The sequence below is a fragment of the Cupressus sempervirens genome, chromosome 5 (assembly GCF_028749045.1).
Source record: "Cupressus sempervirens isolate cs-2001-9-10 chromosome 5, ASM2874904v1, whole genome shotgun sequence".
Taxonomy (NCBI): domain Eukaryota; kingdom Viridiplantae; phylum Streptophyta; class Pinopsida; order Cupressales; family Cupressaceae; genus Cupressus; species Cupressus sempervirens.
In genome coordinates, this window is record NC_143122.1 from 315,218,863 (window position 1) to 315,290,951 (window position 72,089).

Here is a 72,089-nt window from a genome sequence, read left to right on the forward strand (position 1 = left end):
TAGGTGGCCTTTATGATGATAATTAAACATCACTCGTGGTCATTTGAAAGAAATTTTCAAGATTAAAAATAAGAAGTCAATTAAAATTTTCAATTGAAAAACTAAAGCTTTGCATTGCAATATAATTAAACAAATTCAATATTTTGCACACATTGGTGTCCATATACCTGTTACTAAAATTTTGCACACATGTAAAATTTTAAGTATACATGCAATAAAAGTGCTTTTCATTTCATTTAAACAATAGAAATGTCTTTGTATTTATTTATTTTCAAATATACATTGATGTTTTTAAACAATGAAATGAAATGATATGTTGAACAGAAAGAAATCTCGCACAAGCCGTGAGCATAGCTCAATGCTCTAAATTTCTTTCATAAGGAAATACATAAATAGATATATATGAATGAAAGAAATAAAGAGTAGAGATAACCAGTCATTGCATGTTGCTTTGACTAGTTATGCACTCTTTCCCTGGCACAGCAAAATCCAGCTCCAAGCTCCGTGATCTCCAGCAGCTGCAAAAAACATAAAAACAACTGATGTTAGATGCCAAAGGATCTCAGCAATGACCACCTATCTCTATGACTACATACTCTATCTGTCTATACATTTCGTCATGAAAGAAAAGTAAGCAATGATATTGAAATATGGTGCTAAAGGAAATAAAATCATTTATGAGTGTCATGAGCCCATGCTCGAACCTTATGAAAGATAGTATAAATATCACATAAAAATCAAAAGCATCCTAACAGTCAGGAGAGCATCATTTCAGCACACAAAGATAGAGAGGATTCAGACGAAATGTGTAAAACAAAGATCTATCAACATCTATAACATAGAGGCAATTCAAAAGTCGGAGAGAAAGTCAAATTACAAAGAACTCATGGTGGAAACCACAGATAAATATCAGAGAAAATTTTTAGCACTCGGTCTTGGATATTCAAGATTTTTAATAGGGGGATCATATCTTTGACACTGCAGGTGTCTATGGCAGATTCACAATAAAATATTGGTTGGAAAGGCACTAAAATAGAACCCGAATTGCAAAATCTGGAGTTCATTTTGATAGGGATGTAATGCTCTAATTTAATGGAGACAACAGCTATAGATTATGACTGCATACAGTGAGTAAAATTTTCTGAATAAATAAGATAAGCACCAAAATTTCTCATAGAAACTGCTTAAAGATCAGTATGGAGATACCACAGTGCCACTATTTGCATGTAATGTTTTAAGATTTGTGCAAGAAGGAAGTTCGAAGATATTTGTCTCTAGTTGATCAAGCTTTGCTTGAAAACCGTGATAAAGCAAAAGTTGTTTAAAATTTTAAAAGAACAAATCTCATTATAGTCATGATGAACCGTCGGTTTCACTCCCAATAAGACAAAATGGATCAAAGGAATGGCAGATTGCTAGAGCTGAGTTTGGTACATGCATATATGACCATGTGGGAAGGATCAGCAAACCCTTTGGCTTAATTTTACACCAGCTTACCAGTTATGAATGAGAATGAAGGCTGCGAAAATTCTTATATCTAATTAAGGAAACACCATTCAGAATTTGTGAGAAAATGGTTGATTTAAACTCATACAATGTAGTTCATATCAATAACTACTTCAGGCACTCAGCCTTAAAAGTTGTTTAGATCAAGGTGGTAAGATATATGTCTGTTTGGCTCAAGAACCAGTGAAGATCTCCTTTACTCTACCAATGGCCTGTGAAATTTTCAAAGGAATAGTCTTGATACAGACCTCATAAAGAAACCCACAGCAAATACATTAACAACAGCAGTATAAGGGTTAGAAGGCACAACAAGGAAGAAATAGTTGTATGATGTAATTTACAGTGAAACCTTATTCGGGTTTTGAAAAATAATGGAGCACTCTTTCCAGACAACCAGTAAAATATGCAGCCATAACAACATGTATCTTGAGACACGACAAAATCACAGTGATAACAAGAAGTAACAGCAAGAGTTTTAAATTTTGCACATGGAATGGACAAATGAAATCATGAAACATTAAAACCCATATCAGCATTTCATAGCATAATAAGGCATTCTCTCATGACAAATCCTTCTTAAAATACAATGGCGACGTGTAGAAAACTCAGAAGAAGAATTTTTTGTTTTGCATTTAAGGAAAAAATTCGTGCAATTGGAAGATTTTCGCACGGAAAGAACAAATTTTTAGCAACAAAAATATTTCCAGAATGCACGAATTTGCTGGAAAATGATAATCAGTTGGAACCCATGCAAATTCCAGCAAATGGAAACGACATATCAAGTGCAAAAGTCGTCAACATTGTCAAATGAGATGTAAAAAATCAAATATATTACCTCTGGTGGCTCGAAACTGATCAAACAGCAAGAGTAGAATCGCCAATATGATCTCCAAATATGGTGGCTATACCAAAAAACGTGTTTCCAACTCATTGTAGAACAAGAAAAATGCAGAATACGTAATCCTCCACAATGGCGACTCCAAAAATGGTGGTTTCCGGCTACAACATGATAAAAGCAGCTAAAAAACATGCTTCCAACACTAAGTCATAGTTGACAACATGCATAATAATTTGATTTGAATGCTCCAACAAGCATTATCATGAAAATTTTGATAAAATCTCCTCCAGCAAACCCTAGCCGACTCCTTCTCACATTATCTCCAGCCAACGTGAAACACAAATTAGCAACTTTAGGGTTGCAAAACAATATATCAAGAGTCCCTTTCTCCATTTCATGAATTTTGGAGTCCGTGGGGATTTAAATGGGTTTATTTCCCATTTTTATTTTTTCACAAAGTTTGTATATTGACATGGGTTATAAGTGTTTTTAAACACTTACTTCTTGTTGCAAATCAATAAAAATAAATCTATATATATATAATAGTGACTTTATAAACTATTTTATATTTTTATTTAAAATTGCAAACCTTTTTAAACATGTTTCCTTTGTTTTCTATCTTTAGCATTGAGAACAGGTGGATAAGTGTGACCTGTGTTTAAAAGAGGAGAAAGAAGAGAAAGATTCACTGAAGACTTGGTACTTCAAATATTTTGAACCATAAGAAGGGATTGTAGGGATTTCATTTTGGGTCGAATTTAGACTTTGACCAAGTATTTTGGAGATCTTTATGGCCATTTAGAGCATTTTTGAGGAATTTTGACATAAGTCATGGGTCTCATTATGACTTAGTATAGTTGTTAGGAAGTGAATCATCTTCTTGGTAAGTTTTGACTCCCTTTTTGGAGGCTTGATTTCTGCTTTCGACCCAAGGGTTGAAATTGTACTTATTAGAGTTTGTGAACTCATTTTAAAAGGGTTCTGATTTTATGACAAATTTTATGAGACATCTTTTGGAGTCCTAAGCTTTGTTACAGGGTCTGTAATTCAACATTTTTGAAGAAATAATACCAATGACAGCAATGTGATTATGCATTATGGAGTAAATCGTTAAGCCTTTTTCCTTTCTACAAATTATGTGTGTGTCTTTGAATGATTTGATAAGTTAACTTGTGAATGTTTTCATTATTCCCTATCTTCTGTCTCATTCCAGCACCTTTTTGTAGAAAAGTAAGTCTACCTGCAGGTTATGATATGTGTTTATAAGTGAAATTAGTCAAAGTGAGGTAGTAATTTACCCTCCTTTTTGTAGTTTCAGTATTGAAACCTTATCCTAAATCATTTGTGCAAGCCTTTACATAAAATTGTGTTTTATGTAATTTCATAAAGTTTTTTTTAATCCTCTCGGTTACATGTGTGTTACGTCTTCATATTAAATTCTGGTGTATCACCTCCTTAGTTTAAATTTTAGGTTTTAGGTTTGTTTTCAGTCATTTCTTACCTTTTCCTGCAAGTTGTCTTTGGGTTGTAGAGATTATCACTGAAGAATCCAATAGGAGCCGGCCTAGAATCCGGAGGTTTCATTTCATTATCCGGTCTCACATAGTGAAATGACTCCCATGTTAAGTAAGGGTTACTAAACATAATCAGTTCAATAGGGTGCAAATCCTGAAACTTAACAATACCATTGAAGGCTTGAGATCTTGTGTTGTAGAAAGAAAGCCAAAAAATTTGGTGTACTTTATGAATATGAATCAATAAAGGTTAAGCATTTTATATATTTCATGGAGTGATGATGTGAGTATTATATATTTGGTCACATAGTTAAATATTCTTATTTGGAACCTTTGGCTATATCAGCATTAAAAATAACATAGGATCCTCATAGGAAGCAAATGAAAGAGAGGGATTCCTGGTGGGAAAAGGAATATTTCAACTTGCACGTGTCAAAAAAGATTCAAGGCTCCTATGAGCTTTTGGGCATAAGCTAAACACAATAGTTTAAAAGGCAATATAAACACATTGTAAGAAATTAGAAAATAGAAATGTGCAGTTTTTTTTGTGGAAATACTATTTTTTTAGGGGTAAAATGGAAGTGCTTTAGTAAGATGTAGACCTCCACTTTATGTCACTAAGTCATTCAAAAAATGCATGTGAAGGAAAGAGGGAATGTCCAAATATGATTCCTCTTTATAACCCAAATTAGATTAGCTAGGACCCAAAGGAGAAAGGGCGCCAATTCTAAATTTGAATTATAAAGGAGAGTGCAATATAAGAAAATACACTCTTTGGCTCTTGTAGGAAAAACTGTAAGTAAAATTAAAGTAATTAATTAAATAATGTAGATCTAGATGCTAAGTGTGTATAATCAACCCAATAAAGATATAAATCTAGGATAAAGATATGTAAGGAAATAAAATATGAAAGACTCACATTGAAATATCATAGTAGAAGATGTATTTTAGCTCTGAAAATCACAGATATTGACCTTTTTCTAAATATCCGACTGTAGAATTCTTGAATGAAATGATGAGAGGAACAAAACCTAGAAATTGTTCGTTCAAAAAAGCAGCAGGGTCTAGGTCAAATTGGAGGGTCAAATTCCTACGAGGTTAACATGTACAAGGGGCATTGTACCAAATTTGAACCAACTTCTCCAAGAATCTCTCAAGGAGTTATTTCAAGATCCACGTGCAAAATCCAACTATCCTATTCCTACACATAGAAAATGAAGGGTTTTTGTTGTTTGTTGGGTGAGGGCTTTCCTAGATTGGGGAATCAATCTTGGAATGAAATATAATTGATAAAGGAAATGCTTGCATGTAGTGATACTGAATAATATCAAATGAAAGATACAATTACTCTCATTGATACAATTGCACTTGATATGTGATAAAGTATGTAAGTGTAATAGCTTTGACTCAAAGAAACCATATAGAAATCAAAGAAGCCAAAACCTCATGTATGGAAATGTATGACATGTCATGATGAACAATAGATGATGCAAAACAAGGCAGGAGAGTCTCCAAAGGAGATGTCCTAGCCCCCAGCAAATAATCATACAACGAAATATATATAATAACATAGAGATTTAGATCCACAACAATGTTATTTCTCATTATAGAATCATAATATTTACATCCAACATGCCTGGTTGTAAGGCCTTCCGGGTTAGGGACAAATACTTTAACAATTACAATCACAATTATGCAAGACCTCACAAGATCCAAACTCTTAGCTAGTCCAAATCCACAATCCGGTAGAGAAATCTAAGAAGAATATAAACTTGTGCTCAAAAGCCATCAAACAACCTTCTTGTTTTCCAAGCCCACACTTAGCTACTAGCTCTGCCAGACTTCGCTCATCTTAACTGCTCTATGTTGAATTCCACCATCCAATCATATCTGAAGACAAGACAAGACCCCCTTACTTATACTAAACTAAGCCACAGGTTGGTCTAGCAAGTTACACATTAAATAAACACTCATATTAAATACACCCTCAAGCCATAAGTCAGCTTGGCAACAAACATTAAATATGTGGCATAGCTAAACACTTAGGACAAGCCCCAAGTTTACAAAGCATAACTAACTCAAATGATAACATGAAATTATGCACACATAGACATAGGTCCACATGCCATCCAACTATCCAAATCCAAGAGCACACATGCCAACTCCCTCGGATTGAAGCTCACAAATACAATCTCCAAAGTCTATGAGTAAATCAGGAACACATTACTAGTAACCACCAAAAAAGGCTCTTAACTTCAAGACGATTATTGCAATCATTATGTGCACTTAGGACAAGGTTTACCAATATGCATCAAACACACCCCCAACTACGCAAACCATAACTCCACAAATCTCAACTCGAAGCCCCTGCATATAGGATTCTGGACTACCCTAGGATGCTCATGCATCAATAGAAGAATCTTGAAATAGATTAGAATAATAGATCTTCTCCTTAGAGCCAAATTGCACTACCACCTTGAAAGAAGGAGATGCTAAGACTTGAATGCTTCAAGATGCTTGCTTGAAGAAGAACACCTTGATTACTTCTTTTCTTGTAGATGTCTTACCAAGATGAGATATGAAAATGAAGCCCCCAAGCCTCCTTTTATACTATTTTTTAGGCAGTAAAACAACTCGAGCTGATAGGGGATTAAATTAAATTAATTGATAAACTCGAGGTATTTTGGGCCCCAAACACCACAACCACTAGGGACAAGGTCAACCTGGTCAACCTAGACCCAAGGGAGGGGACAAGCAAGCCTCAAAAAGGCCTACAGGGTTGTGCAAATGAAACTAAGAGATAATAAGTTAATCAAGAGATATGGTCAAAAGGGTAGCAAAGCGACATTTAGAAGACCATGTTGAAAAGTGAGAGATGAGGAAGAAGCATGAAATGGAAGGGGAGAAGAGAGAAAGAGACTAAAACCACACTAAGGAGGACTAAAAGGTCTCAATATGAAGTGCATCCATTTTAAGACGATACATTATTTACCAAAATGTAAGAAAATAAATAACACCTTACAATTGATGGGATTTAAAACAACCACTACTTAAATTAAACCTAAAAAATAAAGGTATAGCAAAAATAAAACTAAGATAGAGAAAATAAAAAGGGAACAAAGATCGTAGATAGTTCAATGTGTGTAGTGCCTTTCGTGTTTGTAGTTTGTACCTTGTTATATTTTGATCTGAGAGATACTTGTACTCGTGTTATTTTTACATTTGAGATGACCTGATGATCATATGTTATACTTTGATTTCCAGTATCATAGATGTTAGATTACTATGTTGTTCAGTTGATCATATTTGAATGATGATGCCATTTTGAGATGACACTAGGTTTATGATGATATCTGGTTATCCAATATTAAGACATATCTCTGATTATGTTATATGTTGGATTTAATGCTATGGTGATTTACTTCATTCTTGCTTTGTTATGCTTTATGTGAACGTGAGTGATGTAAATGAATTATTTCAATATATTTGAATAAATGGTTAAATTAGGTATTTAATGCATTTATTGCTCCAGCTATGTTATTATATGCAATTGCACGTGATCATGTGTTTTAGTGTGCAGGACTTATATCCCTAGCAGTGGCACGTGGAGTTAGTGATTCAACTATTTATATGTTACCAATGTCATCCCTATATAGTCGATGTATCTTATTTAAGTGTTTTAATTAAACCTTTCGATGACTTGATAAATTTGGACTCATTTGCATTATGTGATTAGACTTGTGAACATGTCTATGCATTTAGAGGTTCACATTGTCGCAAAAGTTGTTAAGGAAATTTCTATGATTTTGGGTTTTCGAACTTTATTTTAATTGATTTTAATTTCTGGTAGCTTTTCCATAGATGAATTCTAATTACGTGGAATAGCCTATTTTCGTTTGGGTTGATACAGGGTTTAACTAAGTTACCTGGTTATTTACCCTAATAAATTATTCATTCAAAAAGTGAATAAGTATCCAAAGAGGAAATTAATTCCTCACTCCTCACTTTTGGAAATTACAAATTTGAGAGCTTTTTCCAAAATCCTCTTCTAGAGGATTGTGTTTATGTTTGTTGTTAGAGCTACGGGTGTGGGATCTTCGCGAGGTCAGTCTCATTGGATCCAGCTCAGGGAGACCTTGGTTTGCCACAACTGTCGGCAGCTTCCACGAGATATTTATTTTATCTAGTTCATTCTCATTTTAGCCTTTTTGGTTGTTAGATAGGCCTCTTCCCTTTTTGTATTTCAGCTTCGTTTCTACTTCCATTTTTGGTAGTTGTATGTTAGAAGGCTAAGAACTGTTGTTCCCCTTTGTTTATGATTCCTAGTTCTGCCCGGTTGGACAGGTATGAACATTTTCCTATTTTCGGGATGAGGGTTCGGGGTTTTGCACCGTTATGTTGGTCATTTTTGCATACGGTGTTTGAACTTGAATTTTATTAGATTTTTTTGGCTTTTGTTCCGTAAGACCAAATGGGTTTTAATTTCAAAGTTTTTGAGTTTTGAGGTTTTTACCTCAATTTCTGTGCCGCCCAAATTTTTGGGTTTTCTTGGCATGATGTTGGTCGTGGACTTGGATCATCTCAAACCATTGTTGCACTTTTACGTTGCATTGGGATGTGTGTCGCATCCATCCTCTTGAGCTTTTTTTCAGTTGAGTGTTTTTTCTTGTGTTTTGACTTTTGTGATGGTGGTGCGCCCACACACGAACATGTGCATGTGCATTTTTTGGGTGACTTGTGAGGCTTGGACTCGTGGTGGTAATTCAATTGAGTTATGTCTTTTGGAGTTGGGTTGGGAATATGCATGCCCAAGGCACTCATCATTGGATGAGTATGGGTAGGGTAGGGTAGCTTCATGGAGGGGCTTCAACCACAACCTTGGTGAGTTTTCCCAAGTTGGTGGAAAGAATGCTTAACAAGTGATAACTAAATAAATTACTGAGTAATAAAGTTAAGATAATAAAATGTGTGACCACTTGTTTAAGTTTGAGGACATAGTGCTCGAGCCTTCCATTGGGAAGTTGATTTAGCACCATGCTAGCTTGGGCTACCTGATGCCAAGCTATTTCCCCTCCAAGCGAGTCCCTACATAGTAGCCCATTGAGTGTCTAACTAGGACTTTTAGTACTTGCATAGTCTCATGATCTTAGTTTTAGTCATCTTACTGTCCAATGTGAGTGTTAGCCATGGATGTTTGTTTTTTGTGTGTTTTTGGTTGGTTCATTATCTCCATCAACATGGTTGGAGTGGACCTACGGCTTTCACGTGGTTGGGAGGCGTAGCTACCTTTACCACTACTAAGGACCGATGTACAAAGACAGTCTATTGTTCCAATGCGATCGGTGCTTGATGTTTCACTTGGTATAGTTGGGATTTTGGAGTATGCTTCTTTGTGATTTATGATTTCATTGGAATGCATGGATATCATGTTTAGATGATGTTAGTTTATTTGACGCATTCTTGTATTATGATGTTTAGCATATGATTAGATGATGTGTTTTGATTAGTTGGAATATCTATTGCTTTACTTGTTAGCATGTTAGATTACCTTGTTCTTATGATGTTATTACACTTTAGTAGTGATGCCCTCATAAGACAACTCTGACTATCTAGTTGATAGTTTGGCATGTTACGTGCGGGGGATGGCTAGGACCTTCGAGGTCTCATGATGCTATTATGGTTGTAAGGAACGACACATGAGTTTTGTTATGTTTGTTCATTGCGATGTTGCTTTCAGTATGTTCCTTTATTGCTATGTTTTAGATGGTTAGATGCAATTTCTGTCTTGCAGTTATTGTGTTCAAGTGTCTAAGCCTCGATTTTTGGATTTGGTACTCCCTGGTGTGGAGGAATTGTTTTCCTTATCTTCTCATCTTGTGTTTACCTTGCTTCTTGTTGTGAATCCTCGCGTGAGATTATACTCTCCTACGCAAGATTGTACACTCTCCTACGCGAGACTTGACGTTTCCTCACACACAAGCTTGCATTTCTTCGCATGGTATCTTGTACTTCCTCGCACGAGCCTCGACATCAGTGTGATGATTTTAACTGTTGGGCCAAGCAATTCTTTGTACGAGAGGGTAGTTCCTCAAGTGGCATGTTGTACTTCCTCATGCAAAACTGTCTGTTGGGATTCTCTCACACAGAAAATAGGGGGCGTCTCTATTGTTCTTTGAAGAACGCATTTTGGCAATTTGAGTACCCTTTTGAGCTACTTGTATTTTCATGCCTCAACAAATCAAAGATTTTATGTTATGTTGTTGTCTTTGGATTTCATTTTCTGTTTGAGCATGTCAGTTTGGTAGTGGTGTCTGGAGATTCATTGGATGTTGCAATTGTTGGTTAAGTCTTCTATTGCAATCTGTATGATCCTCGTATGTCGATTGTCGTGTGCATCCATACTTGTAATATATATATATATATATATATATATATATATATATATATATATATATATATATATATATATATATATATATATATATATATATATATATATATATATATATATATATATATATATATATAGGCTTTTATTTATCCTTGTTCCAAGAATCTCTATGTGGGGCATTACATTGTGACATTGACTTTTGACCTCTTTAATCAACCAGAATGTTGAGTGAAGATTAAGAACTTGTAGATAAACTAAAGGAATGATGAAGAGATTGTGACAAATATGTTAGGATTTTCATTATTTGGGATGAGGTAGTGCATGTGATCTCACCCTTCGATACTACAATGTAGTGGTGAAGGTAACAAGTAGAGTAAATTCAAGTGATATATTCAAGTTTGCAATCAAATAATACACCTAATGATTTAAATTGAATATTAAGACAATAAATTAAGATATCTATGTAAAATAACATAGAATTAAAAGAAAAAAATTCTAAACTATACACTTGTATCTTTTTCATTTTTTTATGGAAAGAAAATAAGATTATATAAATATCTACATCTCTAATATTACATTAAGCAAATCCTAACATGATGAGGAAGCATACATCTAAATCAAAAATTGCTACAAAAGTAAACTACCACAAACAAAGGGATTAGAGAGAGGACCTAGTAGTTGAGAACCCTAAGTACGCACTTCTCAAAATCTTTCATTAAATTTCAAATCACTCTCAATTTTTTATAGTAACCCGACTTACAACTAAGATTTCAAGTTCATATCATTAAATATGATGCCACATCGACATGCTTTTTGAAAAGTATCCAAAAAAGACCCCAAAAAGTGAGATTGATATTTGAGCACTAAGACATGCTTTATTAGTGCTATAATGTGGCACCACATGATTTGTTGTTTTTAGATCTAAGAAATAATTTCATTCATAAAGACATCTACAATAACAACTTTTAAATCACAACTATTATTGTAATATTAGGAAGGCTATTAGACATTGATTCAAAAAATGTTATCACAACTTTAGAACATGCTCAATTATTAGTCCTAGGCAAGGTGATGGCACATAATTACTTTATATTAGACCAAACTGACAGAAACTAATGTTTCAATATGCAAATCTTAAACAATTATTTTTTGTCATTAAAATTCTAATTTACTATTGGTTGGATGGATTTTCCACAAGGGTAAAAAAAAATTTAATTGTGAAAAATGGTATAAAAATTTAGAAGGCAATAAGCTTTCATTTATTTACATTTATTGTATCCACTACACTTGTCACAAGGTCGTGATGATTAATTTATTGCACTAGATTGACATTAATTTATTACACTGCAGTCCCTACAAAAGTTTATGGATTACTTACAGAGTCATATTTCTTCATTGCAAACAAATATGAAGAACTCTCCACTATTTGATTTATTTTTTATATGATAATAATCTAAACTATTATAGACTATTAGAAAAAATTACATAATTTATTAATACCCTAAAATCTAAACACTAAACTCTTAACCTTACATCTTTATAATAATTTGTAAATTCCAAAATATTGTTTTTTATATTTTTTATAATAATTAAATTAAATTTTATAACTCTTATTCAAATTTTCACTAAAGGTTATAAAAGCACAATTATTTAAATGAATTTTTTAAAAGGTCCCTTATCAAAATCTATTGCTTGGAATATATTAAATATTTTTGTTCACATTTAAATTTTGTATCATTAATTAATATATTAGAAAACTATATCCATAATTTTCAAATTAATTTTATATTTAACTATATTAAAATAAAATATTAATATAGAGAGCGTAAATACAAATTTGTTGTATTATTTTTCCATTATACATTTTTACAACCTAAAACATTGTTATGATATTACTTAATATGTCAATTTTAAAACTATAATACTAAATATTAAATAGGAATAAAAAACTATAAATAATAACTAAGTTACATAAATCTAGTAAATAATTTATAATATTTAAAAGGTGAATCTATATAAGTTAAATGTATTTTGAAATTTTTAAAAATATTTTGATGTTGATAGTAATAAATCTTGTATCATTAACCACGGCTATTACAATAAGGACATATAACAATCTTCAAAGTATTTGAATAGTTGTCGTTTAAGAAACTAATATTGAAAAAACTTACTATGTAGTTAGCTATAATCCAATTGTAACTAAACATGGCACAATTTTGCACATTTTGTTCTAGACACAAATTGATCTTCTGTTTCAAACAAAAGCCAGGGACTCTAGCTCCGAAGGAGCTCTTGTACAATCCTATTCCCTACATATCAATCCAAAACCCATTCATATCTTCCCAAAAAAACATAGTTGAAACAATAGACCTTTCAACTCTTTGATTCATAAAAGGGCAACATTCTAGAAATGGACTTGCTCTATTCAATAGAACATAAATGTGTATTCATTAAACCGAGTCAAAACACACATAAAACTAAGAAATTAGGTGGACAAATCATGCTTGGAACAAAACAATCATATAGGAGAAGAGTATCCAACAAGTTGCAATACATCCAAATCCCTTAGATTGGATATAGTATGTGACAAAACGAGAATCATCACCTAATATTTTGTCTATACATCACCCGCCCACGGTTTTTATTAAACAAACGAATTGGAGGCCACGTCATCATCACCATCACGAAGTGGATAAGGATGCCAACTTTATTCTCCTGCAACTATTCAACGCACCAGCTTCCATTTCTATGGGCAAATAATACATTTTCTAGAATCCCGGTTCGGAGCGGATGCTAAAGCTCATTCAATCTGGTTAATAAATCGAACAGTTCGGTGTTGCTATAAAAGGAGATGGAATTGGATTGAGAACAATTTCAATTCAGGGTAGGGAATTTGAATAGTTTATGAAAAATGGGAAAAGGTGGATTTGCAATACAGAAGCCGAGCCGTAGCGATGAAGTGATTGACTTGCAGCAGCAGATGAGAATCGCTGCGGAAGTTCAATCTCAGTTTGATGCAATGGCCCCCAGGCGCCATAGAAAGCCTGATCGAAGCGAGCGTTCTGATGAAGCCGACGGTTATGTCGACGATCCGTGTGACCAGGACCAGATCATCCCTGAGCTTGTCAAGTTTCAGGAGCTTAGATCTAAAGTAAGGGAAAATTCGTCTTTTATTTATGGATTTCGGTGTATTTTGTGGTTTTAGTGCCTTTTCATTTTGGTTATTTTAATGTTGTTTTTGTTTTCGAGGGTTTCCAGCCTGTGTTTATTTCGGCAAAGGGAGAGATTTTGCCAGAGGAATTTGTGGAGACGGATTATTACCAGAATTTGATTGCTGAGGGAAAGATTCATTACACGGTGAGGTTTCTTTCTTTTCTTTTAGGCCTAATGTGTTTTTGAAAGGATCGAAGGACTGTTTTAATTTATTTTGTTTGCATTTAAGCGTAGGGCATGGAAAATTGTATGGTTGAACTGCCGTAAAATAGCTGGTTGAAAGAGTCAGTTTTTATTTTAATATATTTAAAATGTGTATACTTGTGTATGACATTTCTGGATAGTGATCTGAAATGTTTAAGAGACTGGCCTGCTGAATTCAGAGATTTCATGCACTGCAAATTTATGAAAGCTCTCGTTTTTGGAAGTACTATTTGAACATATATATAAATATGTGAGTCCATCTGACATTTCTGAAAAGTAATCTGAAATGTTTAAAAGATCTGGAAAGCGATTTGAAATGTTAAAAAGATTGATCACTTGAGTCCAGAAATTTCATGCGTGCACTAAAGCTCTATAATAGCACTTGTTTCTGGAAGTGCAGAGTGAAGGATTTTTAGGCTTAATGTTTTCCGATCAGTCTCAGCTCCTTCCTCATAATAAATCTCTCTTAATTTGTTTTCAGATTGTAAAACAATTGGATCCATTAATTTGTCTTCCTCATAATAAATCTCTCTTAATTTGTTTTCAGATTGTAAAACAATTGAGGATCCATTAATTTGTTTGTGGTTTTTTGCTTATTAGACTGGAAATGGATATATAAAGCTGGATTACGATGGTGGATCATATTTCCGTCTGGGTAACCAGGACAATGGAGATATGGAAAGGATTCATGTAAGGAGCAACCCTGCTATGAACGACTGGATTCCTGCCAGTGAGGACACGGTGAGGTTCGTCATTTATTGAAAATAAATAAAAATTCGAGAAGCCCTGTTCAGAAATTAGTTTTAGTACGCTGGTTCTGTTTGTAATGTAAATAAGTTAATTGGATTGGTGTGGTGAATAATTAGGCTTGTTTTTCTGTTTATAAATGTTAATGGCCCCCTTTGTTTTGCATGAGCAGGTGATTCCTGTTTCTTCCAAGCCTGAACGCAGCGGATAGAAATATGAAAGATTTCTTTAGATCCTTAGTCACCTCGTGGCGATCTATCATCGAGCAATATATTCACAGAATTGGCAGATTTAATCAGCTCATCTAATTGGATTTTTAAAAGAAAAAGTTCAGTTTTCTGTGGCAGACAGAAATCTCTTAGAAGAATATTTCCTGTAAATAAAATTTGTGCTAGCGCCTCATATGATGTCCTGCAAATCAGATCAAGTACGATTTAAATGTAGTAAGTGGTTTAGAATTTGAACGTGAGGAATATGGTTAGCCTAATGTCTTTCATTAGACCATTATATCCGTTTACAAATATGTTTGTATCTAATAATGGTTTATTTTATGATTTATGATTATTGGTATTTTTGAAACTCTATGATCTAATTATTTTTCTCCTCCCAACAAACACCATTAAAATATATATATATATATATACAATAAAATAATAATAGGTATCATTATTGATACAAAGTATGATCCACAATATAGATATTTTAACTCCTACAATTTTAACTTTCCTCGAGTGCAGTTATTGGAAACTGTTGTCTGATTTACTAAATGCGCTTATTATTTTAGTTATTCGATTTAGGAGCACTACAGAAATATGAATCTACAGTTCTATAAGACTTTCCAGGTTAATTTTTTTAAAACCTTTCAACTTTAGACTAAGGATTCATTAAATTGAAGAAAAGTTTTAAAATAAAACATAACATAAATTAAAAATTGAAACTACAATTTTTGAATTAAGATAAACAGAACAAAAGGAAATCCTCTGTAAACCGTTTTTTATTTTTTCGTTATTCTAAGTGTATATATGGTTAGGTGGATTTTCAAATTCCAGCTTATCGGAAGCTTTTTTCATGAGGTGCAGCTTTACCTTCATCCAAAAAATATATCGACTATCTCTCACCAGATTTACCATTACATATTTGAACCAATTAATCAACCTTAAAAAAAATTGTACCAATACAAACTTTACAGAGATGCCAAATTGACTGAAATCCTGTACAGATGGTAATTAAACACCGTCATAATAATTTTTATAGCTGAAATGATGTTATATTAGATTAGGCTTGAACAGGATCTACGCATGTGTGTGTGCCAGAAAGGTCTCAGTTCTAATGTAGGGTCGTACGCCAAAATTGTTAAAAGGTCCTACAGCTTTTATGAATGAAATATAGTCGTTGAGGCTAGTATAAATTTGTACAAGAATTTTGAATTGAAAATTTTGATTGATTTTTTTTTTAGGTTGTCAATGGGTCTTTGGTCTACCAGTGAAGTTGAATGGCTCGCAAAGAGCTCACCAAAGATCAAGTGACATCATAAGGGATGAGGCTGGGATCGTGCCCTCGGCGAACAGCTTGGATGCTCCTTTCGTGTGAAAATTTACTTTTTGTGCCCAAGCTTCTAGCTGAGTTTGATCATGTAATTTTAGAAAAAAATTATAGCAGATGTCAAATGTCAAATAATAGAAAAATAATATTAATATCTATTATTTGCTATACTTAGATTGTTTCAATTGTTCAAGGGTCAACGTAATTATACTATGAGATATAGAGATAAAAATGTACAATATAAGAATATTAATGGAGATTAAAAATGTATAACACAAATTCTCTAGTTATAAATTATTAATATTAAAATTTAAATTATTAATTTGTCTTATTTTATTATCAAGTTCAATTTTCATTTATGAGATATAAAAGTTATAAATTATTTTGATTAAGTTCAGATGTTAAAAGGATTGAGACATTGTACTATGAAAGCAATAAATTTGACAATTAAACAATTATTAATCAAATATTTTTATACAACTAAGAAACTATTATTATACAATTATGAAACTAGTCCAAAGTTGAGACTATTTGAAAAACTTGTTCTAAAGACTTTTACTTTACTACAATACAAATATCCTTTGTCAAAAGGCATCTATTTTGCAACCTTGCATAAGACACAATAAGAACCTTCATTCAATCTTTTAAACATTTAAAAAAGTATCAATCATAGAACTTAAAATTGAAAATTTGCCCCTATGATAAACTTTTTGAACCTCAACATTAGTATTTGCCTTCTCAATAATTGTAGCCACTTGTATGTTTTCCTCCAAACAATTATGGTTCTTATTCCTCAAGTAAGTAGTGATGGCAAGGTCCAATATGCAAGAATGGCACACTAAGCAAAATTGCCATATTCCATATTTAAATGATAAAGATCACATGAGTATTCTATTATATTTTGCAAATACACTTAAATCAAGCAAACAACCCAAACTTCTTGAATTTGATGTTCAAATCAATAGCACAATACTACCCAAAAATATATGTTATCATCAAAAGAATCTTTCAATTGAAAATGCCTATAATAGCCTTGAGCGAATCGAAGGAGCTTGAGGATGGAATCATTCACTAAATTAAAACCCAAAAACCAATTCTTAAAATAGAAGTTATCCATCCCTAGAAACCAAGGATCTCAAGAACAACCCTTAAGCAATCTTCCAACTTGAAAAAAGAAAAAGAAAATAAATTGTTCAATGTAGTTGTTACCTCAATCACACCTCTTAGTTTCCAAATTCGAAGTACCATCTTTTGACAATAACAATATAGGGATGACTGTCACGCATTCTCTTAGCAAGCATGTTGCTAAGCCAAGTCAACAAGTCCTCTTGAGGAGACCCGATTATATCATTTTAGATATGCCTTTCTTCCATAATCTCAATGGTATTATTGTTAGCAAAACTCAACAATGCATAATTCCATTGAAACTTGAGACTCGCAGCAAGGACACCAACACACTCAATTGTCACAACCCTTATAATACATTTGCTAACTTGAATCACTACAAGCCTCCACCACATTGAGATTCACTAAAACCCTTGGACTCAAAGCAAGGTCAACAAGAGAAGATACAACACCCTCAACAAACTCTAAGGTCAATACACATGTTGATTTACTAAAAATCACCTCCACCGAAGAAGCTCGTATTGAAGGGAGGAGAAACCCTCTATGCAAACTTGAAATAAATCTCTACCAAGGGCCTCTACCTTCACTCCCCAATACACTCTTTCGCCTTAGATAAACTCCAAAAAGGATATCCTTAAAAAATTCATCCTCCCCTCCAAACACTCCATCATCAAAACTATAAGCAAGTTGAGTTGAGATGCCAATAAGGCTTAACCCACCAAGTAGTCAAGTTAATCTAAACAAATAAAGTTACCCTAATAATTAAACTTGACTATTTTAAATTCAAAGATATTTTACAAGTTTACTCACTTCAAATTTAAAAATATAACTTTATAACCATAAAAGACAATGTCAACTTAAAATATCAAGTCTATACAAAATTTCATACTATATTAAATTTACAAATTTTCATACTTACACTTATTTTTCTATACTTAAATTCTTATCATTTATCATAAATAGATAATTTACCTACTTCAATGCAACCTCATACCTAACTTTTATTTAAAGTGATGAATAATTGAGATTTATATAAAATTTAAAATCACTACAAATATTTACAACTTTATGTTTTATTTTAATTTTAGACATTTATTATTCTAATGTAATTTAGAAATGCTATTTAACATATAAACTCAACTCTAATTTATAATTTATTAAAATAAAAATAAAAAATATAGATATAGAGATTATTGATACTTTCCTTTCACCGCATTAAATCAATACAAATTATATATTAAATTATTAATAACTTTAAAAATATTTTTTTATTCATGATTTCTTTTTAAGAAGACTTCAACATATCCCTACCTACTTTCAACTTATAGCCCACGTCAATGAGACCTCGTACCTACTAAATATAAAAACATTCAACGCAATTTGTGCTATTTCTGCATCAGGATCGGCCTTCATTTCGTACAACGACAACTAGTGAGGACAAAAGACTGTATCTGCCGCGCGCTTATAGGTCATTCTTACTCTAGTCGCTATCTGTAAACTAAAAAATATTTCTTCGTTTGTCTATCATGGCCGAAGTGCCCTGATTCTATGATCAAGATATTCCGAGATAAACAAATGAATAATTTTAATGGGGAAAAAGCAATTTTTATATTTCTTTCGATTTTCTGTTATGAGTCCCAACTTAAAAAATAGCCCGTCAAGTTGATTTGATTATTATCAAAAAAAAACGATAGATGTTGTCAACCTTCAATTACAGGCATCCTCATAAGCCACAAATGAATGATGGATGTAATGGTTAACGATGTGTTATTGAGTATGCGGGACCTAGTATCCATTGGGAATAAAGTCAAAACTATTTTTTTTTCCAGATTTACAAAAATGTAATGTTTTTTTTTCCAAATTTTTTGTTGTTTTTGACAACAAATTATGCAGATCATGAAGATCAAATGTTGAAATTTTCAGAAAAATCTATGATATTTTTTATTTTTCAAAAATTATCAACTGTACAGTTTGTAGGAAGGATAGCCGCATCCATACCCATTCAGGTCCTTTGTACTCTGTAACATAGCTTCAACTACTACAATTTTCATGGCTTATTCAACGCTTGCTTGTAAGTTGAAGTCTAAAAGAAAAACATAGGAACCACTACTAAATTTACAGCATGTTGAAATCATGTTGAAATCTTTAGCAGACAGCACAAGAGTGCATCTAAATATAAAGCCTGTTGATTTGTTGGTTTGGTAACATGTGCATAATATCAATCAACCTGTTAGGCTGAGATAGTTCTTTATCATCCTTATTTGAGAAAACAAATAAATCAAATTACATTCACATCTCACTCCATAATTTTAAGACTGCTCGGCTAACATTTACGTTCTACATATGATTGGTTCTATTTACTTGTAGCGATTCATTTTAATTTGTTACAGACTCAAATCTTGATCAATCTACTTCAACTCTTACTTTCTAGCTAATTGGATGCCTTTATAGTTATAATCACTTGGCATCCATTTATGTCAGAAAAAAAATTCATTTTTCGTGGTGTTATTTTCTATTTATTTGTCTCGTTGACTGTTGTTCTTTCCAAATTGCTTTTGGTCCCTTCTTTAACTCCTGTTCCTGTTTTTAGTTGGCTGTATGTCCTATCTACTGCTTGGCGCGCTTGTAACATTTGTCCATCAAATTTTTGGCAGTTTTGACTTTGTTTGGTGTCCAAATGAGAACTCGCCTCTTTACTTGAATATCCACTTTTTATAAATTTAAATGAATCCTTACGAAAAACCGTTCTTCCATTTAATTAAATGAGCAAGATAATTTTTTGTGTTTGTTCCCTGTGTATTCTAACTTATTAAATATAAACTGCAGAGGAAGATTTGTTGCATCTCCAGTTGCATCCCTTTGCAAATATGTCAAACGTCATAAAGGACAATATCAGTTGGCTTATCCCAATCAAATGCTCATTTCTGATAGTAGGGCATATCTTTGAAAAACATAATTTTTACCAGGTGTTGAGAATTTTAACTCTGGGTGATTTATTTATTCATTTGCATACTATATGTTTCAACTAGAATATCGTTTCTCCACACTTGAGCATATACTTTAATCAATTTTATATATATATATATATATAGAGTGTAAGAACACAACATTATAGTGCATGTGGTTCGAGTGGTAAAGATGGAGCATTACAATGATAAAGAACCAGACTCAGTCTGCCTCAAAACTGTTGCACAAACTCCTATTGCATTAATGTGTCGAAAAGAAATGCAGGCTGTGTTTCATGGTTCAAGGATCTGGTAGATTTAGGGCACGAAAAGAATGAGTAACTATATTGGCCATTTGTCCAACACATTCAACTCATTGATCTGGAAAATTTTAACTAAGTGATCATAATATAGATCGTAATTAAACAGATAACACATACTGGAACATTACAGAAAAAGTGGGTCCAACCCTATTTGAGCAACCCCAAAGCTGAAGTTCTGTCCCAAGTCATAGTCATACCTGGTGACATTCAGAGAAGTAGATAAAGCAAACAAAAAAAGCCATACATCAACCTTCATAAATTAGCAACCCTCAACCTGCTTCATTTTTCCCTTAGCAGCAGATTAAATAGCTGGTTCATTTGACGTTGTGGTCTTTTTCTCCTTAACTTCAGGCTCTGCACACAATCAGACAAATAAAGAAATGACCTCATTATAAAATGAAATTTGCAACATACATAATCTTTAATTCAACCCACAAAGTAAATGAGTGAAACAACAAATCTAATGTTGTGGATCCAAATCAACATGCAAGGGTATTTGTGAACACGATAGGGTTATTTTGATGATAATTCTATCCATGTAGTATTGGTTTAAGGCAATACTTGTGATGAGTGCCTTGGGCCTTGTCTTGAAGAGAATCTTATGCTTGATGATGCCAATAACTTCATATTCTACTGTTGAGCGCTTCACTTCAGGAATGTGGGCATCCACATCTACCATATCAACTTCTTTTTGTTTTCTAAGAACCAGTAATGGTTTTTTTAAAGGAATTTTCTTTCCCTCGAGTTCATGATATCCAACAGTGAAGAAATAATTGTCCTGGAATAAAAAGGAAAAATATTGTGAAACAACTGAAGTCGTCAAAATTCTACATCCAATAGAAACAGGAAACCAAGAAACATAAAATCAGGAAAACTACCTACATATACAATTCCTCTTGATAAAAAATCTGCAAGCCTGGCAAATATTTTGTTATATAATTTATATTTATAAAATTGTTTTGGGAATATAGTTAGTAACTTGATAAATATATTGAGACTTCTGTTCCTAGCACAGTCCAGTTAATCACACATATACTCCAGCTCCATCCTGGCTAAGATTGAGCTTGTAACATTTAACGTTTAATGCATGAGATTAAAACTGATTATGATTATGACTTCTGAAATCTTCTTTTTGTTTCAAACTAACATAGGACACTGGTTTTCATCTAACAGTTATTTTAAAATAGATGAATCCCAAGAGACCAGTAACACTTCATACGAGAACTTTATCATTGTTTAATTTTTTATAAATCTGGCAGGAAGAAAACTCTTATAACAGTTAAGAATTGTAATTCAAGATTAAACAGTTTTGTTCTTAAGCAACCATTTTGCATAAGATAGCATAGACAAAAGATAAAAAGTGACATTTCGTCTCACGGTGGTACTAGGCTTGCACCACACTACAAAAGCCCACCAAAATTTAGTACAACTCTGCCTCCAGGTATCTAAATGACATGGTGACAATTTTCTTGAAAAGGGAATTTATTTCCTAAATGATAAAAATTGTGTTAAAATCATACTTACACCGCCCTGGGGGACAGGGGGAAAAAGGGGCCTCAATTTTGAAATGGCAGGGGGATGGTGGTAGAGAACCGGGGGATAGACTAATACATGTGGTACTTAAAATGCTAGTTATGAAAATATGTATGAGATAAAGATGTAAAACAGTAAAGAAGTAACCTAGAATTACTAAATACTTGAACATTGCATTGAACATTGAACAAGAAAGTGGAACATTGAACATTGAACAATAAAAGTTTAAGTACTCAAATCAGCAGAAATGGAAGTGTTCTATTATAGATAGACATCAAAAGTATGAGTATCTCATCATAAAGATGATTACATTACAAACTACAAAATCAAAATGTCAAGGCCCAAAAGGTAGTGAAGGAGGCCTCTAATCATCCCTTAAGAGGTCAGCATACTCATCGTCATCAAAACTATTAGACTCTCCAAGGTCAAGAGTTGCAAAAGGAACACCAACAAGCCCTGCATCTAAAGCATCCTCATCCTCATCAATTTGTGATGGCCCCTTTGGCTCCATATCTCGTCATGTTGTTGGACTCATAGTTTAAAATTTCGGCAAAATATCGCCAATCTCGCAATATTTCGTAGAGCACAAGCCTGGCCGAGAATATCGCACCATTAATCGGCAACGAGATATTGAATAAAATCACGGCGCCTATTTTGGAATATATCGCAGTAAAAGCAAAAAATCGTAGGCAACTATTGTTTAAAAGTCGTCAGGCGGGCCATTTTAGGTTAAAAATATTCATGACCTAGCCTCTCGACTCGCATTTGTCCGCATTCAAAACTTGCTCCCTACTAATGACAACAATGTCTGACTTCGAGTTGCCATGCGACGACATGAATAGGGTCCTTTTAGTTAGCATTCAACGATAGGAAAAGAATCACAGACGGCATTGAGTCTACTGACATTCGAGTTGGCATTTGACAATTGGAAAAGAATCACACAAGGGATCACAAAATAAATTTGTCTACATCAATTTGGATTGGGGAGTATTTGGTAGCTTGAAGGCTGGGAGGTTTTTTTCTACTTTCCAAGTTTGCTCGATAGTATTTTGGAAATAATTTTTTTAACTTCAATATATTTATTTTTAAAAACTTTAATATATTTTATTAAGAATTTTTGTTTAAAACTTAATTTATTTTGTAACAGTAAAATCAAAATATATTTTATTTTGGTAAATAATTAAAAATTAAAAATACATAGATAGTGTGTTTAAATTTTTAAATTTCCTCTAATACTATTTTATTATTTATCTATATAATTTAACAATTATTATATATTGTACTGTAATTTAAATTCACTGTATTTAAAATTTACTATAATACTAAATTACTAACAACTTTGATTAATATATGGTGGATATCTCAAATCATTATGCGTTCTACAAACATATTTTAAGAAATTATATATTTTCAAATGTTTGATAAAAGTGTTGATTTATTGCCAATTTTTTCGCCGAGTTTTTGCTGATTCTAAGTTTTTCAAAAATGTTGGGCCGGTCAAGATATTGTCAATACTGAGTTTTTAAACTGTGGTTGGACTCTCCTTGTACACACGACTTGTGATCAATGATATGCAAGACACTATGTACAGCCACTAGCTTCTCTTCTCTCTAAGAGGTAATTTTGTTCCTCTTAAGAGAGTGGATGAAGCTACAAGTTGACTAATTCCTCTTAGAAGCAAAAGAACTAAATACCTAAGGTAGCAATCAAATGACTAGTGTGAGGAAAGTTGAAAATGAAAACTCTTCAGCTCCCTGAAAGTTAAAAACTTGAAACTTAAAAAGATAAAAACATTTCTTGAATACATAATAAATAGTTTCTAAGATTGAGGAAATAGATACCTAAGACAACAAATGAATGGCTAGCATGGTAGTCATTGATTTCAATCCATGACAAGTCCACCACAAAATCAAATCCTCATGTGCCATAGTTTTTATGCATATCTTTGCCACGGCCCTATAACCCCTAAGGGTAGCAAATATGATCCACTCAGTGCAAACCTTCCCATCACTCTCAAAGTCATACATCTTATCAATGCACTTCAAGAAACCTTCCTTCACCTTAAAAAATTCAAAATTCAAAAATTAATATTATTGGCAAATAGAAGATGCTATTTATGAAAAATGTATAAGATAAAGATGATTACAATGAGTAGCATCATATGAATCACCTCATAATCCTGAATTGGTGTAACTCTACGAGACCCAAGCATGTATGACTTCAAATTTAATACATAAGCGGCCATGTGTAGGGGAGCGTTTGGGTTGTCCCATTTGCTTTTAATAATAGGATGAATGTTTTCATTGGGGAATGCTAAAGTGTGGTCCCTCTCTTGCACAACTACCCTCATCTAGACAAGCATAGAATCAATGCACTCGTACACCTCTCCAAGGATAGGTGCATTCCCGTCCCCATATATGATGACCTGGAAAACCAGACTAATGATAGAGACTATGCATTTTTGCAGCACTCCAATATACATCACTCTTCACTATCTCCTTCACCCTCCTCCCCTGCTTTGTTTTGGACCCATCCCATCAATTTTAATCATTTATCATAACCATGAGTTGCAATGGCTCATGCATCTCAAACATTCTCTCCAAAAGAATGGATTAGAATGCATATTTGATCTCAACTATTTCAAGAACTCCTTCACAAAGCTTTTGAAGAGTGCATGTGAAGCGTGGTGGTTGCAGATATACATTTGCACATCTCTAGTATTGTTGACCACTCCCTTAATCCAATCAATCTTCCCCATGTCCTTAAGTGCATTGTTCATAGCATGAATACAACATAGAGTCCATCAAATATATCTATATGCTGCCTCAACAAGCCTCCCTGCAGCTCTATACAAGGTGTAGCATTTGTCACTACTTGGACCACATCTTGTGGCCCAATCTCCTCGATAGTTGTCTACAGGATGTCAAACTAAAAATCAGCATCATTTCAATGCACCGAACAATTAATCTCTTTGAGAAAGAATGGTATGTTTGACCATATAACTTTGGTATTGACAAGTGGATAGTTCGTAATGTCCATTCACCCATCCATGATAATATTGAATCCAAACTCCTCCTAACGTACCATGGTCTCCATAGATGTACCAATCTTGGAATACTCTTTATCCAAGATTGTGGTCCTCAAATTGTGCTCACATGGTGGCACAAATGATGGTACTTCCTCCTTGCAACCATCTGCATCATCTCCTTATAATAAGGAAGGAGCTACATGAAGTAGTATGCTATTAGAAAAAAAAGAATCTACCAATAGATTGCTCTATCTCCTCTTTCAAGTGGGCATTAAACAAATCTACTATAGGGTTACTTTCAATTGTCACCTTTTTTTCCCCTTGCTTGATTGTACTTCAGCCATAGCACTATAAGTGGAAGAAGGTCCTTACGCTACCCTTGCCAATGATTTTTCTTTCTACTGCAATCTAGAAGTAGGAATACATGGTTGCCCCTGTATTTATTGCTAACTATTCAATACTTTGAATATATAGCCTACCAGTTAAGGTAGTAGGCATTTCAATTCCCAAGTCATTTGGACCACCCCAAAACTCGTTGAATGCAATCCTATAATACAGACTTTTAGTCTCCTTAGGTCCCACACCTTTGCCTGGCCAAAAGAGGAAGTGTACATTCACTTTATTGATGCTACCAAACCATTATGCACCACAAATGTTGCATTTTCACTTCCTTGTGCCACCGCCTGATTGTGTTGAGGTTGTTATCCTCATTGCAAACTGTCTAAGAGGAGATTGAGGATCATAAGCACCCCTAGCCCACTTTCTCACAAAAGTGTGGAGGGGCAATCAGTAGATGTTTGACCAAGTGGCCAGCTATCTATGGATTCAGTTTGTTCATGCCCATCTCCCTCATTGGTGTCATCATCATGCTTAGGTCTGTAATCTAATTGGCTACCAATGCCACTATGACCATGAGTATCCAATTCCTTCTCATCGTCACTTGTTTCATCCCTCTAGGAGCTCATTTTGACACTGGATTTCACCAAACGAAAAATAATCAATAAATAAATGGTTTCAGCCTATGCCCTACTTCAATTTTTTTTAATTTTAAATTAAACAACAAGAATTTAGAAAATGAAACAACAAGAATCTACTTCAATCTAAAAATGAAATAATTATAACAAAATGAAACAACAAGAAATGTAAAGCTAAAAACAATGAACATTCATTTGAAAATCAAAAGATAAAATTAAAAAATCAATTAGAAACCCTACCTTTTGCTTGAAGAATCTCTTCAATAAGGTGAAGAATATGTTAAGAAGTAGAGTCTACACACAACTGAGAGGGGGGATGAATCAGTTGTGAAGAAATATTATTAAATCAAAACTTGTAAATCTGATCTCCATCAATTAAAACAATGATGCAAAACAACAATGTAGTCAATTAAAGTAATTATTGTGTTTAGTACTTGTTAAAGCTTAGTTGGGTTGGATAGTTAGGAGTTGAGGGAATGCGTCGGTTGGTTTTCCCAACCAACCGACCCTTCTATAAGTACTTGGAATATTGTCAATGTACTCATGATGTTTTTGGTATTAATAAAGAAACCATTCCTCGCCTACTAGTATTGTGGTATTAAAGGTACACTCTATGTTTTACTTATGTGTATCTCAATTGCGTTATTCTGCATGATTGGCAAATCTTTGTGAACTTGAGTCATATTTCCACTCTACATTTTTGGTGTCATTGCCTAAGAAAGAACTTGGAAGTCGGCAAGATGGAGTAATGAAAAGGCCCTTTGTACTGCTCATCCAAGTAACAAATAGTGATGGGGAAGAGGAGGAAATAACCAGGGAAGATCAGCTGACACGTGATCTGGTGACAAAATGGGAAGTTGCAATCGATCAGTACGTACAAAGGGAAGCTCGTGAGAGAACAGTCCTTGAAGGTACGTAAGCGACAAACTTTTGGTACCACCAGCGATATACGATCTCCTAGAAGAGATTCCTAGCTTGTTAGCGTGCAATTTGTTACTAATAGAAGAGCAAAGAGCTAAGACACAAAGGGAACAGAGGAGACAACAACTACTCCAACAGTTTGCTGGAAGGAGGACCGGGGAACGCGAGGAACGTGAAAATTCAAAAAAGGGAAACAGACAATAAAATTGATTCATGCCCTTGATTCCAAACATACATCTGAGGGGGGTACAAGGAGAAGAAACTAACGAAGAATTTGCCTTGAGGACACTACGTCTCCAGCAGCAGCAGGAGAGAAATCATAACTTGAGGGGAGGTCAAGGGGATTCCACGAAATCCAAGAAAGGTTGATCGAGCATATAATCGAAGGTATAGCAAATTTGGTCATCTCGGAGACACCAGCAAGGAAGTTGGGATACAAATATCTAGAGACACCTGCACGAAGAGATCTCCAACAGGAGCAAATTCCAAAAGAAGAGGATACTTTCAATAATCAAGAATCATGTTTCTCATTGAGAGCGAACTTCCAGTCAGGAGGCAGTGTTCCATCAGGAGGAGGTGCTCCATCCGAAAGAAGTGTTCCAACAAGAGGGAAAAAGCCCCACATAATGACAATAGACAAACAAAAATTGCCAAGGTTCACAGGGGACGGCTCGGAGGACCCCGCTCGCCTCTGTAAAACATGCATAACAATATGGCAAGCGAACGGAGAAAATGACGTACCAACATGTCTAAAAGCTTTCTCGGCCACACTAAGGGGTATCGCCATTGATTGGTACACCAATTTGGAGGCAACAAAGAAAAACACATGGAATAATATCCACACAACGTTTATGGAAGAATTCAGACTCTTGAGGGATGGTGATGAAATAGTAACGGAGATTTATAACACAAGACAAGGGAAGAATGAATCTGTCAAAGCCTACAATAGAAGATTGAAAGAGTTGATAGGGAAACTAGAAAACAAGTTGACGGATGGACTAAAGAAACGATGGTTCATTGAAGGATTAACACCATCCCTTAGGAAAAATATGAAGATAGTCCCACCATCAACCTTTGGGGATACGTGTACTCGCGAAGTCGCGCCATGGACATAGAAAGCGAGAGCAAAACTTCCAAGGCAAGAAGCGAGTGAAAGTTCCAAAGAAAGCGAAGAAGAATCCAAAACCATTCAAGCCCTGAGAAAAGACCTGAGGCGATTGATGAAGGAAGTGGCAGGGAGTAAAGAAGAAAAGAAAGAAGGGAGAGAACTTTGGTGCGCTAACTATGAAAAAGAAGGCCATACAAAAGGAGCATGCCCGAAGAAAGCATTTTGTGAGATTTGTTAAGTACTAGGGCACGCAATTAAAGATTGTCCCTACAATTTAAAAACACAGAGCACTCAAGTATTCCTAACCCAAGGGGAGCAATCTACACCACCCTCCACTCCTCTAAAGGATACAAATATGGAAGTCTCACCAGGAGGATACAAAAATAACACGAGAGGAAGTAATAATAATAGCAACAACAACAACAATAACAACACACAAACTAGTATGATTCCAAGGGGAGACTGATGATCCAATGTAGGAAATGCAATGAATGGGGACATTTTGCATGAAATTGCCAAAGCAGAGGAGGACAAAATGGAGGGATGCTCTATAAATGATGTGGGCCAGGCAATCATGTGGATATTTCTACTCTACAAACAAGAAACCATATGCCATAACACAATTATTTGTTAACTAGGAAAACCCTTGATCAAAGGGAAAACCTGGTGGGAATGATACCCACAAGATAATGTACTAATATATAAGTGCCCTGTGAAAGGATGTGACCCTATTAGGAGTCAAATACAATGCATTTAGTGCAATAGTCCCTATTAAAGGATAGATCCCTGATAAGAGACTTTGAACCCTTGGTAGAAGGCTCTAACCCTATTTAAGATTGATAAGAGCAAACAGACCCATTGTCTGAATGCTCCAACAAATGTGAAACATATACTTTCAGGGTAACATATCCAATAATATGCACTAACTGATTTGCAACTTACTTGTGGAAACAATTCCTTTGAAGTTCACTTCAATCAACCAACAACATCTCTACTCTATTATAACCATCTAGCATGAAAGCTCGCATTATATGTATCAGGACATGCAGCTCTCACACACTCTGTGCTTCCAAAAACACTTACCTTTATACCCTTATAAATAATTAATTAGATTGGCCTATTAGAGCTTCTTCGTTGTACAATTAATCACATAGGACCATGATAAGGCATAAATGCCTTCAATCAGCATTATTACAATCATTAGATTAAGTCATCCACACATTACAATGAAAATATTACATTTGCCAATAATAAATCACACGCTTGCTCAAAACAGTCGGTTGTTGTTCCAAAATAATCCAAATACTTTTTACTTTTGAATATACAAGCATGAACAAGTAATCTATCACCTTCTAAGCTCGCCAGGTTTAATTCTTGTTTGTCAATAAGATATAGCCAAAATACTTGCAATTATTGCTGTCATTACTTCTTGTATGTTGGTCTGTTGCTAGTCTTCACCAAACAATCTATAACTTAACCAAGTAATCACATAAAGCATAACAAACATAGATATGATATCTACACTCATTCTACTGCACACATGTAAGCTTGCATGTGTAATTATGTCAACCACTATCCTCACTGATCTAATAAATAACATGCAATATACAAAATTTGTGTATGTCATGATCATAAGAACATAGGTTGTCATCAATACAACAACTCATCCTAGTGTCAACAAAGTCCTCAATTCCTAACAATCTCCACCTTTGGCATTGATGGCAACACATGGTAAAAAACCATTAATCCAAAAAGTAAACAACAAAATAGAATTATTTGAATATCCTCAACACATACAATCTTTACCTGTCCCTAATTATCATTAATAATTCCTTGCATGTACCTTCCATGATGAAAGGTTTTTCATTGATCTTCTCCCCTTTTGACATCAATGGCAAAGGTGCCAATTATGTCAAACATCAGGATATCTCATTGATCTTCTCCCTTATTTGAAGTTCTCTCCCCCTTTGATGATGATCTTCATCAAAATACCTCCATTGGATCAAGACAATCTACAACCAAAAAACATCAAGTGTCAACAAACAATGTTGTGCCAAAAATCATTATATAAGAGCTCTAAGATTAGCCCCTTTTGACATCAATGGCAAAGGTGCCAATTATGTCAAATATCAGGATATCTCATTGATCTTCTCCCTTATTTGAAGTTCTCTCCCCCTTTGATGATGATCTTCATCAAAATACCTCCATTGGATCAAGACAATCTACAACCAAAAAATATCAAGTGTCAACAAACAATGTTGTGCCAAAAATCATTATATAAGAGCTCTAAGATTAGCTATGCACCATGCGACCACTCCCCCTATGGAGTAGTACCAAGCATTGCGTCTAGATGAATAAATGTGCTCTGAATACACTGGACCGATGCATATATGCATCAATTACTTTGCACAAGGTGGGGCTATTACCCGAAGCATACATCTAAAGTACTCAAAAGTGTCTTTAGCCAAAGGTTCATTTAATATATCTATTACCTGCTCTTTTGTGCTCACATATTCCAATCTGATTTCCTTCTCAATGACTTTCTCTCTTAGATAATGACACTTGATTGCAATATCTTTAGTCTTTGAATGTAAACTTGGATTCTTAAACATGTTTATTGCATTTGTATTATCACAATGAGATAATAGGTTCAAAGAATGTTATACCAATATCCTTTAACCTCTTTTTCATCCACATTAACTAATTACAATTGTTTGTTGGTGCTGCATACTTTGCTTCTATTGTATATATTGCTTCTCTCCAACATACATGTAACAATTTACCTTCAAGCAACATCACTCTTGCTGCCTCACAAACTGGTTTATTTCTTCTCTCTACTACTCTATTCTGTTGTGGTGTTTTTGGTGTTGAAGTTTGTCTATGAATTCCATTATTCTCACAATATGCATTGAATTGATTAGATGTAAATTCTCCACCTCTGCCAGATCTTAAACATTTTATATCTAATCCAATTCATTCTCAGCTTTTGCCTTAAAGATCTTAAACTTATCAAATGCCTCAAATTTCTCTAAGAAAGCAACCCACGTCATCTTATTGAAAACATCAATGCAAAGAATAATATATCTCTCACCATAGAATGTTCTTGTCTTAGTAGGTCCTCATAAATCTATGTGTACAATCTCCAACTTCTTTGAAGTAGTAAAAGCTTTGCTCTGAAACATACTCCTTTTATGTTTTGTCATCACACATTCCTTGCACATCACATTACAAGGTTTTACAAACTTAGGTAGGTCTCTAACTACATTGAAATTACTGACTTTCACTATGTTATCAAAGTTCACGTGACAAAATCTCCTATGCCATAACCAATTGTCATCAACTTTTGCATTAAAACAACTTATCTCAGGGGGATTCAACTGAAATGCATTACCTCTGGTCCTTGTACCTATGGTAATCTCATTTCCTTTTTTATCCTTAATTAAACATTTCTTATCAATGTAAACGTAACCCTTATCCACAAGCTGTCCAACGCTAGGCAAATTATATTTCAGTCCATCAACAAATAAAACATCATCAATGTTAGTCTTATCATTAAGTGATATAAAACCTTTCCCTTTTATCAAGTAAGGTGCATAATTAGTACTTACCAACTCTCACAACACCTCCATCATAGCTCTTCAACTCTACAAACTTGTCTTTGTCACCTGTCATGTGATGTGAACAACTAATGTCTATAAACCAATTTGTTCTCTTTTTCTCAATATGTAAAACAAGTGTTTTTTCCTCCTTAATAGGAGTTTCATCTTTAATAGCAACAAATCATATTTCATCTTCATCATCATTGTACTCAAAATTAAAATCCCTAATCTCAATCTCATCATCACTAACATACAGACATTCTTTAAGAAATTTTGATTTGTAAGGTCTAAGTTTAACCTTAGGCTCTCTTGTAGGACATCTTGATGTAAAATGACCAATCTTATTACAATTCTAACAATGTATAGTTAACGTACCTTTGAATACTCTTGCACCTCTTTTCTTTCTTTTTGCAATCAAGGCTTCAAGTTCATCAATCTTCCTTTTCTCTTCTTGAATTTCTGCCCATCCATTTGCATGTTCTTCAAGATTTCTACCACTGGTGCTTGCATTCTTACTTAGTACTCTTTTATCCTTATGTGCACTAGCTATAAATTTAGTCTCAATTCTAGGTAAAGAATCTTTTGGTTTCAAAAGCTCGTAACTTACCAATTGACATTTCCTTGCTAAAACCTTTGATAAGAGGAATAATTTCTTCTATTGCATTTACCTTATTCTCAGAGGTTGGTATTAAGGATCTGAGAATTTTCTGAACAACCTCATCTTTTGTTATAGTTCCTCCTATGCTCTTTATCCCTGATGCAATTTCAGTAATCATTTGTACATATGCTCTAATAGTCTCATCTTCTTGCATTCTGGCATTCTCTAATCTAGTTTTCCAATTCTACAACTTTCCTTTGTTTGTATATTAATCTCTTCATATAGCTTTTCTAATTTAGCCCAAATATCAACTACTATGTCATGTTCCTTTACCTCAATAAATTTTGATTTAGATAAGGCACTTATTAATGCTTCTCTTACAATCATGTTGTACTGGAATACCTTATTTTCCTCTTCAGTGCATGAAGACATTTTGCTTTCAACTTTGACATCAACTTCATCCCTTGTGATCAACCAGTAATCAATTTTCATACAAATCAGATGTGTTCACATCTTATTCTTCCAACTATCATAGTTATCACCATCAAATTTAGGACTCTCCTTCCTGCAAGCCATAGCAGATCTCCTCAATTTGTTAAGCTTCCCTCTCAAAGAGGACCTAATGCTATGATACCAATTATTAAGAAGTAAAGTCCACACACAACTAAGGGGGTGTCAGGGGGGGTTGTGAACAAATATAATTAAATTCAACCTTATAAATCTGATCTCCAACAACTAAAACAATGATGTACAACAACAAGAAACCATACACCATAACAAAATGATTTGTTAACTAGGGAAACCATTGGTCAGAGGGAACACCTCGATGTCGATGGTACCCACAAGATAATGTACTAATATATAAGCTCCTTATTAACAACCCTATTAGGAATCAAATACAATGCATTTAGTACAATAGTCCCGATAAAAGGACACAACCCTATTAGGAGACCTTGAACCCTTGCTAAAAGGCTCTAACCCTATTTAAGGCTAATAAGAACAAATAGACCCACTATCAAAATGCTCCAATAAATGTGAAAGACAATACTTTCAGGATAACATATCCAATGATATGAACTAACTGATCTGCAACTTACTTTCCAAAAAAATTCCTTTGAAGTCCACTTCAATCAACCAACAACATCTTTGTTGTGCTCTGATCACCAACATGAAAGCTCGCGTTATATGTATCAACACACTCTATGCTTCCCAAACAACTTATCTTTATACCCTTACAAATAATTAATTAGATCTGCTTGTACAATTAATCACATAGGACCATGCTACCGCATACACGCCTTCATAAGCATTATTGCAATCATTACATTAAGTTTTCCACACATTAAAACAAAAATATACATTTGTCAATGATAAATCACACGCTTGGTCCTTATAATCAGCTGCCAATAAAATATAACACACGTCACAGACTAGTGAGCTTTCCAGAATAATACAAATGCTTCTCACTTCCAAACATACATGCATGAATAGGCTTCTATCACCTTCTAAGCTCACTAAGTTTAATTCTTGTTCGCTAATAAGATATAGCCAAAATACTTGCAACTATTTTTGTAATCATTTCCTACACACTAGTCTATTACCAGTCTTTGCCAAAGAATCTATAACTTAACCAAATCATCACATAAAGCATAGCGAACATAGATATGATATTTATACTCATTCTACTGCACACAAGTAAGCTTGCATGTCTAATTATGTCAACCACTATCCTCGTTGATCCAATAAATAACTTGCAATGTACAAAATTTGTGTCTGTCATGAACATAAGATCATATGTTGTCACTAATGACAAAACTTGTCATCAATACAACATCTCAGCAACTCATCCAAGTGTTAGCAAAGTCCTCAATTCCTAACAAAATCTTCCTCCTCCTCCTGTTCTTGCTCTTTGTCACTCCTCTTTGACTTGCAATTACTTTTTTCACTCTTACAATCACTCTTGTCTCAATTCTTCACTCTTCTTCTTGTGGATGTTGCAAACACTTAGGAGTTAAAAAATGAATACAAATTAAGTTGATAGTGTTTTGAAGCGATATAACACAAGAGATGGGCTTCACATACCCCTTGGGTAAGAATAGAATCCATTAAACAAAAAAAAGATTCTTTATTTTTTTTTAATTTGCACTTTTTTATGTGTTGTGGTGGGGGTTGACTAGGTGCCCACTATGGGGTCAAGGGACACAATTTGCTCTCCTTGTCCCCTATGGGGATGCCGAGACATCCCCACAATTCCGGCAAAATGATGGTGATTTGGTGGTGTCGTCGAAGACACCAGAACGCTAGGGAACTTTTTTTCCCCGGAGGCGGTGAGAATGTCCCCAAGGTACACTGGTTAAAATCCATCATGCCATGAAGATTATACGGTCTCAAGAAACTGCTTCTTGCAATTAAAAACATACTACATGAAAGATCTCCCACTCTTGATGATCTAGTATGTGTTCACTCTTGTGAATGATTGCTTTTAGTCATATAAGTGGGGGTTGCCAAAGACAAGTTCACAAATTTCCAATAGAGCAACATCTAACACTATAAAATCAACATATTTAGAACCAACAATACACTTTAATTTACACTATTTATCAACTAGCATTTGTACAATTTCTTTAACTGTCACAAGTCATTAGTGCTTAGGGTTTTGAAAAGTCTTCAAACCAAGTTTATAGATCATTTTTTGCAATCGAGTCAATCTATGAGCATGGATCAAATAAATGATCAACCTTAACACAATTGATATGCCTTAATTTTAAACAATACTTTTCTACCCATGAAACCAACCTTTGTAGTAGGGCAATAACATTTGAAATCAAGTTTAAAAGTACAACCATTTACATTTGTCTCCTTATTTTCAAGTGAGATGTTATCATCCTCTATATCTTTTTCCTTATCTAGGTTCTTTTTTAGGTGAAGCTTCCACAAAGATGATCCTCCATGACCATTCTCGCCAGAATGGTCACAATATGTTTATGCTACTAGCAAAAATCATCTTTTTATTTATTTTCTTTGTTTTAAATTTATTCAACTTGGGTGAAGAAGTGCATAGATCTATCTCAACATAAGAAGCATGTGAAAATGCGTCATCATGTCTACTAGCTTGAAAGAAATATAATCCTATGGAAATGACTGTGAAGACCCACTACGCATTTTAATAGGACTTCATCTTCTAACACACTGTTACCCATTTGAATATGCCTTCTATGAAATTAACTAGTGTTTTCTTGTACAATTTATCTCTCTCTATTTTAAAAAATTTCATTCCATACTCTTCTCTTCTTTGTTGTATATAGAATAGAATTACTTCCTAATTAAATTTTTACCAAGAATTGATTGCAAATGAAATCTTTTGATATAAAGTAAATATTTTCCTAGCCTAAGTCTAGCAAATAAGATCTTTTAATCTAAAGTAAGAGTGTACTAAAATATTCCCCAATTTCAATTTTTTTAACAATTCTATCGTGGACTCCACTTTGAAATAAAAGACTTGTTTGATAGAATCGCCTCCACATGGCTCTTCGTGGTCTCTATGGACTAAGATAAACTTGCAATGGCATTTTGCATCTTTTGGAATCTTTCTTGAACATCTACATAATCCCCTCCACCTTCCATGCATCTCAATAACTTTTTCTACTTATGAAATATAATCTCTTAGCAGTATTAAGATAATATCTTTTACTTTCTATAATAGTCAACTACTTGTCTGTAGTTCGTCCTTCAGTCTAGATAGGAATGTTTCCTATCCCGTCTCTTTTTTCTTCAGTCCAGATAGGAATGTTTCCTATCCTGTCTCTAGTTTTGTTTCTAATTCCGTCTTCAGTCTACGTTGTTTCTTTTAGAAACAATGTCCTTGTAATTCTTTATAAGGAACACATTTGTTCCTCTGTTAATCAATGAATCATCCGGAAATCCGTTAATCTGCCAACTCTTCTTGAATCCTGTAACATGGTATCAAAGCCATGATAAGGAATTTTTTGAAAAATTTATAATTTCTTTTGAAATTATCTGCACACCACGACAGTCGTCTCTTTTTTGCAGCCTCTTGGTCTGCAAAATTCGTGCCTGTATCCTTGGGAAAGCTCGCAATTTTTTTCTACAAATCGCGTCCAAATCACACGCGTTTGAAGCAACTCGCGTCCATATATTTTCCAACTCATTTGACAGCAAAATCGCGATTGTAGGGTCAAGGATTAGTTCGTTTTGTTTGCATTCTTCATCATTCGCGCTCTCCCTGAAAAAAATCTGCCATTTTCATCAAGAAATCTTAAGTTTTTTCAAGCCTTTTTCAGCCAAGGCCGTTTTTTTTCGAAACCCTAATTTTTGGGGTCGAAAAAAAATTTTGTTTGCAGATTCTTGGTGGGTTTTTCGAGAGCTCAATTGGGTTGTCGTCCGTTTTTTCTAGGTGCCTCGATTACAGCAAATTCCTTCTGTGTTTTTCGAGCTCTCTTCTAGGTCATTCTCTAATTCTTCTGGGTCTTTCGTATTTTTGCCTCGAAGAACGTGCCTTCACAAATTTTCACAATTTTCATTGAAAAACGTGCCATGGCATCTCTGACAAATATTCTGCTCGAACATAATTCCAAATTCAATGGTCGCAATTATGGAACCTGGAAGCAGCGCATCATTGCAATCTTCGAATATCGAAACACCGATCAACTTGTTCTGGGTGTTAGGCAACGTCCGACTTCTCCGGGTCCTGATCAAGGCGAAGCTACATTTTTCGCCTTCTGAATCTGTTTCTGTTTTTTATGGGTTTGTTGATTTTCTCCTCAAAAATCATTTCAACTTGTCTGTAATACGCAAGGTTGCGTGAGATTCTAGGTTTGTTGATTTTCTCCTCAAAAATCATTTCAAGTTGTCTGTAATATGCAAGGTTGCGTGAGATTCTGGGTTTGTTGATTTTCTCCTCAAAAATCATTTCAAGTTGTTTGTAATACGCAAGGTTGTGTGAGATTCTGGGTTTTACCATTTTTTCCACAAAAACGAAGTTTTGTAAATGCAACTTATTTTGAATCATAGCACTCCTCTGGCAAAGCTTCTTGGTTTCAGCATTCTGTAGATCCAGGGAGGGTCTCAATTATCACAAAATGTTTCAACATCCATACGTTGACCATTAAGGGAGGGTATTAAGATAATATCTTATACTTTCTATAATAGTCAACTACTTGTCTGTAGTCCGTCTTTCAATCTAGATAGGAATGTTTCCTATCCCGTCTCTTTTTTCTTCAATCCAGATAGGAATGTTTCCTATCCTGTCTCTAGTTTTGTTTCTAATTTTGTCTTCAGTCTACGTTGTTTCTTTTAGAAACAACGTCCTTGTAATTCTTTATAAGGAACACATTTGTTCCTCTGTTAATCAATGAATCATCCGAAAATCCGTTAATCTGCCAACTCTTCTTGAATCCTGTAACAAGCAGAGGTACAATCTTCTTTCCACTTAATCTATTTGTGGGCATGAACACGTGAAAGACTTGCAACAAGCCTCCCAAAAGGAATGAAACCCCTTAATTTAAGAATTAGCAAAGATATTCCATACCTAGCTCAACAACTACAAAGTAAACTCTTAATTTAAGAGAGGTCCAGTAACTATAACTATCGAGCATAACTAAGCAAGGAATAGCAACGTAACAATAGAGCAAACACCATGAAATGGGGACAAGATTACACTAGAGAAGAGACTAGCAAAGATATGAACACTATCTCAATTGTGTACATCAAGGCGGCTTTACAAGAAGTTGGCAGCCCTTAAGCTTGCAAAAGTAAGCTCTATCACACAACGAACACCTCCAACAACCTCTCTAATCCTTCAAAATTTACTTTCCCTGCCTCTAATAATATTAGAGTGACCAAATTCAGATTTCCTTAAATGCCCTGAATATACAGTCCTCAAAATGCATGTGAATTGCTAATGATTGCTTACGAAATTTTATTAGGACTTTGAATAGATTTACAACACACAATGTTGCATGGATATGAAAACAGGTATAGATAATACTGATATGGCTAGTCCTACAGCCCAATAATGTTTTGAGTTTTGTTTAAAATGACAAAGCATCCTTGTATTTTTCCTCTTTGCTAAAAAGGGAGAAATGAAATTTTAGAGGTTTGGACTTCAATAATTTGGAAATGGACGTGTGTAATACAATTAATTCAAAGAATGTTTCCATGTTGTTTTTAATTTTATAAGAGCTAATTCCATTATTACATGTCATGGGAGCACAGAATAGGACATGTTTCTAATATTTGTGACTTGCTTTTGAGAACTTGAACAAAGATTTCATGTTCTTACAGCTGAGCATCTTTGTGGCATTTATGTTGTTGCTCTTGGTCAATGCAGGTTTTCCACTTCTACTCTTTGAGAGAATCAACTGCAGTTGCCACCTTATGCAAACAAACAATGAGCCAACAAAGCTGGCAATTATCTTCTGTTGCATGTGGCTGGAGCGGCAAAGGGTGTTGAATCAACTCAGCAGTAGCTAGTGCAATTGGTCACTCTGGAAACCAGCCTTTTGTATTTGGAGAGTCCCTCCACTGTGATGTTCTTTCAGGCTTTCATTTTAGCTTATAGTTTTCTATTGAATGTTGTCTTTGGGTAGTTAAAGGTTTGGCTTTGTAAAGGTATTACCAACTCAGTATCTTAGAAAATCAGACTTGATAAAAATATTAATTAAAATTATTGAAAAAGTTAAATATAATGAATGAGGAACCCTTACAACATCCCCTGTTTCACCTATTAAAAAACAGTCCAATAGGTGGTTGTATAATGTTGATTAAGGACACTCATACCAGCCTTGACCAAGTTTCAAATTATTGTGGCTCATAATCCCCGTGGACTCTGGAGATATGGGATGATTATGATGTAATAGACGTGGCATACAATTAAGTGTGACCAATGCTTAATAGTTCAAAATGTGGTCCGAAGCTACCCCACACAATACCGCCCAACCATATCACCACACAAAGATGGCATCAAATGCTTCTCCACAGGACATTAAAGACATCCCACAATTTACAAGATCAAGAGAAGCTTTAGATTTGGAAAAAATATCGAAAAGTATGCACATTGATGATAATAGCATTTGTATTTTGTTAATTTGTTTGTTAATTCTCATGTATTAAATTTCTACCATGTCTATGATTAATATTTTATCAATGTTATAGTATAAATATTTGAAACTATGTTATAATTATTCCATTTTCTTAAACAACATTCATTTTTTAGCAACTTAGTCAAATATTTTCCCAGCTTAAAATGAATTATCTTCAATGCAGATTTTGTATAATAAGAATTGAATTCATCTGGAGTCAACATACTGTCTATTAAGAGGATATATTGATATCTCAAGAGTCGATGCTCTACCTGCCTTCTTCCAAGAAACAAGAACAGATAAGGTAGAAGAGTTCTGGTCTAAAAATATTTCTATGGAGATGGTAGCATAAATGACCTCAACCAACCTATTGCATTGAAGCAAGCAAGAGCCTAACCGTTAGTCCTCACATCTCCTCCTCGTCCATTACATAGCAAAAGAATTTCACCATTGAGGTAGCGAGGAGGTAGGCCAGGACACACCAAACTGTCAGATTCAGTTCACTGGACATATTGCACATATATATATATCAAATAATAAAATGGATGAGTTAATAACCAAATTAAAGCCCAAAAGTAAGGGTGAGAAATCAAATTGTCAGTAAAGAATTGTTGACAAAAATTTATGGTAGGAGATCCACATTACAAAAGGACGCTAGTATTTTTTAGTTGTGCATGTAGCGTGACAGCCTTCGTTTGAAAGCTTCATCATTCTAACTACCGGGCGCTCTACAAACCATTTTAATCTCACCCACAACAATTAAATATTTTTATTCCATAATAACCCCAAACTTTAAATCCCAGGAAACTTGTCCCAACTTGCTGAATGCACTGTATCTCTAACAATAATACTGTATACAAGTAGTGGATGAACTTGAAGAAAAATTTATAGCCCGCAGAGGTGTGGATCTAAGCCTAAGATTACTGGAGAGGACCAATTTACCATTTTTTTTAAGGGAAAAAACAAGAAAGGGGAAAATTGAAATTCGCTTACTTGTTTAGAGGATCGACACAGGGATCCGATCTGTAGGTTTTGCAGCTTATTTTGAAAGGCGGGCTGCACATCAATGGCGCCCTGCAGCTCCAATATTGCCCATTCTTTACAATCTTCTTTGCAGCAATTGCATTTTAACTTGATTTGCATTTTGCGCTTCTGGTTTACGACAATATTGATTGAGTGGGTTTAGATTGCCGATATTTAATTGTAGGGTTTTGGAAATTGGCGGGTGTTAATGTTGAGGACGCCCTGCATAACATCTCGCGTGGAAATGCTCTCTTTTATTTATGTACACAGGTAGCTCCCCGTATAATGACAAAAGCAGACTACCTAACATTTTCTAGTAAGGAAGATATTTCAGAAAAAAGGGGGGTTCCTTGCAAAGTTTTTCAAGGTTATAGTTAAATAGTTAAGTTGTGGATTGTATGGTTATTAGTCCCTGCCTTTATCCAAGGCAGGACTATTGGACCCCCTTCCTTCATAGCTATTAATTTTTGCACATGATAAATTAATGTCATATTAGAAAGTTTTTAAGGTGTGATTATTAAAATAAATTATGCTATACTAATTTTGATTTTCTAATTGGTCAATGGGTATTTTTGTGGGGTTTATTTCTATTTTCATGAGTAGGAAAACAGAAAATATAGAGGCGTTTCTCTTATAATTAAATATTATATTTTTCCCAATGAAGTTTCGAGAGTGTCCACGTGGATTCTAGTTCATATATGTAAACACGGAAAGGACACTACATACCAGTGGGGCTGAACTAAAGGACAAACAAAGCAGCATCAGATGAAAAATAATGTGCTAGATCATTCAGAATTTTAATATTGTGATGATGTCCGTCCAAGGCTTTGATTCCTACATTCTTAGTATTGAAGAGGCCTGAAAGCAACAATACATGAGGTATCTAATTGATAATGTTTTCGAAAGGCTTCGGCAATGGTTATTAGGTCTTCTTGAGAGGCCTTTGTAATGGAGAAGATGAATTCTGGAGTAGTGAGAAGATGAATTTTATACCCTTCTCATAATAGTCAAAATATTATACTTCAAATTTTTAAATAGTTTTGGCGCATAATTTAGTAGAGTGATTTTTTTCTCTTTTACATATGCTCTGACAATGCAAGCAACAAGGGGCCTCTGAAATTTTATTTTTCATTGGCTTTTCTAAACAAATCCATCATATGGAGCAGTTGTCCATGGTTGGGCATTTTCATGCTAAGCATGTTTTGAGCATTGTTGATGACAGTTTGTTTCTCCTCTCATTCCTTGACTTTGTTTGAAGGTATTGGATACGATCTATAGCCTCTAGAAGACAACTTCTGTGGAATCTTGAGTGAGCACAAAATGGTGTCGTCTGCAGAAACTTTGTTTTGCAAATATTTCGTTTATTGATTTTTTCATCATCATTATTGGAGTGTGCTGCAATTTTGATTGAGGGTGAGAGTCTAAACTAGCCATTTGAACATTTAAATTCTTGATATTGTTGATGTAATTTCTTTGAAATGGTGGATTGAATTCAAAGATTGAAAATGTGTCAAACTAAGGCTCCCTGATCAAGAAATGTTGGTATGGATTCCGCTATCACAGTTTCCATTTTAGTGTTGTCCTTTTATTGGTGACTAGTTCTCCAAAAGTCTCTTTTATTGCAAAAAGAGTGCCCTTTCAAACCTCCAAGATACAACTTCCATGGTGCTACAAATCTTGCTTCACAATTTTTCATTTTTCATGATCATCTACAACCCTTGCTTGGCACGAAGCTTAGTCTTTCTTCTACCCGACGTGATATGAGAAGCAAACTCTTTTTTTACATTGATTCTTCATGTCCAAGAGGTCAAACTGACATACTCGACAGGACATTTGCTACCCAAACAAAAGAGAAACTTACACACCATACTAAGCCTCTTTTCTTATGAACAACTTCAAACTTCAAATCTAAGGTTTTTTTAATTACATGTGTTGTGCAATCCCTCAGGGATTTTGGAGAGTAAATCCATCTCATTGCAGAGAAAATTTGCAATAGAGTTGAAATCCTAACTCTCTTATTAGCTAAATTGTGATTAACTTAGATTCATGCTCTTCTAACTCACTAAATTATAGACTTTGTAGATCTTCCTTAAATGTCATTCCCTAAGATTTCTTTTGGGCCACAACTTTCTCAATTTCTCATCTTTTCTTCCAAACATGCAATTGGAATTCTCATTAGCACTCACAAGCTTTCCAGTTGCAACAAACATAATCAATTCCACATCCAGTTGCAACATAATTAGTTGTCTTGCTCCTCCTCCCATGTTTCCCCACAATATAATGTCATAAGTATATGAAACAAATACATCACAAAAATTATTGTTGCAAATCAGCAAAATCGGGATAGAATTAAAAGACTTAGAGTCCACAAATTCCTTATTGACGCTGACATAGGAGACATGCTTTGATTTTGAGGGTTTGTTTTGCTAAAATGTGTCCATAATGCCAAGTGGAAGAGAAAACTATAGGAAGATGTCGTGTGGTCACTTGATTTTCTACCACAGTTGTAGAGGACCCTTCCCTGTGTCATGCTATTTCCATCTCTCTCCATCAGCTAAACTAGACTATTTATAGATTAGCAATGAGTACAAGCGTTGAGGGTTACAACAATTGGATGGATTATTAGAAAGGAACTTGTAATTTCAAAGTTTTTCGTAGTTTTGAAAAGAAACCCTAAGCTAATGACAACAACACCAACCCAAGTAACGAAGCCAAGCCTAATTTATGTTGACTCTCTCTTATTCTTATACTTTAAAAATAAAATAAAATCAGTTTTTAAAGAACTAATATAATTTTGATTATTTAACTATATGATTTTTAAGATAGAAAATGATACATACTTTAAAAAACTTTTTTTAAATTATGTTATTTATAATTTTAATAATCTGATTACATTTTGAGATAGTTTGGTTTGATCATTTAACATATAATATATTTTTTTTTATTAATTATTGAAATTAATTGAATATTAATTTTCAAATCATAATTACATATTAATTATTTGTTTTAATTTTGGTATTTCAGAATTAATATTGTCCTTTTGAAATAATTTAGTCTAAAAAAAGTTCTCTTCATTTGAAGATTATGAACTTTGACTTAAATTTAACACAACAAATGATCCATTTCAAGTATGAACTGTTGATTCAAAATTAAATTCATTTAAACAAAGCAATACAATTTTTTTAATTAAAAATGTATACATATATTTTTCAATGAAGTTATATAAATAAATACTCATAATAATTGTCATGATATATATTATTTGTAATATGAATTGTGTACATCTTTTTTCATTGTAACTAAAAATATCACATATCTATCAATATGGATCTCACAAGCATAGGGTGGCCTATTAAGTTATTAATTTTATTGTGGACTCTAATATTCAACCCATTTAGAAGGCTTTTAGTTTAGCTTATGCCAACTATTTATGAATTGTAAATCATCGCTATTAGTATATGCCACATTTAAATATTTGGGCAACAATTACTCCACCAAAACATAAAACTCAAGATTATAAAATAAATATTTCATCTGAGACAACTATTTATAAACAATGTTTATGAGAGTAGAAAATAAACATTAAGAATTATTAAACCAACTATATGTTCATACCTACATTTAACTATTCACTAAATTTTACATTGACTAAAGAATTTTTAGAATCTACTTTCTATCTCTCATAAGGCAAGAACTCCAGCTCAACCAAAGCTCTTGTCTTAGTAAAAAGATTCAATTTTGAAAATAATAATAATAAATTGTGTGTGTGTGTGTGTGTGTGTGTGTGTGTGTGTGCGCGCGCGTGTGTGTGTGTGTTGTTAATAAATTGTTTAAAGTTGTGCTAATTATTATCTATAATTTTTTTTTTGGATGAAATTATTTTATATACTATGGTTTGGTTCTAGGACTAGATTATATGATGTGTCTTAGTTTCCATATTTCAATTTCTAAATTTCTAACCTTAGGTCAAAAACTTGAAATATTATTATTATGTTCTAGTCCATGTGGAAAAGTTTCAAGTTTAGTAATAGGAAAACGTATTTGAAGACATCTTTTAGGTTGTTCAGACTATTAGTTCAATATCGGTTTCAATATCTTATCAATCTTAGTCACACGAACATTTTATTCTTGTTTGGTGTCATTTCCAAGGTTGTACAAAACTTCAAGGGCTTGACTATTGATGCAAGAGCATTAAATACTATTTGAGGCAACTCGCTATTTTAGAACTAATGATTATAGTTGGTAGAATTCTTTGTATTAGAACTAAATATTTTCATTTAAAATTTTGAATGATTTGAAGTGGCATAATGGATATTTTTGGCATTTCTATCAATATTGATGGTTGGTACTTTCATTTAAAAACTAAAAAAGTTGGTAAGGGAAGCCATGTATTAAGAACTTTTTGAATATGAAAACAGATATGGAGAGGCTTGCATACATAAAAAGAGGAGCTTATGGAATTTTCATATATGAAAAATAGACTTTAGAATCATGGTTTTGGCTTTTGACCTATTTGTTTGTAATATATTTCATCTATCTCAGAGATTGTTGACCAGATAAGCTAACTTGTGGCCAGTGATCTTGTATACAAGTAGGCTATTAGTTCTTGTTTAACGTATTAGCAGAGACTAGTAGAGAAAAGAAAGTCAAGTTTTGGATTATGTAAATAGTCAAGCCTCTGTGTCTAGAATGTAAGAACGATTATGTCATAAATTTGTAATCTGCACTTACAAGCCAACTTGATGATAATCGAAGTTCTTTTCCTTATATGTTGGTGTTATTATTAATTTGTGTTGTTATTTATTTTTTGGTGTTTCTTTCTCCAAGATTGGACGTCTCTGACCTTGACTACATCAATTGGTATCAAATCCAACTGTGATTCTTGGTTTGCAAATCCAAAATCTTGAACTTGCAAAGTTGTTTACTTATTGCTTATGGGGTGGCAAAGTTGAAGATCTGACCTACATCAACTAATGGCTTGTGCAAATTGGTCAGAAATACATTTTTTTCAAACTAGCATGATAGGGAGAGTTGCAACAATAAGGACATATCATATTAAGTGCATAGTTTGTGAACCCTATAGATCTTGGTTGTGGGGTGGCAAAGGATACACTTCACCTATAATTGTAGAGGGGTTGTACAAGGAAGAGTCAGTGAATTAGTTGAGTAGCAAGTTGGTAATTCTGGGACTAAGTAGATTAGTTGCTTGAGGCAAATTTTTGGTGTTGGTAGATTGATTGTTGCTATAAGAAAAATAATGCTTGTGATCAAATCACTAAACCTAAGGAGATTGAGAACCTGAGATTCCAAAAGTTTGCTTCGATGTTGCCTAGAAGAATGAATCCTAGAAGGCTAGAGCAAATGATGGAGGAATTCAACAATAGGCTAATGACTTAGATCTAAAATGCATTGATAAGGGTGAGGAGAAACCCTTCGACCAAAGATGGAGGAAGTTGTTGAAGATCTTGAGATAGCTGAAGTTGAGATTTCTACAAAAAAAGAATGATTATTGAGAGCTATGACACAAATTGGTAAGAGCCATAGAACTTATGTTTCTTTCTTTGTTGATTCATCACATCTAGAGGAATTAATAAATTGGCTTAATGAACTAGAGGATTGTTTTGAGCATGAAGATGTTAGATCTATCTACATAGAGTTAGGTTAGCATTAACTAAGTTGAAGGGTCACGTTGCCTTAAGGTAGAAAATATTGCAAAAGGATTTAGAAGATAATGGTGAACCTAACACCACTAGGTGGAGAGTTATGGTTTAAAGACTTAAATCCAAGTTCATATTGGAGGACTGTGAATTGGAATGATTTTTTCAACCTTATTGCATCAAGTAATCAATCTAGAATTGAAGAGCATCTGTAATTAATTTTTGAGTACTTATGGTAATTCATAGTTATCAACATATTTTGAGACTTTATTATTCCTAGGGGGTTGTCCCTTAGTTTTGTATAATATTGAATCTTTCCCCCTATTAAGATTTGCATCATTGTTTGAGGGTAGTGCACTCTACATTGTCCAGAATATTTTTATAGCCACCCCAAGAATCTTCCCCAAAAGAAATAGTTGAGCCATCTCCTAACTGCAAAGTTAAATGATCAATCACCACCTAATTATAAGACACTAGAAAATCCTGAGTTTTGAAACCTTTAGACGGGTTTCTAATATTAATAATAGTTTCTATCATCTTTATCATAATTTAAGTAGTTTGATTTAAAAACTCCCCACCCAACTTTGAGAAGGTTGTGTGTACATTTTTCACGTCATTTTTGTTACTAAGACTTCATTTGGAATGTGCTAGCTCTTAGTCCCAATCCTTTGATATTTATTAGTATATGCCTTGTCCAAGGCTAGGAGGGGTAGTTTATCCTAGACTGTTGCATCATTCTGGAAGAATCTCATCATTTTTTGTTCAATTTGTTTAATGATCTTCTTGGGTATTTTGAGGGACATCATTGAATAAATCAAAACAAAAAAGATAACAGGTCTTAACATGAGAAGTCTATTGATTGAGGACAATCACCTATTCTTCCAACTACCTATCTTTTCAAAAAAATCATTGATAAGATTTTTCCAAAGGAAGATTTACTTGCACCTCCAAATAGAGGCACACTAAGGTGTTTACCAAGTAAACCCATTTATTACCCAAGATTTTTCTTATCTCCTTGTATTTAGACCCTGGAATATAGAAGAAGAAGATGCTTGATTTAAGCCAATTAATTTTTTGTCCTAGCACCAAGTTGTAAGTATCTAGTGTTTTGTGCATCATTCTTGTTTTTCTAAGGGATGAGACACCAAAAAGTAATGTATCATCAACGAACTATAAGTGTTAAACATGGTCCGTAATTGAAACCACCTCAACACCCTTCTAACTTCCATTTATTTTTTATTGGAGATTTGTAATGTTCCTGACGACACACATGAGAGTAAGTACATGATGGAAACCACCTGAGGGACAAGTGCCCAAGGGAAACCATCCAAGAGAAAAGGTTGTGCTGGAGGGAGCCGAGGCCACATTAGAGGGAGCTAAGGTCACACCAGAGGGAGCTTGAGGTCACGCCAAAGGGACCCGAGTTCACGTCGAAGGGAGCCAAGGTCATGTCGAAGGGAGCCGAGGCCATGTCAGAGGGAGTCAAGGCCACGCTAGAGGGAACCTAAGGTCATGCAAGAGGAATCTAAAGGTAATGGAAAGGGATGCAAAGGACATGGGGAATGTAGATACTTAATGCCAGATATTCACCGGATACCAAAAGTAAGCCACATACAAATATGTAATAAATTGTGTACAACTCTCAATATTATATTGCAGACAAAGATGACACTCGAACTTGCCAGATCCAAACAAGTAGTATAGAGGATAGAATAGGGTGGGGTTGAATGGCACCGAAACTATAAAAGCCAAATAGGGAAGATCTCTCACTTCCAAAATGAAAAATAACACAATAATCCAACAAGAATTTGCATACAATAAAATAATCCAAATCACATGCCTTAAACAACCTACAAGTTGGCCTTATAAAGGGCTTTAGGGAATCTTCCTGAAGGATTACAAAAATGCCAATAGGCTGACAAGTTATGACAAAACAAAATAAAGAGTGGGCCCCTTTATTAATTAAATTAATTAATAAGATAAGTCCTTGTGATGTTATTTGATTTTTAGGACCACTTAATTAATTAACCTAATTAAATATTTTATTTAAAATTGGGGACATTACAAATTCTTGATGCCCAAAGATTGTTTGTCCTCAAGCAATTCGCTATCCAATCCACACCATCAATTCCTATATCGCAAATCAAATGCACAAGTAGAGTGTGTAAGTTGACATCAAATGTTGGTTACAACACATAGTCATCCAACTTCTGTTGCATCACTCTGATATAAACTTTGTCATGCTCTTCACTATGATGCCAATCAATGAAATCCTTTACATTGTCATGTTCAATAATCTCCTTGGGTATGATCATAGGCATAAACGTTGATGTTGGCACAAACTTAGTCACTGAAATGACTAAAGTGACCCCTATTATATTCTTGACTAGCAAAATGCCCGTTGGATAAACCCTGTAGAATATCCCCAATGGCAAAATCCTTGGTAAAGAGTACCTCAACGAAGGAAGCCTTGGTTGTGAGTAGCTCGTAGAAGGGAGTCACAACCACGAGCACCTCATTGAAGGGAGCCTCAATGGAGAGAGACTTGATGACAGTATGCAAAAAATACAATAGGTAGGTTGTCCAGTCGATTAGCCAATGTGCCTCGACAAAGGGAGTCTCGATGGAGAGTATGTTAGTGAAGGGGTCCTTGGTCATAAGTACCTCAGCAATAGGAGTGACAGAGGGTGTCTTGATGAAGGGATCCTCAACGAAGAGTATCTCAATGAAGGGAACCTCAATGAAGAGTAACTCAATAAAGGGAACCTTGACCATGAGTACCTCAATAGAGAGAACCTCAATTGAGAGTACCTCAGCAACAGATGAAACCTCAACGATAGACACAATTCAGCTACAAATAAAGCTTCAACAACACACAGAACTTTGATGATGAACAAAACCTCAACAAAAAAATCTCCTTAGTACGTACATGGAGATAGAAGTAGCCACTACAATGGATGTAGCCATAGTGATAGACACATAAAGGCAATAGAGATAATCACGATGATGATGGGCATAACTACGACTATGATGATGACGAAAGACATAGCCACGATGATGACAATGGACACAATGATGGTGACAGACACAAACTTGACAACAACAGAGATGATGATGGACACAAACTCAATGACGGACATAGTGACAAACATAACTACTATGATGGACACAAACTTGACAATGATGACAGACACAACGATAGTGCCAGACACAAACTTGATGACAAACATAGTACAAACATAACTAAAATGATAGACACAAACTTGGTGACGATGACTGACACACTGATGATGACATACATAGTGATAGTGATGGACATAATGATAGTGACAAACACAATGATGGTGACAGACATAACACGACAATGACAACAACATAACTATAGTGATAACAATGGATACAAAAACAAACACAATAATGGTGACATACACAACCTTGGCAATGAACATGACCAATATAATGAATATAGCCTCAATGAAAAACATATAGCCTTGACAAGAAACACAACCTCTATGCCTGATAGTGCCTTGAAGAAAGGCACAACCGAAGGATAAACTCCATATTCAACCAATTGTGGGTTCTCTTGCAAGGAATCATTTGTAGCATTTCCGTGAATTTGAACAATTGTTGGTAGAGCTTGCTCCTTTTTAGGATTACCAATGGGGCCCAGATTTTCATTGAGTTGATCTACAAGTGCTAGTTTGAAGAAATTAGTGCATGCATCTACTTCACCATTTTTTTCATCTTGAAGTTTCAGTCGATTTCCACTTGTAGGCATAACAAAAAATTCTTGTGAATACTCATGTGACTCTTCATTTTCCTCTTGTGCTTGTATAAATTCATCTTGTAGCCACTTATCAATCTCCCACTTTAGACCATTGTTGAAGAGTTTATTGCACTGAGATGATGGATACTTCATTCAAAATTCTATATAATCCTTCAGAGATATGTCTCTCTCCCATCCACTAATCACCAAATCTTGCTTAATTTTCTTCAATGTCTCAACCAACACATCACTTGACACCATAATTTGTACTCAATACCCAACAGGCTGGCAAGATAACTAGCCCTAATATCACTATAATGTTCTTGATGACACACCTAAGAGTAAGTACATGATGGAAACCACTTGAGGAAAAGTGCTTGAGGGAAACCATCTAAGGGAAACCAATTGATGAAAACCACTCAAGGGACCAGTGCCTAAGGAAAACCACCCAAGAGACAAGTGCTCGAGGGAAACCACCCAATAGAAAAGGCCGCACCAGAGGTAACCCAAGGCTATGTCGAAGGGAGTTGAGGTCACATCGAAGGTAGCCTAGGTCGCGCTAGAGGGAGCTCGAGGTCGTGTCCAAGGGAACCGAGGCTACTTTGGAGGGAGTTGAGGCCATGCCAAAGGGAGCCCAAGGTCACATTAGAGGGAGCTGAGGCTGCGTTAAAGGGAGTCAAGGTCACCCCATAGGGAACTTAAGGCCATGCGAGAGGAATATGAAGGCAACAGAAAGGGAGGCAAAAGCCATAGGGAAGGTAGATGCTTAATACCAGATATTCACCAGATACCAAAAGCAGCCCACATACATAGATGTAATAAATGGTAGACAACTCTCAATATTATATTGTAGATAGAGATGACGTTCAAACTTGCTAGATCCAAACAAGTAGTACAGAGGACATAATAGGGTGGGTTGAATACCATCGAAACTATAAAATCCAAATAGGGAAGATCTCTCACTTTCAAAATGGAAAATAACACATAACTCCAACATGAATTTGCATAAAATAAAATAATTCAAATTGCAAGCCTTCAACTACCTACAAGTTGGCCTTATAAAGGGCTTCAAGGAAGCTTCCTGGAGGAATACAAAAAAAGCCAATAGGCCAACAAGTTGCAAGAAAATAAAATAGAGAGTGGGGCCCTTTATTAATTTAATTAATTAATTAAATAACTCCTTTTGATATTATTTGATTTTTAGGACCACTTAATTAATTTGCCTAATTAAATATTTTATTAAAAATTTGGGACATTACAAGATTATTCTACCCAAAGCTTCCACCATAATGATAAACATGAAAGGGGATAAGGGATCCCCCTGCCTAATGCCCTTTGTTCCCTTAGATAATCATTGAGGGCTACTATTGGAAAACATTAAGAATCTAGAAATGTTAATACATGATTCGATCTATAAATCCATTTGCTATCAAAACCTATTTTTTGGAGTATGACTGGAAGAAAAGTGCAATTTACCTCATCATAAGCTTGCTTTATGTCTAATTTTACAAGCTTTTTTTTTGTGCATTCTTGTTGTATAGTATGTACCACTTCACAAGCCACCATAACTCCTTTAGAGATTGATCTATTTACAATAAATCTACTTTGTTTTGGAGAGATGGTTGAGTGTAACACTGATTTAAGCCTATTCAAAATAACTTTACAGATGATAGATTGTGTTACATAATACAATCGATCTATAATCCTCGAAGGTTTGATAATTTTTCTCTTTTGGCATTAATGCCATAAAGGTGTTGTTTAGATCATTAAGGATGAAGCCTCCTTGTTTAGATTCCTCAACCGCTTGCCAAATATATTGTGCAAAGATCCCCTGTAGCTTTTGGAAAAATAATTGGAGGAAAGCAATCATGTCTAAAAGATTTGTCACCCCCATTCTGAATAGGGAATCTTTAATTTCAACCAATGATACTATGTTTAATAATATTTTGTTTTGATCCTCACTTATACATACCAGAATCACATTTAAAACTTCATTAGAATCATGATCTTGAGTTGCCTCTTGTTTGAACCCCTAAGAGAAGAGCCTTACACCTTCTATATGTATTGCTTCTTATTCAATTAAAGTAGTATATATGGAATCCTTAATATAGTACACAATTGACGATCCGTCTAGATTTTACAGAGTTGTGTAAAAAAAAATTGGTATTTCTATCAACTTCTTGCAACCACGTTTCTCTAGATTTATGCCCTAAAAATGTTTCTTCCTTATGTAGTGCTTCAAAGTACTCTTCTTCTAATTTTTTCTCTACTTCAAATTCTAACCTATTTATTCCTTCGTTGATAACCTTTTTCATTTAAATATTTAAGTTACTCTTCAATTCTCAACTTCTCAGTAAAGATTTTTTTTATCACTACTATCTTCCATTTTTTCAATTGTTCTTTTTAAAAATGTAACTTTTAAAAGAAAATAAATGTTTTTTTTTACTTTACTGAGCAATATAAAAGTTTTTTAACCTTCACAGTATGGTGTTGCACTCCACTAGTTTTTGATCAAATCTTTGAAGCCTTCTGAATACAACCACATTTTTTCAAACTTGAAGGGACAAAAATCTTGAAAAGATCCCTCTAAAATTCATAAACTGATAGGAAACCGGTCTGACCCTAAGATGAGGAGAATGTCTACCAAGAGGTCCTAGGGTAACGTTGACCAATTGCTAGCAATGAAGAATATGTCCATCTTTTCTACAATGTTCAAACAATATTTCCCTCTAATTCTCCACGTAAATTCCTTACTTTGGAAACATATATTAGAAAATTTATTGTACATTACAAAGTCACTAAAATTTCTCTAGTTAGCACTATTCTAGCCGCATCCACCTTTTTTGTCGTCATCTCTTAGTATTGAATTGAAACCACCCCCTAGAATTAAAAAAAATCCATCCATATATTGTTGAAGAATGTTTGATAACTTTAGCCATTAGTCAAACAAACTTGTAGTGAAACTTGGGCCATACACATTTAAAAGAGAAAAATCTCCATTCAATTGCTCATAAACTGCACGAGCCAATTGCCATGAACTCCCATAAGCTATTACATTAATGTCTATAACTTTGGGATTCCACAATAAGCCCAATTCTACTAAGGCTCCTTAAGCCCCATCAAGAGAATACTACCAATGACAAAAATGCTTACTAAAAATATCCAAATCATGTCCATTCAATTTTGATTATTGTAATAGAAATATTTACAGTATGGTTTGATCAATATATCTTTTGATCAAAAAGACTTTTTTCAAGGGTATTGCAACCCCTGACATTCCAAGAAAGTATTTTCATTGTCCCCAAGCTAAAGGCTAATGCCCCATTCCTCATCTCAGTTTGGTCTAACCCAAAGTACATGCAATTCTATCTTCTAGTTGAGTTGTGATTGTTTTCCTAGCCCTCTTTTTCTTTTCTCCCATTTACATCTAGTTTTCTTTGAGGATGTTTGAGAGACATGTCTCTTTTAAGAAATGACTAAGAGACCCCCAATTTCCAAAATGCCAACTCCTTCCCAATCCTTGTTAGCAATATACTTAGTTTATTTACTAACACTCTCATATTTATCTAGGGTTTTTGCAAAAGCCTTGTCCAAGTTGCATTTTGATGTGATGGGGATGTCTTTGAAGATTTCCTCAAGAATAACCTTAGAAGCTTGAAGCCCATGGAAATTAATGCTTTCCAGTGTATTCAACTTTATGTCCAGAGAGGACCTTGATCTTACCTAACATTGATCACTTGCTAACAAGGTAGGAGAATCGCAAGGAGGGAAAGAAAGAGAATCTACTAGATCTATGAGGAGCTAAGGTGTCACAGAGAAGAAAATGAAATCTAAGAGTCTTGAAATTTGTTTGAGGGATATACAACTAAGAATAACTCTACCTCCAAATGTGGGTCCTTGTCCAAGGAATAAATTAAGGGGTAAGATGGAAGACTTTTAGAGTTTTTTAAAGAAAGAAAAAAACTTTGAATCAATAAAAAAAAATCAAAATTTTGCTACTATCCCGAGTGTTGCAAATCATCAAGGCAACCTAAGGTAGAATCCTCAAAGACTTTGAATCTTCAATATGGGAGCTATCCTCTTCTTCAACAATACAATGCTAAAGATGATCACTTTGTATTCATTTTCCTTTAAAGGTCACTAGGCATTCACCTAGAATTTGGATGCCCCCCCTCTCCCCCCAACTCTTTATAGCGTTTACAAGAATGTAGGGATTCCTCCACATCTACAAATTATTTCCATATGTCATCCCTAGTATGGGTTTTACCATTTTTGGAAGAGGAGGGATGCAACCACAATACACAAATTCTAGAAAACATGTTAAAGGATTTTGTTTTAACAGCTTGGTCCATTTTACAATAGGTTCCAAGTTTATTACCAATAGCCCAAAAAGTGTTCTCATTCTAGTACTTGTTGGGGAGGTTATAGAGTCTTACCTAGATAGGGACAACATCCATGCACTTAATTTTGGGATTGAAATTAGCATCCAGTCTTGGACATAAAAGCTTTTCTTGTCCTTCAAGTAAGGCCCATTCTCCATAATGCAATTTTTTGCCATGTTCTTACATATGAATAGGTAAAAGCCATTTGGGAGAGTTTTCATAATGCACCTTTTCCTCCACTGTGACTCAACCCAATCATCTATCTTTTTTTTTAAGTAGGTCATAGACCACTCCATTACATAAAGAAATCCTTCTCCAAAAGGTCATTAATGGAGCAATTCTGGTCATTATTTCTATTAGTATCTTGATTATTGTAGAGTGGATAATGCGAGGAGCTTGTTCACAACTTTTTCCTGCTAAGCATGGAGTTTTTGGCCTCCAAAACTTACACTCTTCCATTTTGAAGTTGAAAGGTTTTTGTAAGTGCATGTTGGCACACCCCCATTGATTTTATTTTAAATGTTCCTGAAGAATTTTAGCAGGGTTCTTGGTTGAGAGGTGATGCAAATGTTTTTTCCCAATTTTTGTGGGACCATTCCCTCTTGGATCCTGGGTGTTTTTAGTTTTGATACCAACCATTTTCGTAGGGTGTGCACTTGTTAAATGATCATTGATGCCTTGATTGACCGTTATAATGTCTACCATCATGTTGGGCAAAATTTCATCCCTGGCATTGGTCGGGAACCATCTTTTTACTTATATAGTTATTTTTTCTAAAATAATGATAATGGAATTTGACATTATCTTTGCTAAGAATACTTATGAATGATATATACTTGTTTAAATAAAAAGTATTTGAATTTTGTTACCTATACAGTTATTTTCTATGTTTTAGAAAGATAATTTGATATTTTTCAAGAAAGATAGCATAAAGTGTATTTACAATTAAGGATTCTATTGTATCTTATAATTAAACATTTATAAAATTTATGTTCTTTAGGTCATGCAAAAAGTATAAGGGATGTCCATATGGGAATGAAGGTTGAATTTTGTTGTGATGAGGAGAGATGTGAGAGTGCTTGGTTTCAAGCAATTGTTATGGGACATGTAAGTAATACTACAAAACCCAATTTTTATGCTAAATATGATTACTTCGTAATTGATGAATTGGTTAAAGAGCCCCCTATTAAAGAGGTATTTTTTGAATATATGTGATGAATTCCACCTTGATTACATTGCCTCAATATATACCACTTGAATTTTGTGTGGAAGTACTAGATAATTATCGTTGGTGGAGCGGAGTGATTTTTGATAGATTCTAGTCACCTCTTAGTCAACAAAATTTCTTTGAAATATATGTCCCTAATAGTTAAACTTTACAACCATTTTTATGCTCCCACTTATGACCTACACAAGAATGAATTAGAGGTTGATGGATAACAACATAATTGTATCTAATAGTTTACAAAAAAATTTGGTATGGAGATCTAATACCTTTTTTTTATAAGCAAGAGGCTAAAGCCATTGATTAAAATAGTAAAAATTACAACCCTAATCGAGAGGCATTGAGAGGATAGCATTGGGTAGAAGAATTTTAGTTTTGCCTGTCATCTGGAACATACAAAAGACATATACAATATGTGAATTAGAATATTCTTCCCGCATTTCATTGCCCATTCAAATTCCCTTCATCTAGTTTAGTCTTGAAATAACATAGCCAAACCACCATACAACTCCTGACATACTTTGTTAATCTATTAGTTTGTAATAAAATTAAACCACTAATATGTAATTTGTCATTTTAAAACAATATAGCTTAAAAGGAGATAAGAAGACTAAGAACTATCATTAAAGAAAAAAATAAGAGGTACAAATATATATATATATATATATATATATATATATATATATATATGAACATGAGAGCCATTCATTTATTAGAAATTGAATCTAGATGAAAATTCAATCATTAGGCATAAAAGAAGGGGGTGGAGGTTCTTCCTTCTTTGAGATCCCTCCTCCTTTTTTGCTAAGGTATCCAAACATCATTACCAAAATAAATTGTCTTTTAGCAAGAACACAAGCACATTAATACCATATTCATAAGCATATTTATCTCTTTAATGGTGTCTTATCTTCATTAACATATCAAGATTATCTACCTTAGCTTATTAAAAGATTGATTCCCTAATTAATTAACTCATCCACCCTTGTGTTCCCTTCACGATATATATGGTTGATTAAAAGTTTGTCAAAATAATTACAAGGCACTGGGGATTTGGATAATTGGGCATCCAATCTCAAGTTAGTGAGGGAGCCTTTCCTAAGGGCATTGATTATTATGGACGAATCACCTTCTATTTTCAGTTTCTTAAGTCTCAATTCCTTGCAAAGATCTAAACCATCAACTAACGCTAAAATTTTTGCCTAGTTGTTGCTAGCTTCTCCGATTTCTTTGGCTAAACATGTAATCTCTATCCCTTCATCATTGTGAATGTTGCATCCTATACCAACCTTACTAGGATTCACCCTAGATGCTCTGTCAAAATTAAGCTTATACCATCCTCTCTTAGGGGCCTTCAAAACGCATTCTTGCCTATTTATGTTGCTTTGAAGGTCCCCCTTTCCTAGGAAGGAGGATATTTTCAATCCAATCCACTTACCACACATCTTCTCATCCCAATGATACATGTTTACCCATTTGGGGATCATAGAAATCAATTGATTATTTGTTAATTAAATGATTGAAGCTTCAATTTTATTGACAAGATGATCAACCTCCATCTTCTTGCCTTAGTTGGTTAGACAAGCTGAAAGAAAACTTATGATGGAGTTAGGGAAGGTTGAACTCCACCCCGTTAGTTTGTGGTGACTAATCAAGGAAGTACTATAGATACTTCATAATTCTTTGAGTGAAAAAAAATTGGGCCCTATTTTATTGAGATTTTGGGCCGACATGTAATAATTAATTATAGCCCTAAAGCGGTAAAATACTTGTATAAAAATGCTTAGGGTTAGAGGTTTTTCATAAGTTGTGATGCAAAAATTGCTTCTTGTGGTGGTATTGAGCTATAAGGGATTACGACTTGTAATCAGGTTGTAATCACTAGATTGTAATAATATTGGACTTGCTTTTTGGTGGACGTAGCCCAGGGTTTGGGTGAACCATGTTAAATCTTGGTGTCTTGTGTTCTCTTCTGTGTGATCTATTATTTTCTAATATTGTTTACATTTGCATGTAATTGTTATTTCTGTCTGGGGTTAATCCTAACAAGTGGTATTAGAGTGAGGTTGTTTTTCAATTTTCCTCTTTAGGAGAGTCTCATAGTCAAGTGGGAGTGATGGAAGATGAGGGTTGACAATTTTAATGGGCAAAACTTTTAGTTATGGAAGATGTAAATGGAGGACTATCTTTATCAGAAGGATTTATGGAAGTTGTTGGAAGGAAAAACTAAGAACTAGGGAACTATGACAAATGAAGACTTGGAGATTTTAGATAGAAAGGCAATTGGAAGCATTCAATTATGCCTAGCACCATCAATGACATTCAACATTACAAAAGTAAAGACGACAGAAGAGTTGATGGAAACCCTAGCAAAATTATATGAAAAGCCCTCCGCTTCAAATAAGGTATTTCTCATGAAGCATTTATTTAATATAAAGATGATAGAAGGTGGATATGTTGTAGATTATTTAAATGAGTTTTATACTATTACTAGTCAGTTATCTTTTGTGGGTATTAATTTTGATGAAGAAATTAGGGCTCTCTTGATTTTGTGTTCTTTGTCTGAAAGCTGGAATGGCTTGGTAATGGTTGTGAATAATTTTGTTTTTGGATCTAATACCCTAAAATATGATGATGTTATTGGTGTTATTTTGAGTAAGGAAACTCGTAGGACAATCTCAGGTGGATCTACATCAGGAAGTGCTCTAAATGCACAAAGAAGAGGCAGAACATCTAAGAGAGGAAATAATTATAGAAATTGTGGTAAATCAAGAGGAAAGTCAAAGGGGAAGAGGTCTCAATCCAGAGGACCGAAAGATTGCTAGTACTATGGAAAACCAACACATAAGAAAAAAAATTGTTGCACTCGAAAGAACAATGAAGGAGATAAACCATAAGGGAACAATAAGGAAAATGTGGTAAGTAACAAATCCAAAGAGGATGCTTTGCTTCTACCTTTAGAAAGTATCGATGATTCATGGGTTCTAGATTTTGGTGCTTCATTTCATGCTACACCTCATAAAGGTTATTTCTCTGATTATGTCCAAGGGGATTTTGGGCTTGTTTATTTGGGGGACAATGAACCCTATTAGATTGTTAGAAAGGGAAAAGTTAAGATTAAGTTGAAGAATGAGAATCATTGGCCACTACATGAGATGAGACATGTTCCAAAGTCGAATAGGAATTTAATTTTAGCAAGGCAACTTAGTGATGAGGGTTGTGTAGTTAATTTTAACGATAAAAATTGGAAGGTTTCAAAAGGTTCCTTGTAGTAGGAAAAGGTGTGAAAGTAGGCACCTTATATCTTTGTACAGATCATATTGTTCCTTCTATTTTGATTGTTTTAGAGAAAAATGAATGTTTAGGAACAATTGTTGCAATTTAGTAGGGAGAACAAAGATTTGTTATATATTCTGATACAACATTGTGGCATAACAAACTTGGGCACATGAATCAAAAAGGTATGAAAGTACTTCATTCAAAGCAAGTTTTATCAAGTTTGAAATGTATTAGTATGAATTTCTATGAAATTTGTGTGTGTGGAAAATAAAAGAGAGTGAGTTTTGTGAAGAGTGGAAAGGAAAAGAAAAGTGAGAGATTAGAGCTTGTGCACATAGATGTATGGGGACCAACTCAGGTATCTTCCATTGGTGGCTCTCATTATTATGTTACATTTATTGATGATTCAACTAGAAAAGTATGGGTTTATTTCCTTAGATAAAAATTTGATGTATTTCAAAGTTTTAAGAAATAGAAATGCCTGGTTGAAAATGAGACTAGTAAGAAATTAAAATGTCTCAAATCTGATAATGGCAGTGAGTATTGCAATCATGAATTTGAAGATTATTACTCCACTAATGGTATTCGTAGACAAATAATTGTTCCAAGGACTCCATAGGAAAATGGAGTGGCTGGATGCATGAATAGGACAATAATGGAGCGTGCAAGGAGCATGAGGTTACATGTTGGGTTTCCCCTAAACATGTGGGCAAAGGATGTCAATACTATTGTATATTTGATTATGGAGTTCCCTCTACTCCTTTGGGCTATGGTATTCCAAAGGAAGCATGGGCTGGTAAGAAGGTGATTTATTCTTTTCTCAAGACCTTCGGTTGTGAAGCATTTGCTCATATAGAATCTGAAAATAGAACCAAGCTAGAAGATAAGTCAAAGAAATGTGCATTTTTTGGATATGGCATTGATGAATTTGGTTATAGGCTTTGGGATTTTGAAAATTGTAAATTTGTAAGAAGCAAGGATGCCATATTCAATGAGAAAGTGTTGTACAAAGATCTATTGCAACAACACGAGAAGAAAGAAAATGACTATTTAGTGTTGGATGATACTCCAAAAGATGATGTTCCAGTAGTTCCTCATGATGTGCAACAATCTCAACAACAAATACCACATATACTAGTGAATATTAGATGATCAACAAGGCTAAGTAGAACTCCAAAAATATTCTCTACTTCTTTGTATTCTATTTTACTTATTGATGCTGGTGAACTTGAATGTTATGATGAAACTGTGCAGGTGGATACTAAGATTCAGTGGGAGTTTGCTATGGAAGATGAAATGGACTCCTTGTTGAAAAATAAGACATCAGATTTATGCAAGTTGCCTGCAGGTAAAAAGGATTTACAGAATAAGTGGATTTATAGGTTGAAAGAAGAGGATGGAGGTAAGAAAATATTTAAAGTCAGGTTAGTTGTAAAAGGATATGTACAGAAAAAAAGACATTAATTTTGATGAAATATTCTCTCCTATTGTTAAAATGACTTCTATTCATACTATTTTAAGTATTGTGGCTACTGAATATTTGCATTTGGAGTAGGTTAATGTTAAAAAAATCTTCCTTCATGGTGATTTGGATGAAGAGATATATATGGCTCAACCACAGGGATTTGAGGTCAAAGGTAAGGAGAATCTAGTGTGCAGATTGAAGAAAAGTTTATATGGCTTGAAGCAAGCACCTCAACAATGGTATTTGAAATTTAACAATTTTATGCATGAGCATGGATATAGTAGGTGTCATTCAGATCATTGTGTTTATTTTAAGAGGTTGGATGATGACAACTACATTACTTTATGTTTATATGTTAATGATATTCTTGTAGCTGGGTCTAACATGGATCACATTAAGGGGTTGAAATGCTAGTTATCGCATGCATTTTCTATGAAGGGTTTGGAGACAGCAAAATTAATCCTTAGTATGAATATTTGTAGAGATAGAAGAACAAGAAATTGACATTATCTTAGGCTGATTATATTGGGAAGGTGTTGCAATGTTTCTCTATGGAGAATGCTAAAGCTATCAACACACCTTTACCTGGTTATTTGAAGCTAACTAAGGAGATGTATCCAAAGACACAAGAAGAGGAGGACAATATGTCCAAGGTACCTTATGCTTCAACTATAGGAAGCTTGATGTATGTTATGGTATGTACAAGGGAAAATATTGCACATGTAGTGGGAGTCTTTAGTAGGTATATAAGTCATCCAGGAATTGAGCATTTGAATGAAGTTAAATGGATTCTCAGGTATTTGAGAGAAACATCTAGTAAGTGTTTACATTTTGGGGGCTCTACTACTAATTTACAAGGCTATGTCAACTCAGATTTGGTAGGGGATATTGATACCAAGTAGAGTACTACAGGTTATGTATTTATTGTTGGTGGGGCAACAATGAGCTGGGTTTCTAGGTTATAGAAGGTGAATGCTCTATCCACTACAAAGGTAGAGTATGTTGCTACTACAGAGGCAACCAAGGAGATGATATGGCTTCAATTCTTCTTGGAAGAATTAGAACACCCTCAGAGGGATAATTATTTGTTTACAGATAGTCAGAGTGTGATTTATCTTACAAATAATTTAGTTATGCATTCAAAGACAAAACACATACAATTGCGGTACCATTTCATTCGGTCAATTTTGGATGATGGAAAATTAAAGTTGGACAAGATACATATAGGTGACAATCCAACAAACATGTTTACAAAGGTAGTGACAAGGGAGAAGCTGAACTCCTCTTCAGCTTTGGTTGGTCTTCTAGATTGAACAAAATAAAAGAACAACTAAGTCCAGGGTGGTTTGATCCAGTGGGAGCCTCATGGAGTAGCAGAATAGCTACAGGATTAGTCCCTAAGTGGGAGATTATTGTCTAGTATAGAGCCTAATTAGTCCCTAAGTGGGAGATTGTTAGTTTGTGGTGATTGATCAAGGAATTACTATGCATACTTCATAATTTGGCCCAACATGTAATAATTAATTATAACCCTAAAGTGGTAAAATACTTGTATAAAAGAGCTTAGGGTTAGGGGTTTTTCATAGGGTGTGATGTGAAAATTGCTTCTTGCAGCGGTATGGAGCTGTAAGGGATTATAGATTGTAATCAGGTCATAATCAATGGATCATAATAATATTAGACTTGTTTTTTGGTGGATGCAGCCCAGGGTTTGGGTGAACCATGTTAAATCTTGGCATCTTGTGTTCTCTTCTATGTAATCTATATATTTTTTGATATTGTTTATATTTGCATGTAATTATTATTTATGTCTGAGGTTAATCCTAACACACCCTAATGCATAACAAAACCACTGTCAACAATAGTTCGAGAAAGAAAAATTAAGAAAAAGGTGATTTGGTGATTCCTCCACTAATTCACAAAGGAGGCATCTACTAGGACCCTAGCAGCCCATTCTCCTAAACCCGTCTGTTGTCAGGGCTCTATTATGGAGAAGAATATAGGTAAACACTCCTACCTTGGGAAGGAAAAATTTATCCTAGCAGAGTTTAGCAGGAACAGGACTCTTAGAGAACCCTATAGAGGATTCTAGAATATTATAACCCATCCTATAACTATAAACACCACTCTTGCATCCATCCCAAATAAGGGAATCTTTACCTCCCCAAAATAAAATTTTCCTAGAGGATTGCAAATTCTTCAGAAATTAGTTCTCACTTAAAGGAATGTTTTCCTCATCCAAGCTTTTCAAATGCCATTTAAGACTTCCTCGTTCAAAAAACATGTAATCTTTAACTCTAGGACACCACTTGGACTCTAAATGACCCATTGACAGGAGGAGAGAAGAAAATTTATCTAGGGCTTTAAGACTACCCCAAGAGTTATGCCAAAAATGTGCATCCTCTCCATTCCCTAAATCCCAAGTCAACTTATACTAAATGACATATCTACATTTAAGCAAGAAATTCCAAATTCTTGAGCCTTTAGGGGGATTTACTTCTCTAAATAGATTAGAGGGAACTAGAGAGGCTAGGTATTTGTGGCAGAGGATCGTAACCCATTTTAGGTTTGGGAACTTTAACATTCTCCATGCTAGCCTAGCTCCCAAAGCCTTCCCTTGCAATTTGATATTCTTTATACCAGCCCCACCATGCTCTTTTGGTTTACAAACTTGATCCCAAAATACAAGGGGGAACTTTTTCTTCTCATCTAACTCTTGCTAGAAAAAATTCCTTCTCATCGAGATCCAGTGCTTGTTATGTCATTCTAAGTACTATTTATTTTTGTATTAAGATCCATTGTTTCTTGTTCAATACTACAATTTGAAGGAGTATTGAACAAGTTACTATTTCTTTTTCTATTGAGATCTACTACATACTTAATCGTGTCAAGTACTTGTTAAATAATATATTCAATTCAATTTTTTTAGGTGTATTTGTAGCTACCAAAACTAATTTTTCCAGGTGTATATTTAAAGTACATTCTTCAATTAATTATTTATAATTATATTTAATTACTATATTTTTAATCTAAAATAGTTGAATACTTTGATTTCTATTAGTTTTCCTATAAGTAATTATTTCAATATTTAATATATTTCATGTTAAAATTGTGTGTCAATCATTATATCAGACGAGAGATTATATGAGATTTGATATTTTTAATAAACAAGTCATTTGTGGCTTTGTGAATCCTATTTATATTCATCTTTATCCATATGAATTAAATCTAAAGGAAGTATTAATCATCTTTTTGTGTAAGTTTACTATTATTTTTCTTTAGAGGGCAATTTTGATATGTGTTTCCTAATTTTATACTTATTAGAAAAAAAAATTGATTATGGATGTTAAACTAAGTGAATTAGAAATAACTATCGGCAACCCATTACTTCCAAATGATTCTATACAATCAGATGGAAATGTTGAAACCTATTTGGATAAATTGAGAAGCATCTTTTAGAGTGTTATAGAAAAATGGTCAAAGAAATGCATACTGCAAGTTTAAACGTTGGAGGTGTCAAAGATCTTCAAATCCTACAAATAAAAGACTATACAAGGGAATAAAAGACTATATAAGGGAGATTCATGCAATGTGGAGGAACGTATATGGGTTCTATGAATATATGAAATACATGCATTATGATGATGAATATAGGGAGGGAAAAAATTATAATTTCATCACTAGATAATTCTAAGTGTTTTTACACCACTATAATGAAATCTTGCTATAGTGAAATAGTGAACAAGTCGTTTATATTTTTTGGAGTTAACAATATTGAGGAATTTATTTTTGAGTAGAGTTCATGTTCGAAGGATCTGGGTTCTTAGATAAATTAAAAATGTGTTTATAGATACAAGGGCATTCAATATTTCATATATGTATGTATTGTATTTCTCTTATGGAGAAATCACTTTCCTTATATATCAATGTATGACTTGTTGAACTATTGAAAGAAATATTTATCTTAATTAGAAGGCAATGTTGCCAAATTTATTAATTTTCTCATTAATTGACAATTTTATTCACTTTATAGCTATGAGTCAATCAACACTGAATTTTTAACCAAAAAATGAAAGGAGGCAATATCAAATGGAGCAATATAGAGCATATTAGAGAGAATATCAAAGATGCCAAATAGAACAAATGATAGAAGATAAAATAGAAAAATTAATGGAGAAAGACTAATGAACTCCAAAGACATAATTATGCTAGACAAAGGGCACAACTATCAATACAAAATTTGAAATTAAAAAATAGAGAATAAAGAAGTGGGAATATAAGTTGTCGTTAACAGACATATTATGAATTCTCTCATTCTCAAACATAAGGAAGACATGAAGTTGATTTGGAACCTAGTGAAAGGTACAATCAACCATTGACCAAAGATATGAAATTGAAACTTGTAATTGAAAATTCAAGAACAATAGAATGTGTGCCTGAAATACCTCACTATACAAGTCAAGTTCATATACATTTAGCTAAACAACACAATATAGAAAAGACACAAAAACAAAATGGGATTCTTCAAGATAATTTATAAATATTCCAAATTCAATTTTGACAACAAATGGATAGCTTGAGAATGCTAAATATGTGTTATATTTGTGAAGAATGTTTTATAGTAATGAAAGTTTTACATACATCAAAAGGTCCAATATGCACCAAATGCTAACAATAAAGAGGGGAAAAAAAAAAAGAAGCTTCAGATAATATGGACTCATGACATCAACTTGAGGAGCTTGCAAAATTGAATTTGATTGATATGCAAATGAAATTATTTTTATGGGTCTAGTCATAGATTTAAATGAAAGCATTATAATAGAGTGTGCACAACACCAATGGATTCAAGACTACCTAATGCTCAAAAGGAAATTTAACTTGTCTACGTGTGAGTTAATAACCTGGATGCAAATCCAACATCATTGATAGATTGGCCAGGTATTGATGCATATCCCATTAATAAATATGTCACATTAGGATTACTTGATATGGCATTTTTGGTTGCACGTGTGATTGGTTAGAACCACAACTCAAGCGGGTACATGTTCATGAATTTGTAAAGCATATGTTTCGATATAGGGATCATCATTTTGGTAAACATCCTAGATTTAGATATTTCACGATGGAAATGATAATGAGACAACGTGCACAAAATTCATCCTTAATGTTTGTAAAAGAAGATTTAAAGACATGGCAATTAATACCAATGAGTTGTGACAACATATGGAAAATACACCTCACTCCAATTTGGCAGATAAATGGATGTAACTTTGGACAAAACTGAGGGGGAAAAGATCACAGTGGGCTACATCTCATGCATAAATGATAGATTTCTTCATCAAGTTAGGTCTCCTACAATAGGTTTCACACTCAATATAGTAAATATGTATTTGCCTGATTTGCATGCACTGATACTAGGAACAATTACAACTAGTCCACATGAAGCTCATAATTAGAGACATAATGTTATTGATTATCCTCACATAGTAGCGCATTTTATGCACTTAAGACACTCAATGTTAAAAAATGAGATCCTAGAAAAGGGAATGAATTTTAAGGACTTTTGATGTAGATATGAATGACAACGTGGGGGGTCCCCACATGTACATGGATTCATATGAATAAAAGGGATGCCTAATATGGACAAAATTGGTTAGTCAAATGAGGAGGAATGAAAAAGTTTTGAAAGATATTTTCATTCTATTGTTCATGCATGGAACCCTAGAGAAGATCCTCATCAAAGCAATATACAAGCATGTTTATAAATATTTAGATATATTTATAAATTGATATTACCTAATTTACTCAATTTTCTTAGTTTGAATCATCGGCATTCTTAAATTTTTAATAAATATCTATGTCTCAAAAACATGAAACAACTCACAAAGGTGGATTTGGAATGACTATAAGGAAATCCTAAATTGTATAGAATGCACACAATTTGTAAGGAGGGTGTGTGCCTATGAAAAAAAAGGAAAGATGATTTTCATGTAATTGTTTCTTCATAATGAATGTCCAAATATTGCTAGATAACTAGGAGTGGAGGGGGGGGGGGGGGGGGGGGATGTTAAATCGCTTAAGTACCAATTTAAACTTCGTATACTTTCATATCAATAAATCACTAACCATATCAAACATCTTAAATTAAACTTATAATTTTTTTAGTATAAAAGTAATCATTTAGCTTATAATGAGTTGCAGCAACAAACATTTAACATGAAATAAACTTGCAATACAATAAGAATTCACACATTTGGCAGAAATATTTAATGTGGAAACCACGTGAAGGGAAAAACCACCTAAGAAATGACAACCCAGATAATTTTACTCTCATGAAGTGAGCTTTGTTAGGAGTCAACATTGTTAAAGGTTACATGCACATTTATAGTGTGACCTTGTTAGAGGATTTTCACCAAAGATCATCTAAAACTCATCACTCCTTGGAATTTCTAAAGAGTGACCTACTCTAAAGGACTTACAAAACAATCAAAATAATGCTACCATATAGGATTTCAAAGACTTGTTAGGTTCATTTTGTTAAGAGATTTTATCTATTACAATGGTAAGAAAGTAATAATGAAATGATCAGTTGGGTTTTAGCACTACCTTGCTTGTTGAGGTCCCTTCTTCACTCTATCTCTTCCTTTCGATCTCTTTCTAGTCAATTCACACACTCATAATTCAACTTAGAACTTCCTATGCTTGATCTCATAATTTTGTCTTGTTTAGTTCACCTTATGTCTTCTTTCTTCTTCAACTATCTTCAACAAAAATCAGAAACAATCAACATCAACAACAAGAAACATCTTGTTCATCCTCTTAAATAGAATACTTTGTCTTTCTAGAATCTTCCATATTTTTTTCTCTTAACCATGATCATAGATCACATATTCAATAAATATAGAGACTTAGAAAATAGACTTCCTTCTTGAACTTTGTGCTCCATTTCAAATTGTTTTGATTAAGTAAAAATAGGTTTCAAAGAACCTAAAACCTTTTACAAAATAACAAGAGTCATGAAAGAAGTGCTCCATTTCAAATTGTTAGTTCTCCTTCATTAGATTTTTGAATTTCTCTAGTCATCGATCCCATAACTAACATTTTCCTCATCCTTGAAACTTCACAAACATTCTTAATTTCTATCAAATGTTGGCCTTGAATAAAATGTTTTCTTAAATTGTTCTTTCGGTTCATGCTCAGTGAACACTATAACTTTACTTGAGCAATACATCACTCAGTTAACTTAGAAATTACTTGTTTAACACAAAACTTCTTTATTTATTTGTAATGTGCTTGGTGACAATTGTAGTAGCTCAATTAATACTACATTTCTTCATTCACCGACTAATTAATCTTGCATATATATCTTGCTTAAAAGATCATGTAAAACAATAAAACCAACATTACACTATCAAAGTCTAACTCATTCAAATGCCATTGAATGCTATACACAAATCAACTCTCTAATTCACCATACTTTCTTCAAGTCATCTTCATCAATCAAAAGATATGACACTCTATTGAATCAACATAACATCTAACCAACTAAGGCTTGACATCAATGACAACAAACAACCGATATGACTCTTTCACATACATTAACAACATTATTTGTTGTGACTAACAATCTCCCACGTTGAAATTAAAGGAAACATGTAACATAAGGTTTTACATTACATCATAAGATAATCAAATGTATGCATTAACAACAACACATCTTTTCACCTCTCTAGCCTTATCTAGGTTATGTGTACTAGATTCAACAAAATGATCACTCAATTTGTAACTTCAACAACTTCATCTTGACAAATTATCCCCCTTTGGATGTACTCCTCTTTCTGTTCAACAACATATTCATATCAACTTTCACTTCTTTGACTTTTCTCTCCCTTATTGATTCTCTCCCCCTTTGACAACAATGTCAAAGGTAACTATAAGTTCCATTGTGAATCTTATAAAATTTGTAGTAATACCTAGTACTTTTCACATACTATTTACATTAGTGTCATTACAGTGACTTTTGACAACTTCCTAAAATAATTCCTAAACTGTTAACTCTTACATCAACTTCGAAAAGATATACCTAATTATTCATGAATTAATGCAACATGCGTCCTTGCTTAGTTAATATTGGATAGGGGAAGGACCCCTAGCTTACCTCTTAAATACTCAAAATCATCCTTGGGAAATGGTGTTGTTAATATGTCAATAATTTTCTCTTTAGATTTCAGATTCTCAAGCCTCACTTGCTTGTCTTGTACTTGCTCCCTCAAGTAGTGATACTTGATAGGTATGTTGGTCTCAAAATTGATTTTGGCAATTGAGTGTCAATACACTTAAGAAATCTACTAAGTTCATGTTGAGCTAGTAACATATGTTGAGTATAATATGTATAGATGCCGAGTTGCAATAAGTGTCGAGTAAATAGTAAGTGCTGAGCAAATAGACAGAGCCGAGCAAGTTTCAAGTGCCAAGTGAACAATTAGTGACAAGCAAGTTCAAGTGTCAAGCCAGACATAATTATAGTATGTGTCGAGCACTAGTATCAACAAGTGTCAAGTAACACAAAATTGGCCTAGTTGTTTGTGAAGGCACAAACAACGATGTAAACCATTTTTGAGCTGACATATGGATAGATTTAAAAGCTTTAAAGATAAGATCAAATCTATTTGGGTTCCCTATGCAATCAACATGCAACCAATCAAAAAAATGGAGGGAATTGAGTGAGAAAATTGGATGAATCTCAGTCGTAGATTCATACCTAACCCTAAGCCACCAAATTCTTTTTAAAGGGAGACAAAGCCCCATAATTTTGTATGAGTGAGAGCGAGCATTAGAGAATGCATGCAAGAAGGTGATGATATTAGTGAAAGGGGTGACTTGATCAACATACATTCAAGGTGACTTAGAAGAAGGACAAAATTGCAGAATCAATTAGCAGAACAAAGGATCAAGGTTACAACAATTTCATATCAAATTAGAGAGGATTGAGATGAACTGAATTAGGATATGAAATCAGCAATATCGGATTATAAGTGTATCAGATCAAACAGTCTACTGTAATTTCTAACAACTGTATTAGTAGGATGAAATCCTTTGTATTGAGATTGATTTAACAATCATTAAGAAATCCTTTAACAAGGTGACATTCCAAGTGAGTGTTTTAAAGTCCTTTAACCCGACACACTTTTAATAGGGTGTTAAAATCCTTTAACAGGGTAGGATCTAACAATCCTTTGTAAGCCTTTAACAAGGTAGGCCTTTCATAGGGCAGATCATGAGAATGGTCAAAATATGTAACCTTAACTGGTGAACTTTATTGTTGCAGTAGTGAAGAATTATGAGTGTCATCCCCACACCAGTTTTACCTTTTCATTGGAGGGTTTATGGGTAATCATACCTGGTGTCAAGTGTATATGTGGATGCATTTACTTTACATGTTATTTCTATATGTTTATGCATGCAATGTTTTAAAGTTAAAAGTTTTATTGCTTAGACATTAGTACTTGGAGAAAATATCTTGAGATGGAAGTTTAAAAGTTGGGAAAGACTATTGAGAATTAGGAGATTGGGATACATCTCTTACTACAACAACTGGATGAAGCCAGAGATGCCTTGAGAAGTTCACTAAAGAGAAGGAAAGAGATTGCTATGGCTGAAAATGACACTCAATACAAGGAGATTGACACCACAAAGTTATTTGTAGATGGTAACTCTTGTGAATTTGATGCAACAATTGCAGATCTCATGGACAAGAACAGAGCATGAGATGATGAAATCATAAATCTTAAGTTGGAGCAAGAATTGCAAGCAATATTGTTATGTGAGGTGACTAAATAAAAGAAGAATGCTATAGAAGACAAGGCCATGATTGAAGAAGAAAAAAGAATTTTGGCAAATAGATTCAAAGAAAAATTAGCAGAGCTATCTAGGATCTCAAACATGCAGTTGGACACCCTAATCCAAATGATGAATGCCCATCATGAGTTGAATGTCAAGGACATTAGAATAACCACATTGAAGCTGTAGAATGAACAACTACAGAATGACTTGAAAAGAGAGAAGGATTTTGCTAAAAGCTTCAACAAGACAAATGAAGCCATCAAATACTTTGAACAATTATTAAAATCTCCTAGATCTAGTAAAGACAGATCAGGATTGGGCTACACAAGTATTGAAGAAGGAAAATCATCCAAAGCTGCTGAAGAAAGAAACAATAAAGGTAAGAATTGTAAACCTACTTGTCATCATTGTGGAAAGAAATGGCATACAACTAATGTTTGTAGGAGTAAGAATGCTAGTCAGAATGCCAAGACAAAGAACATGATTTATCGTCACAAGTGTAGCAAACAAGGTCGTCAGGCACATGAATGTAGAACAAGGATCATGCATGCACCAAGATTTGAAGGACGTTGCTACAATTTTTAGAAATTTGGACACAAAGCCTTTGAATGCAGATCCAAGTCCACATGGTCATCAAACAAGGGAAGAAGCCATGAAAATTCCTATAATCGGGATTACAATACAAGACATAGCTATCATTATTGTCATGAGTATGGACACATCCCTGAGAATTGCATAAGAACACATTTCAAAGGTAGCTACAATAGATGGTTGAGTCAAACTACATGTTTTAGTTGTTTGAAGACTAGTAATATCAGCAAGCACTTCTCAACAAGGACAAAGGAACCTAACTTAGAGTCAATTAAAGGAAAAGGAAAGGTAGATAGTGAGCACATCAGAGGAGAGATGAACAAGAGATGGAAAAAGAAAGATGGATGCAACACATCAAATGAAGGGATCACTTCACCTGAAAGATCAAGTGATCACACCTCATCAAACTAAGAAAAAGGAGGTATGTGGGACTGGTATATTAAAAGCCTTATCATACATCAATTCCAATATAAAGTTAGAATTGAAAAGGGGTAAACTAGCATGAGTAAAGATGTAAAGAAAAACCATGGTTGAACCTTTAAGTTTTCATCTCACTACCAAGTGTGAAAAGTTCTCTTCAATTACTGAGTAAATTCCAGTGTGTGTCGAGTTATCAACCAAAAGTAGTTAAAGCTGAGCCAGTAGTATCTATCGAGTGAAAGTAATTCCTATTGAAGCTAAGTAAGGGTAATTCTAGTGGCTATCAAGTAATGGAAAATCAATGGATGCCGAGTGAAGCATAAATTGCATAGAAGCCGAGTTTACAGTTGTACATGCACCATGCATTAAATGCTACATTTTGAAAGGGTATAAGGTAGATTTTTGCCTATTTTTTCATCATTACGAACATAGAGCAAGAGCAAGCAGAGAAAAGAAGCAACTAGTGAGCAGAGATTGAAGCTTTTATATGAAATCCAGCAAAGATCAAGCATCATTTCATCGATTTAAAAGGCATTCCTCACGCATTGAGTTACACAATTACATAGTTTTACATCTATTGAAACCCTAGCCTACAAAATGACCTCTAGCTCTAGAAATCCTAAGGATAAAGAACCTTTTGAAGTTCAGTTGGTTAGTAATAAGGTTAAGCAACCAGATTTTAGGCCTATTCCTGAAGTTGCATATAAGAATGACCTAGCAAGGACATTGTCAATCATTCCACCCAAGGTTGTAATGGTTCGGGACGTAAGAAAATGTTATAATTGAAAGGTTGGAGGGATAGGAGACATGGAAATTTTCCAAGCATATGGAAAATTGTGTGAGAATGGAGTGTTGAAGGAAGAATTTTAGATCGTTGAGAAGAAAGGCTTAACCTGTGCCCTAGATTTTCCCACTATCTTTAAGACTGAATGGATAAGAATCATTTTGAGTAGAATCCATGATGGATGCCTATGGTTAGAAGGAGGACCCATCAAGTTGTCAAAAAGGATTATGCATAGGGTTATAGGATTTCTAACCTTTGAGTGACCCAAAACCCTAAGGAGTGATTCTAAAGAATCAATTGAGAAGAATACAAGGGCAAAGTGGAATAAGAGGGGAAGGACTATTGATACCATCAATGATCCACTTCTTGAATTCGGAGTGAGGGTCATATCTCACAAATTCTATCAGTCGAGCTGACTAAACAGTGTGCCATGCATTGTAGTTGA

The 72,089-nt window shown here is 34.1% G+C and overlaps 2 protein-coding genes across 3 annotated transcripts; one reads left to right on the top strand and one right to left on the bottom strand.

Annotated features, from left to right (window-relative positions):
* Nucleotides 1-13,119: 13,119 nt before the first annotated feature.
* On the top strand, nucleotides 13,120-14,992 carry LOC149555908 (uncharacterized). Of its 2 annotated transcripts, none has more exons than XM_089830004.1 (4): nucleotides 13,120-13,400; nucleotides 13,508-13,606; nucleotides 14,267-14,412; nucleotides 14,586-14,992. In XM_089830004.1, the coding sequence occupies exons 1-4, from the start codon at nucleotides 13,161-13,163 to the stop codon at nucleotides 14,587-14,589; spliced, it is 489 nt and encodes a 162-aa protein (XP_089686130.1). In that variant the 5' UTR covers nucleotides 13,120-13,160; the 3' UTR covers nucleotides 14,590-14,992. The 2 variants fall into 2 exon arrangements, with proteins under 2 accessions (XP_089686130.1, XP_089686129.1); XM_089830003.1 differs by having other exon boundaries at nucleotides 14,267-14,407.
* Nucleotides 14,993-20,267: 5,275 nt separating this feature from the next.
* LOC149555909 (chromosome transmission fidelity-like protein) lies at nucleotides 20,268-40,537 on the bottom strand. The gene is made up of 3 exons (XM_089830005.1): nucleotides 40,203-40,537; nucleotides 20,910-21,126; nucleotides 20,268-20,702 (listed from the first exon to the last, which is right to left on the bottom strand). The coding sequence occupies exons 1-3, from the start codon at nucleotides 40,350-40,352 to the stop codon at nucleotides 20,650-20,652; spliced, it is 420 nt and encodes a 139-aa protein (XP_089686131.1). The 5' UTR covers nucleotides 40,353-40,537; the 3' UTR covers nucleotides 20,268-20,649.
* Between the last annotated feature and the right edge of the window lie 31,552 nt (nucleotides 40,538-72,089).

Excerpts from the sequence above, each read along its gene's own strand:
- LOC149555909 (XM_089830005.1), bottom strand. The coding sequence starts at position 40,352 with ATGCAAATCAAGTTAAAATGCAATTGCTGCAAAGAAGATTGTAAAGAA. Across the intron at positions 21,127-40,202 it reads TGTGTCGATCCTCTAAACAA|GACAATTATTTCTTCACTGT; the intron begins GTAAGCGAATTT and ends TTTTTATTCCAG. Across the intron at positions 20,703-20,909 it reads GCCCAAGGCACTCATCACAA|AGCCTGAAGTTAAGGAGAAA; the intron begins GTATTGCCTTAA and ends GATTGTGTGCAG.
- LOC149555908 (XM_089830003.1), top strand. The coding sequence starts at position 13,161 with ATGGGAAAAGGTGGATTTGCAATACAGAAGCCGAGCCGTAGCGATGAA. Across the intron at positions 13,607-14,266 it reads AGGGAAAGATTCATTACACG|ACTGGAAATGGATATATAAA; the intron begins GTGAGGTTTCTT and ends TTTGCTTATTAG. Across the intron at positions 14,408-14,585 it reads TTCCTGCCAGTGAGGACACG|GTGATTCCTGTTTCTTCCAA; the intron begins GTGAGGTTCGTC and ends TTGCATGAGCAG.